We start from the raw sequence: 72,089 nt of genomic DNA, 5'->3' as shown, positions 1-72,089 counted from the left end.
TATATTAGCCTCACACTGGTGTATGGAATAACGATATGAAAACCTTATATGCAAACTAGCATGAATAAACTGGAAAGGCTGCAGCAGAATCATACACCAAGGGTATCCATGGATGTGAAAGTTTAGGTTGTTATGAAATCTTAAAATAAACAAACTTGTACAGCTTCTCATGCAGATATTAAGAGGAGACCTTACTTTGTCATATAAGCATTTGGAGACAACTACCGTTGGAATGCCTGAAGTTATCAACGAGTACAGAAGCAGTGGATACTCTGTGTAGGAGATTGTGTAGGCATGAGAGCTATACTAATTAGTTAGAGAGTAACTAATGGTTGGAATTGACTATCAAATTATATTAAAGTAAGCATTATTTTTGATGTATTTAAGAACTATTTGGACATTTATTATGGGGATGACTGTTTTAGTATATTGACAGGCTAGAAAGGCATTATTGCTCCTGCCTGAAATATTTGAATAGATGTATGTTATGTATGTATTTATGTATGTATTCATTTATTTATGTATGTATGTATTAAGTCTGTACAGTTTGGCAATCAGCAGACATACCACTCTATCTCCCATCAGGGTGTTCACTGTTCTTGGGTGTCACTTTCTTTCCCCTCTAGACTTCTTTGAAATATGAAAAAAATTGGTACCTGATTCTTCCCAAAAATATACTCTCTTTCCTACCCCAGTCCCACTCTTCTTTCTTCTTGCTTTTTTGTATGTTCCTCTACTTGTTCTTCCCCTTTTTGACAGTCCTGAACACCCATTTCTTTCCCATTTATACTACAACAATTTTAGGGCTCTCAGCTATGTTTGTAGTGAGACGTCATTGTACATGTGAACACACATAATCATCTCGAACATGCTACATCCAGGTTACTGGGCTCATTAGGCCATGTGAACTCCATCATGCAGTACCGGTCATTATTTGTTAGGTTTTCACCATCGCATTCTGTAATTAGTCTAACCCTGTCAAATAAAACTGCACCAGCTGAATAGGTGATCAGCTTTGGGCCGTATTACAGTACTTTGTGCTAGTTTGAATTTTACACAGCTGTGTAAGAGACTTTTCTGAATCCAGCTCAATGACACTGCTATGCAGTATTGGTCTTTTATTAATATTTTAATTTCTACAGAAAACATACTAATTGCTAATACAATATGCACTACAGTTATAAGCATGAGTGCTACACATTGCAAATCACCATATTCATCATACAAAGTGAAGCAAAAAGAAAGAATGCATATTTATTTATTTGTATGTTATTTTCGTTGTTTGTTAACAGATAAGCGGGGTGGTTTGAACACTCTTTTAAGTCAAGACCTGACCAACGACACAGGTAAGCAAAGACAAAACAAAGAGTAAATATATTAAAAAGCTACATAAAGTACATCAGTACATACAATACCATTTCAGAAATATCCACATAAATTAAGTACAGTAAACAATAAAAACAAAAAAATGAATAGGGTAGGATGACTTAGTTAAAAACAATTTGAAGGAAAGGAACATGTAAATGCAATGAACAGCTGAAACAAAGAAACCTCCAAGAAAAAAAACGGACTGATGAAGTAAGAGAGCGTATAAAGAATTTATTCAAGTAATTAAATAAAAATTCAGAGAGTTTTCAGGTACAAGTTCTTCAGTGTGATACAAAATACCATTATCATACATTCAATTTAATATTTAAGAAAAAAACACAGCCAACCAGTTGAATACCTTATCTAATTAAACACTTAAAAACACTAAAAACATGTTCAAATATCTACTAAGAAAATAATTACCTACTAATAAAATAATTCTCTAATTAAACAGTAACAATTACACTTTCAAGATCTACATTAAAACGCAGAATCCACCTGAATTGTATAAGATGATAGGGACTATTCGTATGTTCTCACATAGAAAAGGGAAAAACTTGAAATAACAGTTTTATTAAAAATAATTAGATAAAGTTAGGAACCCGGCACAAAGATTCAGAAAGGGAACTTTTCCGTGCTTTAATTGTGTGAATTGTAAATACATACTTAAAGACACAATTTTTATACACCCAGCTACATGAAAAGAATTTAAAATAGGTTGTTTTGAACTTGTACCGCACAGAATGTGGTCTATTTGGCCACTTGTGAGCATGTACATAATTTTATACTGGTAAGTGCAGTATAAAATTGAAAGAGAATTACGGAACACTTATCAGATATCAGATGGAAAGTCTCACCTAATGCACTCTCGAAACATCAGTTGGAGGAAGGCTCACAACACTCTTGTAAGTGTAAGGTTATTCAGGTAGTTTACCCTAATATAAGAGGTGGTGATATCAATAATACACTTGAGATAGCAGAATATAGGTAGCTTCCACGCTTTAATGTGAATGAATTCCCAGGATTAAATACATGAGTCAATATTAAGCCTATTTTACAAAGAAACAGATGAAGCTATAGTTAAATGCATTTTTTTCTGTGCGTACATATTTCTCCTTTGTAGATCTTGAAAGTGTTATTTTTACTGTTTAATTAGAAAATTATTTTCTTAGTAGATAATTATTTTCTTTGCAGATATTTAAACATGTTTTTAGTGTTTTAAGTCTTTAATTAGATTTGATTGGTTGGCTGTGTTTGTTCTTAAGTATTTAATTGAATGTATGGTAATTGTATTTTGTATGACACTGAGGAAGGGTCTTGAAAGCTCAGGATTTTTTTTCTTATTACCTGATTAAATCCTTTATACACTCTCTTATTTTGTCAGTCCGTTTTTTTTTCTTGGAGTTAAAAACAACTTGAGCCAGTTGTACCTGGGTTAACAGGAGTGTTATTCCAGGACTGGAAATCCCAGTAAATCTCTTGAGAAAAGCCCATGATTTAGGAACCTCTAATACACTCTATTATGACACACAGGTTCAATAGCTTCTTTATTCCTTCTATTATAAGAGATCATATTGAAAAAATGTACTGCTCTAAAGAAGGCTATCTCCTAACTAATTTATTTTCTTTATAATACTCATTCAGCAGTAATAAAATGTAAATAACAAATCACACACAGTCTTACATACTTCTACCCCAACATATATGTGACAAATGTATGAACACGAATACACACACACACACACACACACACACACACACACACACACACACACACACACACACACACACACACACACACACACACACACACACACACACACACACACACACACACACACACACACACACACACACACACACACACACACACACATTCAAAATGCCAGGGTCTACTCACTATGCAGTTTTGGTTTACCATGATGAAATGGTCATTACTAAGGAAAATCTGCTTATGTCCCATAATTTTCTGGGTTTTGAGAGTCTTGCAATCATGTATCAACAAATATAATAAAAATAAATGAAATAATCTCTGACAGCTATGCAGCCTTGGAAGAAAAATAAAAAAAAAATAAAATGCACCTACTGCAAATTTACCTACTTACCAGTAGATGTCAGCAACATCTTTAGTACTTTGAATTCTAAACCTCTCTCAGCAACAAGAGACAAAATAAACCAATGCCTGAATGGTTACCTTAACTATATTACCAAAACCCTGTCTTGTGCCAGCAGTTTTTTTAAACAATTCAAGTGCAGGTAACATTTCATATTACTATTTCCAGCCTTTCGAACAAATGTATTTTCTTCGCAAACATAACTATTACCGCCTTCCCAAATTACTACTTGTTAAGGCAGACATTATGTGCTATCAGTCAGCCTTCAGCTTGTCTTTGTAACGTTTGCTTTGCAGGTTGCACTCTCAGACCTCCTCTGATAGCCTGTGCCAGGTGCTTTGGTGAAAAGGTACCATTCCTCTTCATTTTCATGTCTCTCTTTCTTATGCTGCTTTACTCTTTCCCACTGTACACAAGCCAGCATATGTTTCAATCGCCTTCTTTTTCATCAGTTCATTTTATTTTGTATTCATGTTTAAACTTTCTTTCTTTCTATTATCAAGTTGATGCACTGCACTCTTTGTTTTTTTTTTCTTTTCCCAGTGGTCTGGGATACAAATAACAGCCATGGGTGATTTATTTTTAAATATAATGTTCATTAGAATTTGTAACACACACACACACACACACACACACACACACACACACACACACACACACACACACACACACACACACACACAAACACACACACAGAGTCATAGAATACACAGAGATGTGTGTCTGTGCTCGTATGTATATATACACACACACACACACACACACACACACACACACACACACACACACACACACACACACACACACACCACTCCTGCTGGCATTTTTCATTGCCATCACCACAGTGGTTGCTTGTTGCTTGCACACACTGGTAGACCCAAGGCTTCACTGGTGCAAGGATACAAGGCTGTAGGAAAGGAAGTCTGAGCTCTCTGCTAAAGGAAAGCTAGTAATTAGATGGTCGATTATCACCTAAGTTCCCCCACTGATTTGGCCTTGTGATATCCAGGCTGCTAATTTCATCTGTTTCATTGGCATTCTTTTCAGGACCTGTTTATCTGTGTTACTTTTATTGGCCTTTTTCTGGTACATTTTTTACATTTTTATTCTCCTTGACAAACTATTTAGGAATGGGAAATATCATTTTGCATAGCACAGGATGAAGAGGGTTACCAGGAACTACGTCTGTTGTCAGTGAGCACAAGCTGTGGACAGAGTTTTACTTTCTGGGAAGTGAAGAACCATCAGCAGCTGCAGTTCTTTGTCTACAGCTATATCCCTCCCTTCATTCATTCATTCATTCATTCTGCAGGTATTACTCACTGCAGACCTAGCACATCTAAGTGTGCAGGTTATTTTCCATTTGTTAGAACTGCCATGATGCGTATGGCCGACTACTTACAACCAATGACCTTAACAGATCGTCTCGCACCTCTTACTTGTCTTGGCTTTGTTGAATGTTCCCTTCTAAGACGTAAATGTTACCCTTGTTTACTTCATAGTATTGTTTCAGGGTCCTTATATCTATCATAAAGTTACTAACCTTATATCTATAATAAAGTTACTAAGTGTTTCCAAAAGCTTGTTGGTACTGTTTTCTGTATCTACTCTTCCACTGTTTATATCACTATCAAACCTGGCACATTGGCTCCTCATATTTTGAAATACAAATGCTACTCTTTATGGTCTGTGCTCTCTGCTATTTGATTGATCCTCTCTGTTGTTCCACATCCTACATCCTATCCCTTATTCTCTTTCTTGACCAAATATGACTTATTTTTTTCTTTCTGTGTGCTTCGGTACCTTGTGACTAACATTCCTTAAGAACTGCTCTCTTGGCAAGATGGCTAATACTGCAGTATTTCTGAAGTTCACAAATTCATATTTTTCTGCTTTGGGCATTGTATATACTGACTATTTTTATAACTTTTTCGTTAGTCATGACAGTATGTGTTGAAATTATTACTGGTTCTCAATAAACCTTCTGTATATATGTTGGTGCATTCTTGTTACCATACAGAAATTATAGAGAATGTGAAAAAATAATGCTAACATCACTTTAGTTAAACTAATGCTGGGTTAGTATTGAAGGGGTGAAAATAATGGTCACCACAGAGTGCGCACGCGGTGTGTGTGTGTGTGTGTGTGTGTGTGTGTGTGTCTGTGTTTGTGTATGTCTCTGTGCATCTGTGATAGAACATGTTCTCATATAAACACACACACACACACACACACACACACACACACACACACACACACACTGATGATTATAACGTGTGGATAAGTTCAGTATTATACTGCATATCATTTCATTCAGCCACTATAAGAAATGCAAAAATGCATTTTTGTTCCTGTTAAAATAGTAATATTTCAGGCACTATTTTGCTCTTTATTATTTTTGTGTTATGTACTACCTAAAATATTTGCATCATGTGGATTGCTGCCTTTGGTATCCTTAATGTAATGTAATGGTTTTGACACATATTATAAGTACATACTGACTTCTATTGTCTATTTTGAATGGTCTTGCTACAAAAAGAAATTAGGCAGTGTCCTTTATAAGTCAACAAAGAAATGTTTTGGATTCAATACTGTTTTTACATTGATGTCTGTAATACAAAGTAGTAAAATTATGAACATGTACTGTTCATATATTCATCAGAAGTGCATATGATAAGCTGATACATGTATGTAATGACTGTGAATGTATCAGTGAATGCACAGCAAATAAAAGGACACAGCATCCCTATCACTGGTTGACATATTTGTGCACCTTGTTACAAAAATATGTCTCTCACAGAGTCCCGAACCTCACTCTATGAAGAACATTCAGCAAAGTATATTATATTTTCCATAAATATATCATTTTAATGGCAGGATAATATTGTGTCCTATGTAAATACTGACTACTGAATGACGAATGAGTTCACTAGATTCTATTATAATTCTGCTCTGCAGTCAGATCTATGCCTGTCATGTCCAGTGCAGCTTTAACTTCAATATAGCTTGAGTGCAGAGACATATTTTAATGAGTAAACGTTTTTGACAATTATCTTAAGACTCCACTCTTTACTGTAATTAATCTCACCCCAGACTTATTTCTCCTCCCTAAAACAGCACCTAGATATAATTTGTTGCCTGGAAACCCTTTGGTGCCTTTTCATTTCTTCTTTTCCTTTTTTTCCCTGCAACATATCATGAAAGTCTTACTACTATTTTTCTTTTAGTTGCCTGTTCAAAACTCACATTGTTTTATTAAATAATCTATCCCAGCCTGTGGCTATATGTACTATTCTCTGTAGTTCTTAGTGTTAGCTACCCCTCAGAGGTATGCATCTTGGGATTATGTGTAGCTAAGGTCAGTGAAGTGGATACATTAACAGCCAAAGTGAGACTGTTTTCCAAAGACTTACGCTTTGGATAAATCTTTAGTTGAGGAGCAGGGATGAATGTTTTATACTGCAGTACTATATCAACAGACTGGTAAATATTGTCATTCTGAACAGTCAGATGTTGCTTTCATAGATAATTTAAGGACAATCTGAAAATAAATTATAATAAACTGGATACGGCAAACTATACCACATCTTTGAACAAACATCTTTCTACCAAAAAGGGATGGATCCACTGAACTGACAAGTCTACCATCTTAGCAAGAATACATGGGAAGATCTAGATTCTTGCAATTTGTCACAGGTCTGCTGGATTTAGTATTTTACAAAACCCTGCTATTTATCCAGCTTGTTTTGAAGATGCTTAAAATATATAAAGCAGCCTTCAGTTAGCAAAAATCAGGATCCTTCACTGAAATTAAAAAAAAAATGACTGTTTCTGTGGCTATGAAGATACTGACTCACAGCACTGCCACTGTTTTGAAATTGAGAAAATACTTTGTTCTAAGATGAGTCATATAATGGGGACAGAAACCATCAGAAAGCAAATCTAAGAGAAACAAAAATATACCAATATGGCAGAGCCCATAATGGCCATTTTGGAGTAATCAAATTAAAATATAATATAAAATGCAGTGCTTCAAAAGCATTAGTTTAGTCCAGAATATGAGGATATAATACAAAAAAAATATTTTTGCAGTTTCAGGGTGGCTGTGAAAATCTGTATGTCTACTGTGAATCTGTTGATAGGTGTCTTTAATTTTAATGATGTCTATTTATTTATTTATGCATTTTACACGTGATGTGGTACAACATTGTTACTTGTGCCCAAATGCATATGTTTTTAATTAGGCTATGTCAGGAAAATTGTGCCTGAGCTTTACCTATATCTGTATTTGTGCTGAGGTTCCTTCCATATGTTAAGTTGTGATATAATACAGAATAATACAAATCACTATCTTGGTCAAGCAGTATGGGCGGAATTTAAGAAAGAAAAAACATGAAAAAGTTTCTAATTAAGGAGATGACATCTAAGAGTTTTTAAAAGTTAAATTTTTTGTCAGATAAAAAGAAAATCCCTGCATGTCCCATTTATCTGTGCTTACACTTATCCATAGAGTTCAGCAGTGGTTAGGATATATATGTTTATACTTATCCATACAGTTCAGCAGTGGTTAGGATATCTATGTTTACACTTATCCATAGAGTTCAAAATTGGTTAGGATATCTGTGTGTACACTTATCCACACAGTTCAGCAGTGGTTAGGATATCTATGTGTACACTTATCCATACAGTTCAGCAGTGGTTAGGATATCTATGTGTACACTTATCCATACAGTTCAGCAGTAGTTATGATATCTATGTGTGCACTTATCCATACAGTTCAGAAGTAGTTAGGATATCTATGTTTACACTTATCCATACAGTTCAGCAGTGGTTAGGATATCTATGTTTAAACTTATCCATACAGTTCAGCAGTGGTTAGGATATCTATGTTTACACTTATCCATACAGTCATTGGTTAGCATATCTATGTTTACACTTATCCATACAGTTCAGCAGTGGTTAGGATATCTATGTTTACACTTATCCATACAGTCATTGGTTAGCATATCTATGTTTACACTTATCCATACAGTCATTGGTTAGCATATCTATGTTTACACTTATCCATACAGTTCAGCAGTGGTTAGGATATCTATGTTTACACTTATCCATACAGTTATTGGTTAGCATATCTATGTTTACACTTATCCATACAGTTCAGCAGTGGTTAGGATATCTATGTTTACACTAATCCATACAGTCATTGGTTAGCATATCTATGTTTACACTTATCCATACAGTCATTGGTTAGCATATCTATGTTTACACTTATCCATACAGTTCAGCAGTGGTTAGGATATCTATGTTTACACTTTTCCACACAGTTCAGCAGTGGTTAGGACAGGTTATAGTTTGGATGGCGAGAAGCAGTGAAGACAAGGGGAACAACCATTGTATGTGAACCTCAGACCAACAGATTGTTTCTGAGTAAGTGCTTTTGGCACAGTAAGTGCTTGAGGCTGTAGTTAACATTCAATAATCTGGGAAAAAAATAATAAAACAAGCAAAACATTTATATAATCTGGCTGTGTTCTATTGTCCAGTCTCAGTAATTCTAATATGTATGGCATGTGATGTTTACCCAAACACATCCAAGACCAGTGCTCTTGAATATCCTGATTTGGCCTGGGCATCCCAATTTAAATGACAAATCATCATGCTGTCCCAGTATTCAGATTCAAATGCAGACAGTCCTGACTCTGTACCCACCTAGCATGCCTACAAACCGACTGCTGAAAGACTGATCATAGAGGCTGCTGCATACCAGCCAAGTTTTGTTTTTTATTAGGAACAATTTTTTTACCTCCAGCTCATCCACTTCATCATACTGCAGACCTGTAATATGCTCTATTAGCAGTGAATCACTTTCTTTTAGTGTAGGTATTATTGCATTTGTGCATTCAAGTTAGAAATTATATATTCATTTCTGAAACCAGTGGTAGTTTTGCAGTTTTAGGTCGGCAAGATGGGTGATGAACATGGTATAATTTGGGATGATGAGGATAGACTTGGTAAGGCTGTGCTTCATGCAGACATTGTTGACATTCATCTTTGTTCTTGCAGAAGACAAAGGAGCCCTGTATAATATGCATGTCATTTTAGCTGCAGGCAACAGTGAGACAGAAGTTTTAGGGTGTAGAGAGGCACAGCTTGGTAAATGTATTGAGCATGGATAATTATGCTTGAGCATATTATTGTGATATTGGGTTTAAAGGGAAAAATATATGTTAGGTAATCTGATTGTCTTATTCTTAGAGATGGCAACCTTATAGTTCTCCAGTGTTTAGAGAGGCTTAACTCTGAAAGAATGTGGAGTATCACATCTATAATCCATGATGAAACTCACATTTCACGTGACATTTTGTGTGCCTATCAGGTAGAGTTTGTATAGCCATTATATTATAAACTCAAGTCACTTCTGTCTGATGTAGCATTGACTGATGATGATTTTGAGTAGGATGGATTTTTATGTTTACCTACTAAGCATATGAGACTCTCTGTAGTAAAGAACATGGATTTGCACCATGGAGATGACTATCATTAACCTTTTAATTTTGTATAGGTAGATATCAGGGCTAGCAGATAAGATCTGCCCATGGCTTTTTTTCGGCAACACTTTTGTTCACTGTCCCACCAAACTGTAGTTGTAATATGACTCTGTTCAGACTTAGTCATGTGGTAGAAGGTGCAAGGCAAAATACAAAAAGTGTGGGATACTCTGTGATGGAATTTGTTCTCTGTGTTATTTGTGTACATTGTAATTCAGAACATGAACGTACAGTATTATGGAGTTTGATACAGAAGTATTCCTGGAGATGATGGGTACTTTAGTAATGCATGCTAGGATGTCATTTGCTGGATTCCATTCCATGTGCTATTTACTGAATGATACTGTAATTCATAAGGCAAAGTCTACCATATTATGTTATTCATGTATGCTTTGCTTCTGCTGCTGATAAGTACTGTACTGTTAGGTGCTAATGAATGCTAATAACTTTAATTGATATAAACTTGGTTTGTTATGTGCCCAGCTACCGCATTTCTTCATAAATAAGACCTAACTAGAGAATAAGGCCTAGCATGGTTTTCCAGGGTGGTCATGATATAAGCCCTACCCCAAAAATAAGCCCCAGTTAAAATTTTCAGCAACACACAATGGACATGTTGAATTATAAAATAATATTATTGACACCCGTTGACTGAGGTTATTGTACTCTGCTCACCATTTTCGACCATTTGGACACCCAACTTCTTCTCTTTGCAGAAAGTCATAAGATTCTTTCCCTGGGAGTCCTCCACGATTCTTACTGTAACCCTAATCATCACTCACACTTGACGGTTGAAGGTCTTGGCCCATAAACACTGGCAGGTGTACTTTGATTGGTCAAAGTACAGACAATGTGGGTAAACTGCTCGCACTTGATAACGAACGGCTGCGGTTGCGTCTTCTTAACCGTTGCCATTTTGTGTTGCCACTCCGGTCTTGTAAGTCTTCAATTAACCCCCCCCCGACAAGTTGAGTGCAAAACGAAAGAGCTATTCCATCGAGTACAAGAAAGGAATCATGTAGGACTCCCAGAGAAAGAATCTGGCGGCTTTCTGCAAAGAGAAAAAGTTAGATCTCCAAATGGTCCGAAAATGGTGTGCAGCGTACGATAGCTTCAGACAACAGGCCAACGAGGGAAATGTTAAGAAGTGCAAGTGTGGATCAGGTCGGCAACCATTATTTCCTGAGTTGGAAAACATCATCTGTCAATGGATTGCTAACAGAAGAGCAAAAGCTTTGGTTGTGTGCAGGGCTGATAATGGCACCACAGTTAGAAATATCCCCAGAAGAATTCAAAGCATCACAACACTGGCTGGATGGCTTCCTTCAGCGATATGAACTGTCTCTAAGAAGATCAACAACACTGTTCAAGCTGGAAGATACTGAAGTTATTAAATGTGCACTTGCATTCAAGTCCTTTGTTGATGGCATTGACTTTTCTAAATACCAGCTCTCCAACATGATTGCTATGGATGAAACTGCAGTGTTTATGGGCCAAGGATCTCAAACAACAATTGATCAGAGGGGTGCCTTGTCAATCTACATTCCCTCCACTGGTTACAAAAGTGCACATGTTACCTGTATTTTGGCAATTCATCTAGATGGAAAGAAAATCCCACCTCTAATCATTAGTAAGGGCAAGAAAGATAAGATTGAATGTGTTTCAGAAATTTACATTCTTGAAACCGAAAAAGCCTGGTGCACACAAGCAGTTATAAGGAAGTGGGTCAATGTAATGCTGCCACTTGTTTTGCAAAGTGGTGAAAGAGGTCTGCTAGTCTGGGATTCAGCCAGCACTCACCATGCTAAAGACATGAAGAAATTCCTTGCATGGAGAAGAATAGATCAAATAATGATTCCTGCAGGAATGACTGCCTATCTCCAGACTCTTGCAATATTATAGATCAAATAATGATTCCTGCAGGAATGACTGCCTATCTCCAGACTCTTGATATTGCAATAAACAAGCCATTCAAGGACCATTTACACATGGAATTCAATGACTACATTGAAAATAGAATGGAGAGAAGTCAGCATGGAAACTTTGTGAAATCTAGCCTGCAAGAGGTCATGACTTGGGTGAAAAATTCATGGGATAAAATCACTGACAGCTGTGTTGCCAATGCACTATGAAAAGGCTACATAGACAAGCAGTGCTCATTTAAGGAGACCTCTATTGCTAGGCATGACAGATTGGGGCCAATGGTGCTACAGGAAATGGAGTCACAAGAAATTCAGGCTGGAATTCAAGGGGTTGGAGACATACAGAAGATGACATGACTTTATTTGAATAACTTTTCTGTTATCGTGGCAACAGAATGAATTGCTTCTGCTTTCAGTTTTATTCCCCTCCTCCAATACACATGCACTGAGATTTTTCTGCACTTCCTGTTAAGCATGAAATATTGCACTGTGAAAGCCAAGGTGTAGATATTCTGAAGTTGAAATGTTTGTTGCACTGTTTATGTAGATTTCTCACACAACTGTTAACGCATTACTTAGAACTGTTGCCCAATAACAGAAAAGTACCAAATAAATGTCAATTTGTGTACATGAATTATGTTGATTTTTGCACATGAATAAATGTCGATTTGTATACATGAATAAATGTCGATTTTTGTACATGACTAAATGAATAAATGTAGATTGTTGTACAGGGGGGTAAATAAGGCATCCCCTGATAATAAGCCCTAATGCATGCATATTTTGGCAGGGGAAAGAGTATAAGACCTGGTCTTATTTTTGGGGAAATACGGTATATCTAAAAAGAATCCATTTGAGATGAGCCTTATTAGGGGGTATGAAATATGACTAATAAAGAAAGGAGGCATGAAGCACAGGATTTCTATCTTCTCTATCATAATATTCTGATATTCTGCAAATGTACATGACGAATGAAGACATCAGTATGGATCCATTGAATATCTAATGATTCAGCTACACCTGCATCTGTGGGCAAAGTGTGGTGACACAACGTCTTCTTTTTTTATACAAATTTTATTACAAACAATTTTGCCAACAGTTTATTTAAAAATGAATAATACAACATAAGTTAATGTGAGTATCCCCTTTACAATGTAAACAATTTTTTCTATATCATTTTAACATATTTTATTCTTGTTTAGTAAAAGGATAACAGTTGTACATCTTTTGCAGTAGCTTATATCTACATATATCCATTGCCCTTTGTTCCTTTAAAACTAAGTTAGCCTTCATACTCCCTAAGAACTCCATGAGGCTTGATTATCAATTAGTCCCAAAAAGCACCTTTTTTGTCCAATTAGTCTAACTCAGCTGTGCCCTTCTTTCTACAAGTAACATCCTCTGCAGCCACTTGTTGATATATTTCTACCTTTTTCCCCTTGTGCACTCTTTTGCCTTGCTTGGGCTGCTGCTCAGTCAGTCTGATAAATATCTATAAGCTGGAGCTCTTTAGTGGTTTCCAGTTCCAGGTAACCATATTATTACCAACAATTAGTATAAACCCCAGTTAGGCTAACTCATGCTGCAACCAGTCCTCTAACTTTCTATAGAACAGTAAAAATATGTCCTCCATCAGTGTCATTTCTTTTCCTAAAATTCTTCTCTGTATATTCTGCATGGGTGTACTTTTGAAGAACAGAAGTTCACTACGTCAAACTTCAAAAGTACACCCACACTAACGCGAAAGTGCACTTTCACGAAAGTGCACTTTCGTGAACCTGTTAGACCAAATGGGCTAGCAGTCACGGACCTTAGGACTAGGCACGGGTTTGGGTAAGGGGATAGTTAGTAGGGCTATCCCCTTACCTTGAAAACTGCCCTAACCCTAAGGTCTGCGACTATCACACAACAGTAGAAGACATTCCAAATCGGGCTATGTCCTCCACTGTGGTGCGATAGTCACAGACCTTAGGGTTAGGGCACGGGTTAGGGTAAGGGGATAGTTAGTAGGGCTATCCCCTTACCTTGACCCGTGCCCTAATGTCCGTGACTATCGCACCACAGTGGAGGACATAGCCCATTTTTCAATCTCCTCCATTGTGGTGTAGTAGGTTCAGTCTAGTGAGCTTAAGCGAAAGTGCACTTTTGCTTAAGTGGGGATGTACTTTCCCATTTCAAAATTTTCATTGTAGGAAAGTATACCCATTCTGCATATCTTGTTTGTATTTATTATTGCCACTACATATCAAAGTTAGATGCATCTAAGAGCCTGGTTCCCTCTGTCCACATCTCTAACAAGTATTTTCGGTCTCAGGAAGCACATGACTTCTAAGTATAAAAATACTTATGCAAACATTATTATTTATTTTATTTATTTATTGACATTTGTTTACCGGGAAAGTCCACTGGGGCAGAGCGAGCCCATTTTCAGTGGAGACCCAGGAAGAAAAGCTCTAAGACAAATAATTTCAATACAATATTACAATGTAACACGATATAAAAAGCAAAACTCCAGAATATCAATAGGAACAACTTATAGTGAGCAAGTTATACCATAATCATGTAGTCAGGCACTACAGATTCTATGTCACAAGGAATTCATTTGAAAATAAGATAAAAATGAGTTCAGTAGAATTACAAAGTTTCAACGGAAGCTCAGATATGAAGTAGTTACAAAAGGAATAATAGATAGTAGCAGGAGGAGCAGTTTAAACATTCTCAGTCAATAAGAGTGCAGAAAAATTTAATTTAGGCTATCTCTAGTGAAGATATAGAGTGAGAAAAAGAATGGTTAGAGAGGTTAGAAAGCATAGGAGCAATGCAAGGTAGTTAGAGAGGCAAGAATTGCATAGGAGCAAAGCTGAGACTGAAAGGGAGAAAAGGTCAAGTGATGGCTTTGTGGGTTGTAGGAGGTGCATTTTTGCAGTCACATATCCAATTAGAGAGGAGATGATTGTGTAAGGCAGTTTTGAAGTTAGAGGGATGTTGTCCACACCTTCAGGCTAGTTGTGCAGCATAATGCATCCGTGGTTATCCAAGTGCAACTAACTCTGGGCAAAACTGCAATCCAAATTGTAGCTTGCTACAGATCCCTCACCATGCCTCAGGATTCCCTCTCCTCTTTTCTTGATATACTGGAAAATATTAGGGTTCAACCAAACACCCTAATAATGGATGATTTCAACTATCCCACCATTAACTGGGAAAATTACTCATGTACCAACTCCTTCGCTCAGTGCTTTTGGGAATTCATAACTTCCAATGCCCTGGATCAACTTATCCACACCCCCACCGGGGGCAACAATATCCTAGACCTAGTCATTACCAACATGAGTGACTGGTGTTCCACACCTGTAGTCAACTCCTTGTTGCTCAGATCCGACCATAAGTTAATCACCCTAGATATCCGCATCCCGCCCCCACCCACCATTAAGGAAACTATGGTAAAAGATTTCTCCAAAGATAACTTCATGCTTCTTAAGACAGAAGTGGCGAACTTCATGACACCTATGCAGATGGACAATACAGTTACGACTGCTGAATACTACACAAATGCACTCTATAAGCACTTACACGAGTGCATGGATCATGCTATCCCAAACAGAACCAAGACGCTATCCTCCAAAAAAAGGAAGCCAATTTGGTGGTCCCCTACCATAAACAAACTCTACAACAGAAGGAAGAAACTGTTGCAAAAGAGAGTAAAATCCCATGAGTGGAGGAGCTCCTTGGTCAGCCTCAGTAAGAAGCTGAGATCTCTTATAAGATCCTCCAAAGCAAGCTACGAAATCAAAATCACCACTGATTCTAAGGGCAACCACAAAGCATTCTATAGCTATATCAGGAATCTCAATGGTAACACCCAGATCTGCTCTGAGTTACAGCACAACGGCATGAAAATTACGGAACCAACTGATATTGCCAACATCCTGGAAGATAGGTTCAGTGCTAACTTTACCCCCCTCTCACCCCCTAAAGGGCCCATATCTACACAGGAAGAATGCAGAGTCCCTGTAATTACATCTATGCAGGTAAAAGCTGCACTCTCTAAAACCAAAAACACAGCATCTATGGGACCGGACAACATCCCAGGCTACGTTTTACATGAACTCCAGAATTAACTGGCTCCCCACCTATGCACCATGTTCAATCACAGTCTCACGTCAGGCTTTGTGCCCACTACATGGCGCACAGCAATAGTTATCCCATTCCACAAAGGGGGAGCCATCACTGATCCTGGGAACTATCACCCTATTAGCCTGACGAGCCTGTCCTGCAAGGCCATGGGACGTAATCATCATGGAACTCATAAACAAAGACATTGGTAACCTCCAAACTCTGGACCCCACCCAGTTCGGGTTTGTGAAAGGCAGATCATGCCTTCTGAACCTGATTGACTTTTTTGAGGCAGTCACCAAAGCCATAGACGAGGGTAAGGTGGTTCAAACAGCCTGTCTTGACCTCACCATCCCCCATTCTGGAATTATAGCTAAACTCGCTAAACTAGGTATAAATCCCTACGTCACAAGATGGGGTTGCCAACTGGCTCACTGACAGAACCCACACTGTAAAAGTTGCAGACTCCAAATCTGACTTCAAACCAGTGACAAGTGGAGTACCACAGGGTTCAGTCCTGGGACCTCTCCTGTTTGGTATCTACTTCTCTGAAGTACAGGCTAACACAGAAGGCCTCTGGCTAACGAAGTTCGCAGATGACTGTAAACTAGGAGCCATAGTAAAGTCACCAAATGATGTGGACATCCTACAGAAGGGCCTCACTGAGACAGATGCCTGGTGTCAGAGGCATGGCCTCAAGCTCAATGCCAAAAAGTGCATTGTCATCCCCTTTAGTAAAAACTCTGTACCCATGAACTACCACATAAATGGCAGTCTACTTAACACCAGATGTGTGATAAGAGACCTTGGGACCCAGGTGGACAGTAGTCTCTCCTTTGATGATCACATCACCACAGTAGTCATGAAATCCTTCTATGTGGCACACCTCATCACAAAAGGGTTCTCATCCAGGAAAAAAGAGGTCATTGTTCCCCTCTACTCGGCACTCATTAGACCCATTATAGAGTACAACGCCCCTTTTGGAAGGTACCTCACAAGACATCTGCAGCACCTGGAAAGGCCACAGAAGTACCTCACAAAGAGGATTACTGGCCTCAAACAGATTCCCTACACTGACCGTCTTAAAAAACACCAGCTTTACTCTGTAGCATATCGCCTACTCCGAGGAGATCTCTGCCTGACATATAAATCTATGTTAAACCCAGAGCTGTTGGACATGCTACACCTAAAGAAATCCCAGTCACTCTGAGCTACATGCTGTAGGGTCCTAAACCTTGTCACCACAATAAACAGGACATGCTGGAGGGATAGATTCCTGTCCCAGTGACTTCCTATACTCTGGAACAAGCTACCCATCTATGTCAAGCAAAGTTCCTCATTAGCACTCTTCAAGAAAAATCTTGATGAGTGGTTGGGAAATAGAAAATATACCCTGGGGATCACTTCTGTGGCTCTGCTTGGCAGGGGCACAGGAAATTAACTTTCTTGGGTGGCATAAGCCAGGAAACCTTGTCAGCTATGCTTACTTAGGTCCTTGGGCTGATAGCCTAGTACCTACCTATGAACCTAAGGGCAGGGCATTCTTGTGGCTTATAGATAAGTTTATGCGAGGTGGTTAGTTGTATGAGTAATAGGTAATGGGGGAATTCTAGCCATTGTAGTTTTTTTAAGGCAATGAAGTGATGGGAAGAGTGGTGGCCATCTGTGGCAAATATGGCAATCTTGTTGTAGCAGCATTCTAGTTTGAGTTTCAGGGAAGACTGCAGATTAATTAACAAGGGTGCACTATAGGTTAACGATGGTAGAAGATAGGAGAGGGCTAAAGCTTGTTTAGTTGGTAAGGAGAGAAACCTGTTACGCCTATATAAAACCCTATTTTTTATGGGTTTTATTAATATTGGATTGGATGTGCAGGTCAAACTTTAGGTTTCCATCTTTTATAGTTTGGTACTGGCTACTAATTTGATTTTAATAGAGTTTGGTGAGAGTATGTTGAAATCTTCTATGTTGAGTGCTTTATTTCTTTTGGGGTAAAAAGTGAAAGTTTAGTTTTTTTTGTGTTTAGAGAAAGTTCTTTTTTGTGGAGCCAGGATTCTATTATAGAGAATGCTGTTTGAGTCATTTGTTGCAGAGTGACTGGGTTGGGTTCATAGCAAATTATGGTCGAATCATCTGCATACTGTACTAGGGAGGCATTCAAAATATTTTGGTGAAGATTATTTATGAACGTATTAAATAGAAGCGGTCCTAAAATTGAGCATTGTGGAATGCCTGTAGAGTTGTGAAGGTAGGGAGAAATAGAGTTTTGCAATTTGACAGCATGTTGCCTGTCTGTGAGATAGCTTTTAAACCAGTTAAGAGACTGAGCGGATAATCCTATAGATGAGAGTTGAGACAGGAGAATGGCATGGTATATAGTATTAAATGCTTTTGCTAGATCCAGAAAGACAGCTGATACTGTATGGCCTAAGTCATGGGCTTTGTTAATAATATCCAAGAAGAAGATCAGGGCAGTAAATGTACTGTGCCCTGGATGGAATCCGTGTTGGGTTGGGGAAAGGATGTTATTATTTAGAAGGTGATGGATGAGTTATTTTTGGACACATTTTCCAGTATTTTGGAGATAGGGGATGGAATAGCAATGGGTCTAACGTTTGAGATACCAGAGGAAGGACCACCTTTATGAAGAGGGAGGATAATAGCTTTTTTGCAAAGACAGGGAATGTGGGATTCCTGGATGGATCTGTTGATAAGGATACTAATTGGATAGGCTGTTGCATCAGCATGAATCCTGAGGTTTTTGGCAGGAATATTGTTGACAGAATTAGAACAGTGCTTTAGATTCTGAAGGAGTTTTTTTATAAAGGTTGTGGAGATAGGGGAGAGATTGAATTCTAGTTGGGGGGTCCTTAATGCAGTTTTGAGTAGGGATATTTGGGCTCAAGAGATTTTGTGATGGTGGGGTGAGGAGGTAGGTATAGGGATATGGTTGGTTAGTAGGGCTGAGGAGAAGAAGGTAGTAAGACTGGCTATAGTATCAATAAAATAGGAGTTGAATTTAGAGGTGATAAGGTCAGGTGGCATGCTAGGATATGAACAAAGATTAGATTTTGTACTGGGGTGTAAGAGATTATTAATAGAAAACCAAAAACACTTGGGATTATTTTTCCTATTTGTTTGTAAGTTCCAGAAGTATTGTTGCTTGTCTTTGCAGATAAGTTTTTTGGCTTGGTTTCAAATCTGTTTATAATGGATAAGGTTGGAAGTAGTTTTTGAACTGAGCCAGCATTTCCAGGCTTTATCCCTATTTTTCATAATTTCTTTTGTAGATTTAGAAAGCCAGGGGGCATGATTGGATTTAATTCTTCTGGATCTGGTAGGTGCTAAGCTGTGCAGGATATTTAGAAAGGAGTTATTGAAGTAAAGGAGGGCATCATCTAGAGGAAAGGTTTTAAGACAGTGCCAACTGTAATTACTTAGTATAGTATTGAAGAAATGAGGACAGACTTTGGATAGGTCTTGTATTACCTTGTATTTGTGGGCTTTTGAGAGGGATGAGCAGTTTTGTATAGCGAAGCCTGGGAGGTGGTCACTGAAGGAGTTTACCATGGTGCCGCAGACAGGGTAGTTGGATGGTTCTGAGACCAAAATCCAGTCTAGTATTGAGCCTTTATCTGATTTATAGCTAAATATAGTGATTGTATTGATTAGTTGTGTAAAATGAAATACATTTATGCTAGAGGGAGATTGATTGGAGGAAGTAGAAACCCAGTCGATATTCATGTCACCTAAAATAATAGTTTCATTTTTTTATAGTAGAGGAAACCCAGGATAGTATATCTTCTAAAACTAGGATGTTGTTTCCTAGGGGAATGTAAATGACTATTATGCAGAGCTTTTTGGAGTTACTGATGTCTGGAAATGAGATTAAGATCTCGACATTTTGAAAATGTGGAATAGGATCAGTATACGGAGCTATATTGAGAGTATTAGGGTAGATTAGTGCAACATCACCTCCTTTTTATGATGTCTGTCTGCTCTAATTACATTGAAATTGGGAGGGAGAAATTACGAGTCTTGAATGGAGTGCTTTATCAAGTTTCAGTGGCAGCTAGGATGGGGGTTCTCTTTTGGGTAAGCCAGGCATGGAGCTCGGAGGTTTTGTTACAAATGCTTTGGAAGTTTATAGTAGTTAAATGGAGACCTTTAGTTAGTTTAGGAGAGTTACAATGTTGAGATAAAAGGGAAATTTGGTGCCCTGGGTTGGGTTGAATGTCACCAGAATATATAATGGAAGAAAAGATGGAATACAGCCTGCAGCTAGAGTCTAAAAGCTTAAAGAGAAGGAAGAGATGAAGGTATTCTAGCAAATATAATTTATAGTGTAGGGAACAGTTAGATGGGAGAATGAAGGGTTTTGAACAGAGAAGAGGAGTTGAGAAGTAAAGGCTGGAGCTGATGTTAGAGTAAGAGACAGAACTGGAGACAGTATGTGGGGTTGTAAAATTAAGACTGGTAGTTAGTGAGTAAGGACTTAATGCTGTGAGGTTTGAGAAAAGTAGAAGAGATATAGTTAGTGGGAAGAGGAGTATAAACTGTAAGAAGAAAGAGGACATGGCAGGGGACTGCAGTTAGGTGAGCGTGTGGAACCTAGATAATTAAGAAGAGGTAAGAGGGTAAGTAAGTGGTTAATGAGAGAATGGACATGAATGGGTGTAAGAAGGTGTGGCTATGAAAGTTTAAATGTAATGGAAGAGGGGGTGGATGGGAATGGGGGTAGGGTAGGGGAGCAAAGTGATCCCGGAGTGAAGCGGAGGGTGAACTGAGCTGGGCTACACCTTGTTCAAAGTGTAAGCCCACAAACAACAATGTGGAAAGAGCTCCAGTAAGTGCAGAGCCTCTTGTATTGTGGTAGTTAGTAAGGTTGGAACCAAACCTAGCTGGCAGGAGACAAAAACTAATGATTTTATGGGAAAATACAGTTGTTAAGAAAAATACAGCATAGGGTATGGAGAAATAGTTGGAAGGGGAGAGACTAGTCAGCCCCAGTGATGCACAGCTCTATAATAGAGGGGACCGGATGCTAACAGGTTAAAATAACACTGTAAATGATAATAGCTTTCTAGAACATACATGAGTTTAATTAAATAATAGCCAGTTCTGCTTTCTGTAGTAGCACTGAGGTATTGGAAGGCTGAAATCAGGATTATTAAAACTGACCACGTTGACTTTGATGTTGGTAGCCCAGAGGGGATGGATAAGGTTTACCATCTATGGAAGAAAGGAAGAGCAAGGAAGGTCAAAATACAAGCCAAAGGAACAACTATTTATCTTAGAGTTACAGGAAGAGAGAGATTAACATGCAGAGAAGTGTATATGTAGAAAGTCAGAAGCGGGTTAATGGTCGAGAGTGACAGGATAAGCAGGAAAGGACAAACAATGCAGTAATGTAGTGAATTATGCTAGGGAATGGAGAGTATACAGAAATAGAGTTGATAGAAGGAGTCCCTAAGAAAGTAAGCAGAAAGGGAGAGGAGAAGGTATTAACGAGCTGAGCAAGTCAAGGAGAGGAGGGTAAAATTGTTGGTAAATAAAAATACCAAAATGAGGGATAGAGAAAATTGCAGAAGTATATTACAGGAAAACCTGCGTAAAGTATGCGGACTATATAAGAACAGAGATACAATACAGATAAATAACAGATATGCTTGCATTACATGCACTATATTAGAGGTGAATATCTTTCATTGGTTTTAGAAAAAAACATTCAGAGAAAAAACACTCTAATCTAATACAGTTAACGCTACACAATAAGGTCTGTGAGGAGCTACTTATCATGGGTGCCACACTCTACAGCAATGCTAGATAATTAAATGCAAAGCAGGGAACATTGGTTCAGGAAAACATTCAGAAAAGAGACTTTGAGTAGCTAATAGTTAAAGCTAAACAACAGGACCTGTGAGGAGCAACTTATCATGAGTGCTACACTCTAAAGCAATGTTAGACAGTTAAATGCAATCAGGGAACAACTGGTGATACATTTGCAGATTGCACAACACCAATATAAGTGCAATGTAATGGTGTACTCACTAGTTCTACCACTTCTATGCTTTACTTACAAGTAGGTGTACAACTTCTATGATTTACTTACAACTGGACATACACTGCCGCTAGTCAGCTATGTTCAGCATACAGAACATAAAATCACAGGGTTTGTAACACATTGAAATTGCATATGCAGCAAATCCAATATAGAGTTGAACCTAATATAGGTTCTTACATTGCACAGTCCTAGAAAAAGAAACTAAAGTATTGGCTTACACAACAGGAAAATACACAAAATACTTTATAATAGCAAGTGGCTGAAAAAAAGTCCAGTCAGCCCCAAAATCAGGGAACGCACATCACCAGTGACTAGTAGCTCAAACGGGAGGTATGCAGGAAAAGAAAATTGCGTGGAATACCAGGGGTAGTGTTTTAAAACCTGCAAAGGATGATGAGAGGAGGTCGTACAAGTATGTGAGCAGGTATTGCTGGGCAAACCCACGAGAACACAAGGTAGTTGCACTAGAGCAGAGAGAAATAAGCTACACCTTGTTCAAAGTGCAGTTGGAAGGGGAGAGGCTAGTCAGCCCTGGTGATGCACAGCCCTGTAATTGAGGGGAGCTGACAGGTTAAAGTAATACTGTAAATGACAATAGCTTTCTACTAAACGATAACCACATACATGAGTTTTATTAAATAATAGTTGGTTCTGCTTTCTGTAGTAGTGCTGTATATTGGAAGGCAGGAGTCAGGACTACTGAAACTGACCGCATTGACTTTGATGTTGGTACTCCAGAGGGGATGGATGGGGTTTACCATATGAGTTTAATTAAATAATAGCTGGTTCTGCTTTCTGTGGTAGCACTGAAGTATTGGAAGGCGGGAGTCAGGATTATTAAAACTGACCTCAATGACTTTGATGTTGGTAGTCCAGAGGGAATGGATGAGGTTTACCACATGACTTTAATTAAATAATAGCCAGTTCTGCTTCCTGTAGTAGCGCTGAAGTATTGGAAGGCATTCTCAAGCAAAAATTTTAAATCTTCATGGTTTTGTGGCATATTTTGAACTCGAACAGATCTAAATCTATTCCTTCCATTCTGTTCTGACACCTAATTGTCATTTTCAATTTTGTTTAATCTTGTCTGGAAGGCCTGTATTTGAAATTTGTAAAGCTTTAAAAAATATATGCATTAACGTCATAGAAGATGGTGCCACCCCTCTAGCTTTTGATATGAGTCTAATGAATCTGGCACCTGTGTCTCTACCCCCACAAACCATTTCAACCTCTTAAACCTAGACCTCAGCCTACTACACCTAAATATAGTGCTCTCATATTGTCTGTATTTTTCCAGCACTTTATCACATACTAGAATGCGTCCAGACATGCCTCAAGCTTCCCACATGCATGCCACATTAGTTACTTGCCTGTCTTCCACAGCATGTGTTATCAGAAACAATCTCATTTTCCATTTACTGATTTCTCTATTGTTACTTTGTTGTAGCATTTCTAAGTAGCTCGGGACATGATAAGAGGTCATGGGGCGAATGTGTGTAAGGTACAGCTGGCTAACCTGCAGATTTATTCAGGGCTTAAATAAGAACAAATGAAAAAAAATGTTCAGGTTCATCAAAGAAATACAGTGATTTAACATTTTAGGAAATACAGCATGTTTTCCTCCGTCAGAGCCAGCACTGCAGTTGGACCCTTTCACTCCCCATTATAAGATGATGGCCCCATCGTGGCATGACTAACATCCAGGTAGGCAATGTTTTTTTTGCTTGAAACCCTTCCATTCCTTCTTGTACATTTTTTCAGTTGTATTTAAGAATTGAACATACAATGGGCAGTGTGAGAACTGTTACTTGTTTCTGTGGGTGTCTCCAACAGGGAATGTGATTTAATGTGCCACTTCAAGACATTTCTCCTCAACCTTCCCGCAGGTGGAAGCAGTCAGGCAAAGCTTTGTCATTGTTCTACCTTCCATATAGCTCCTTCAACACCAGGGCTGCTAATCAACATAGATAATATAGATCAAAGTTAGGGCTCCACCCATCTCTGTTTTAAAGGCAGCTTGAAATACATGGAATATGATATTTTCTCTGAGATTAGAATACGCCTAATGGGAGTAACCTACTAAGAAATAATAGATAAATGTATAAATGCATATTATGCTTAAACATAAATTTCATGTTATTTAGTCTTCAGTTTTTATTTTAAGAATGTTTAAACTGTGGTTTTACTGAGGTATTAAAATTAATAAAGCTGGTATCCACTGTTATGACAGCGGTCAAGATAATGAGATTACACTGAGCTTGCTGTACCCGCGGAGGGGGGAGCTGCGGTACCATTGTTGCCTCACAGTAAGACGCTGTCCAGTTCGATTCTCAGCTAGAGCGTCTTCTGTGTGGAGACATGCATGAATGGGCGTACCTTCGTTGAAGGTTGTGCATCAGGGCTGGTAACTCGGCACGTAAAAATCAACTACCAATCATTAGCGGACCGGAGTTCCACTGTGGCGACCCCTAACCGGGAAAAGCCGAAAGACACAACAACAACTGAGCTTGTTGTAAAGAAGCTGATGAATCTTCTTCTTCAGAATGTGGTGCTAATCATGCTCTTATCTAGGTTTTCTGCAAGCAGCTTTCTAAACTGGTTGTCCTACTGGTGTGAGGATGACATCTTTCTGCATTAAATAGGCTCTAGGTTTGGCTAGTGGTCGGAGTGTTAGAGAGGAAACTGGAAAGGAAGGGATTAAGTAACCAAGGGATAGCTTTTATCTATATGGTATTGCTTGCAATATGGTGAAAGAATTCAGCCATAGTAACATCAGTACTGGCTTGTGTATATCTAGTTACTGCGCTAAAAAACACAAAACAACAACACTCTGAAGATACATCTAGTTTTTCCAAATCTCACCATATGGTGGTGACCCAGACCTGATAGTTGTAAAAGTTTTCTCCCTTGATTGGGAGGATACCTGCCCAGGGAAGGGATATCATGAGAGATTAAATAAATGACTGCAAAAACAGGAAAACAGTTTATTAAGACATAGTAAAAAAAACTTTCATGACTGAACAGAGCCTTTCAGGGAGAATAAAATACAATGTTTAACAAACAAATTGAATACAAATTAAAAGTAGTTAAAGCCATAAAAAATAATTAATTAAGGAAGCAGTTCCAATTCACCCATATGTTAAGTACCGTATTTAAGTATCACAACACTTTCTGTGTATAATAATACATTCTGAATATCAGAAGCTATATGGCCTCATATATGTTCCAATAATCAAGCCTTTAAACAGGAAGGGTCACTTTCATGTCTGTGTATAAAATATTCAGCTTCTGGATTTAAACATCTTTTATTTTCTTTATTTTGCTAACATGGTCCTGTGGTCTATCTTAAACCCTCTGGTTGTTTCACTTATACAAAATGTATTGTAGGAGCATGTAAGGGCATATAAAGTGACCTTTTGTAGTAAACCTTAAACCACTAATTATTATCATGTTTCAGTACTACACAGGTACACAGTAAACAGTTTCCAATGACAGTTCATAATAAAGAATTATTGTTTAACATATTTAAATTATCAGTAAACACAATGAAACTTCATTAGTCAAGGAAAATCTCCACTATTTTGATGAGGAGCAAAGCCTATACACCTGGCAGGCAGTCCATGTGCTCCAACAGTCTTATACAAGGGTCTACATTAGATCACCAAACGCTTAAAAAAGCGAATGGTGATGGATCGAACTTATGTAAGCGAAAGTTTAAAATATTGAAGCAACAGAAACCCAAATTTTTTCCTAGGGAAAGAATTTGGTTGTCCGTTTCTCTTGCTTCGGTATTTTCAGTGCTGTGGTGGAAAGTTACGGGTCAGGTTCAGTTAAGTGTGCGATTGTGTGGATGTGAGTGTTAGGGTGGGTTAGGTGAGTTAGGGTTAGGGCGTGGGTTAGGTATGTGTGCGATTGTGTGGACGTGGGGGTTAGGGCGGGTTAGGTGAGTTAGGTTTAGGGAGCAGGTGAGGTGAGTGTGTGATAGTGATGGACCTTAGGGTTAGGGTATGGGTTAAGTTAAGTGGATAGTTAGTGGTGTGTGTATAGTTTAGTGTAGGGTTAGGTGTCAGATTTTAGGTGTATGTGTGTGGATTGCTGTTTGTTTGGTGTGCTTGTGTTGTGTGTATGTGTTTTGGATCAGCGATTTTTTTCCCTAGGAAAAAAATCGCTGTTCTGACAGTTCGAGATTGTAAGCTTTCTCTTACATAAGTTAGATCAATCACCGTTCGCTTTTTTAAGCGTTCGGTGATCTAATATAGACCCTTATACAACATCAATCCCTTTATGGCATGCACCACCAAAAACAGGAGGACCAAACTTTCTGCCATTTCAGAGAAGAGACACAGAAGGTCAGGTTTCTCAGAAAAAAACTTTTCATTCTCACAACATCAACCTATGGAACTGGTGTCCTGTGATATTCTTCTGGGCATCAAGAAAAAAGACAAATATGTGAGGTAATATATTTACATTCAAGAGAAGCAGGAACCTAAATGCATGGAATTGTAATAATTTTTGGTTGGACTTTAACTCTTTTTACTGTGGACTGCAATGTCTTGGCCTCTGCTGAGTAATACCAGAGCCATAAGTGGTCTGAAATTTGCTGTGCCTTCCTCCTCATACTCACTGCAAACTCCCTGTACCATTCCAGCACTGAGTCTGTACAAAACTAGTCAGTGCAGACACACTGAGTAATAGTTTTTTAATCCTCAGACCACCTTAGAAATCCCTTAAATGTGCATTCCAGTTAAAATGCAAACTGGGGTGGGGATCTCTGTTATGTACTTCCTGAAATTCCTTAACTTGTTTGCCAACCACTCCAGAAAACACTTCAATTTCTAAGAAAAAAAAGGCTAGCTGGAAGATGCCAGAGCACATAGGACCACTGATAAATTCATTGGGAGACAAGGTATTTACAATCTGACTTCCCAGCCATACCATCTCAGGACAGGAACAAATGTTATCTATCTCAGAAATGGATTTGTAATGGCATAAGCAGTGTGTATAGGTCACCCTTTCAGCAACCAGGGGATCCCACACCCAAGAATTATTTACCTCCTAGTAGTAGTTAACGTCTAGTCCAACTGGCTGATCTTTATATATGTGATCCTGTTTCCACACTGTTATGTTTCTCCAACCATTTTTCAGTAAGATGACTTCACAGCAAGACTCCGGTTCATGCAAGTACTGTGATTACCTTTGCTGGGTGTTTCTCTTTTCCCTGCAATCATGTCTCCATGGAGTCAGTATATTTAAATAAGGTGGTGTGGGTGGCAAAGTATTTGATGTGACTATTTTATGTGACTTGATGATTCAAGGAGGGTTTTTAGTCATTTTGGATTGATGCGTTTACTTTCAGCTGGTTTTGTGCTGGTATCAAAGCAATTTCATTGATGGTACCCTTCCTACTTTGACTACTACTGTGTACAAAAAGGAGAGGGTAACGTTTAAAATCTCCCACTACTTGTCACTTTCCATTGCATAAAATCAATGTTGCTAAATACTGTATAAGCATCAGAGACAAGGAATCTGAGGTGGAGGAATATAGAAAAAAAAGTTATGCCAAGTGATAAGCTCAGTCAAAGTATGCAGTTATAACTAGTGAACTTTGTATATGCATGTTATATACTGGATGACCTGTCCAGGTAATTGAGGGCATTCCTCATTGCCAGATACTTTGACCATTTGATTAAAATACTAGAAAGGCAGAAATAGACCATGCAGACAGATACCTATACCACCCATCAATAGTTCCAGACAGACAAAGTAAAAGTTCACAAGATAGTCACTACAGACATATGCTACCAGCAAGAGTGTCTGAAGGCTAGGGTCTTGAACTCTTATTTTTCACACAATTTATTCATTTCATGATTCTAACACAAAGCAATTATCTTATATTGAGATCACCTGGATTTCTTTACAAGTAGTCTCTCACTCTCCAGCACATATTTTCATGCAGAAGATATGTAATAATATGTAAGTTATTTGGCTACCTGTTTAACAACATGCTGAATTTCTACTGGCCTCTCAACTATTTAAATTTACCATGATTGACACCTTCCCTCTGCTTAGCCTTTAGACTGTTCAGAAATGCACCTACATACACCCTTAGAAACCTTAACCACTAAAGTTCTGTCCTCCAAACCCCCAAATCAGGCTACACTGCACAGACCATGCTTTCTCACTTCTTGGTCCTAAACTGTGGAAATATTTCCCTTTTTTCTTAAAGATAATTCCTTTTACCCCATTTTCCAATTAGAAATAAAAGCACATTTCAAGACTGTAGGAAAATGTAATTGCTATCTCTCTGGTCATATAACTTAAGCTCTTCATTCCCTTTTTCCGTCTAAATACCTTGATCTTACTCTATTTTTGACTGTGTTTCTTTCAGCATGTCAACACTGATTTTCACTCTGTATACAATGCATGTATATATCCGCAGTGGTGGTGCTGCGGTAGCGTTGTCGCCTCACAGAAAGACGCTGACCGTTTCGACTCACAGCTAGAGCATCTTCTGCATGGAGACATGCATGAATGGGCGTACCTTCATTGAAGGTTGTGCATTAGGGCTGGCAACTCAGCACGTAAAAATCAACTGCCAGTCATTAGTGGACCGGAGTTCTGCTGTGGCGACCCCTAACCGGGAAAAGCCGAAAGACACAACAACAACATATAATGCATGTATATATTGTGTTTTTTAGTCACTCTGTATATAATGTAATTTATCTATTGGGTTTATACTTTCAATCCAGCTATAATATTCACTTTGTATATATATATATATATATATATATATATATATATATATATATATATATATATATTGCATTGCATTTTGTCATTACCTCTTTATATAATGCCATATATATATATATATATATATATATATATATATATATATATATATATATATATATATATTGTTTTTTCCCCAGGCTGAGACTAAAATATGTCCAGTGGGATCAGTGATCTACTCTGGTTAACAAATTCAAAATAAAATTAAGTAAGACTTGCACATTTATCTCTCCTAATCTTCTACCAGCTACTCTAGCAAAATGCACTAGGAAGCTTAGGGATGTAAAAATAGAGGTGTCCAGGGTGGCATAACATTAAGAGGAGATATAAATGTGACTGTCAGTCCAGGCCACGTCACATGAAAACTGCACCCAAAATTCAGAGCTGCAAATGCAATTAGAGACTGAGTTAAGGGGGTGCAGAATTCCCATTTGACATATGCATAACCTGCATAGATGTATAAGGGCATTTGCATCACCATCAGGATAAACATAAACATAAACATTTCATTCTTGATCAGGCTCTGCCTTGATCAAGATTTGTTTTATTTTCTTAATTACTGATAGTTCTTAACATTGCAGGTAGATCATTCCAAATAAATTATCTTTTAAACCATGACTTGGGGCACAAAGGAAGTGGAGATACAGACATCCAGTTAATACAGTCAATATAATGTACACATAATACAGCATTATACAAAGTAGAACTAATATACAGAGCACACAATGAACATAGCAGAGTATAGATTAGCTGATGTTTTTTTTCATTGCACAGTAGTTCAAAGAGAGCACTGTTAAATGCCAAATTTCAAAAGGCTGAATGCTAAACAACCAAAGTCGTGAGGACAGACATTGAAAACCTGGCAGCATATATGGCTGAAGCATAAAATATTGAATATTTTAGTGTGTAAAACATACTGAAACGCTAAATGTGAACATCAGTTTGTCACATTGCAAAACTATAAAACATGCATTCTCTATAATCCTGATGTCTCATTGAGAAGAAAATGAAAAATATCTGCAGTAATGTATTTCCACTTGCTGCTACAGGTTACCCCCTCCACATGATGATTGCCATAAAATAAAAAATAAATAAATAAATAAACAAATAAACACTAGTGTAATGTGGTGTGGGCAGTATGTATTGTTACTACTGGCCGAAGATCCTTCTGGTTTTCTGCCAGAAAAAAGTGAAAAAACATCCAATCGCAGCAATGAACTTCAACTTGGAACTTTTGAATATTATGTTCTGACCCCACCTTCCACCAAGCCACACTAATGATCACTTTAATGTGATTGGCCTCAGCCTGTCATTTAGTTTCTTCCACCAAATACCTTCCATAACCCTCAACCTTCCATCTCCAAAATGTGGAACTCTAGCTTTCCTGGTGTGGAACAAATTAACAAAATGTGTTACACATAAACACTTGCTAACAATCTGAGTTAGGAAGCTCACAACATGGCTAACAGAGCCAAAGCTAGGGTGGGGCAAAGGGGGCAGCTGCCCTGGTTGCAGGCTGTTACAGTACATGACAGGCAGGTGCCAATGGGACAGAATTGCACTAGCAGAATTCATTTATGAAACCACAGTGATATTTAGATTTCATAAATAAATGCCAATACAAGGTATGTACTAGTGGCAAAGTTCAGTGTCTATTAGTATGCATCTTGCTACAGTTACTAAAGTACAAAATGCGTCTTTTTGGTCCTCAGTTTTGGGTTGAAGGACCACCAGTCCAGGGAACTGCACAGGGTGATTAATGAGATAGATGCATTACTCATGAGTTATATCATAACATTTTTTTTTCATACTTATTGAAAGTTCTTTTGATGTACAGCCCAACCGCTTTGGGCATCAACTGTAGTGTACAGTATTCTCAGGACAGGAGAACATGGATCACAGGCTGCATGCCGTATCAGGGCTAGCCACTCAAAAGTGTAAAAACATTTGACTCTAGGCAATTAGGTCACGTTGGCTAATGTCGACAAATGGGCACTGGTATTTGCTGGTGATAAGTGGATTGAGGACCTGGTGTACTCTGAACTATACCAGGGTCCCATGTTGGGGGGAGGGGCAGGGTGGTTCTATATTATTTACCATGGTTATTTGTTAAAAAAATTCATAACAATGAAAGTGTGGCAGATCATGTCAAGATGGAACAGTGTGGAATATGGGATTTTAAGTACTGAAAATGAGGAACATTCCTTGCAATAAGGTGCAGATGAGTGCTATGCTTCCTATCATTCCCAAACAGGCAACCACTTCTGGTGATCAGCTGGGACTATTAGAACTAATAAAAAATAGCCATAGAATTGTATCCTGCTGCAGATAGTTGAACATGCTACTATAGTGAACCACACTTCTCAAATGACCTTAATTTTGCAGAACATCTGTGATTTTGTCTTGGATTTTTGTCCGGTCTCTCATAAAATTTGAAATGTGAAATTAAAACTATTCATGCATAGCCACTGGGTCCTTGTAAATAGCCTACACTGATTCTACATATGTTTCTGCAACTTCTAACCATTGCAGAACTGCCAAAATCAGCTTTCTTGGTACCCTGTTACATAATTTTTCCAAGTTTAGGAATTCCCATTTGGACTCTTTCCTCATCTGTAGCTACTTCTCAGCTATCTGTCTTACTGCAAACATTGGGTTGGTTGTGCTGCATCCTGATCTGAATCCAAACTGCTCAGCTCCCATCTTACTTTCTACTACTTTGTGTATTCACCTTCAGAACCTCAATGGGGTTTTATAGTAGTTTGACAGAGTTGTGAATATCCCCTTTGTTCTTGAACAATGGCACTAGTATGCTTATTCTCCAGTCATATGGGATACAGCTTTCTCTCCATACTGCCATGAATACCCTCAGGATCCATTTTCCCCGCAATACCCAACACCTTGATTGTATCTGCTGTGACCTCATCTGAGCCTGCTGCTTTTCCTGGCTTCATTTTCCTTAGTGCTCTTCTTACTCCTTCTAGGGCGGGCTCCATTTCTCTTTTCATTAAAGGCTGTGTCTGGGACAGTACAGCTTCTGTGGGGTTTCCTTCATTCAGAAGCTGCTGGAAATACTCCTTCCATCTGCCCTTGATGTCCTGCGGACTGGTGAGCAGGTTGTTGCTGGCATCCCTTAAGAAGGGTGTCTGACTATCTTCTTTATCTTCTGCCTTTGCATTGCAGCCTGATAGAGCCTCTTTGTGCCACCTACTGAGTCACTTTCCAGAAGCTGGTAGATGCCTCCGATGGCTTGTCCTTTGCTATTGTAACTCCTCTCTTAGACTCTTTGTTAGCCACACACTATTCATTCTTAACCTGCTCCATGTTTTCTATCTCCCACTTTTTCCTGCACTCCTTTCTTTTTTTGATGACTGCCTGGACTTCTGCATTCCACTACCAGCTTTCCATATGTACTTTATTTCCATACCTGGTTCGGCCACACGTCTTTTATGCAGTCCTCACACATGCTGTTTTTTGAGGGGCTTCCATTCTTTTTCAACTCCAGCTATTTCCTCTTCTTCCAGAGGTCCTAGAGCCATGAATAATTCCTTGAACACCTGTGCTTTTTATTTAGTCAACTTCCGGGTCTTCAGCCTGTTATCTGTTGGCCTTAGAGCCTTATCTGACCACTGCTTTTGGATGATTACAGCAACCAGTGGTTTACACTGTAGGCTGACTGTTTCGTGAGGATGACTTTGCAATCTCTGATTCTACCTAAGTACCATTTCCATGCTAGGAGGAAGTCTACTTCAGCTGCATGTTGGCTACTCTTGTATGTGATCTTGTGACTGTTTCTCTTTCTGAACCATGTGTTGACAACCATCAAGTCATTTGCCAGACAAAAGCCTAGAATAGCCTCTCCTTCTTTTTCCCTATTGCCTCACTCATGTGGACCCAGGCAGTCCTCATACTGTTTTCTGTCCATCCCAATATGTGCATTCATGTCATCCATTGTCAACACCAGTTCATGTTGTCCTCCTTTATCTAGTATAGCCTACAGCTGCTGTGAGAATGCACTCCTATCCTCACTGTCATAACCCTGCTATGAGGCTTACACTGAGATTATGAATAGTGCCCTATCCTTACACTGTAGTCTGCTTGCCATAAGTCTATCACTAAGTCTGATGACATCCTTCACTGTCTACTGAAGCCACTCCCTCACCACAATTCTCACTCCATTTCTAGTTTGTCCTCCTCCTGTGTAGTAGACTCTGGACACCAAAGCAAGTGGCTTTGATGCAGTGCCTTTCCATTTTGTGTCCTGGATATATAGGATGTCCAGCCTTCTCCTTATTATAATGTCATCTACTTCCAATCTGCATTCAGTCAGTGAACCTACATTGAGTGTAGCAATTCTTAGCTCATGTTTGGCAGGTTGATTGGTTTTATGCCCAGCTTTCACTCAACAGAGCTATCCCAGGTAAACCAAACTGGACAACTGTACCAAAGCTGGCCTGAGGCTTATTGATCCAGGGCTGCTGGGCTTTATGGTGGGCACATACACCCCTGCTCCCAACATTGGTCCCTGGCATAGTTTGGAGTAGGCCAGGTCCTCAACCCAGTTATCACCAGCAAATACCATTGCCCATTTGTTGATATTAGTCAACATGACTAAATCACCTAAAGTCAACTTTTTTACACCGAGTGGCTAGTCCTGATACAGTGCTGATACAATGCACAGCCTGTGATTCATATTCTCCTATCTTGAGGACACTGCACAACACAGTTGATGCCCACACTGGTTGGTCTATACAACTCTTCCCCCTATAGGGCACCACATAGAGTCTGTGATGCTGCCCACAACTCCATTCTTGGGTAAATTTCGGTGGAACAGCATGTTTATGGGAGGTGGGTGAAACCCCACAGAGGCCAGGTGAGAACATGCAAATGCTATACAGGCATTGGCAAAAGTCAGGATTGAACATGGGAGGCAAAGACTTTAACCATTATGCCAACTAGAACCCTGAAAAAAGTATTTTAATGTTGTAACTGGAGAACTCACCGGGACTCACTATGTCACAGCTCAGGCATGTGTACCAGCATACCCCAGTGTGGCACCATCTATACTGAAAAGCTCTTGCAACGTCATCTGTCAAATCCTGTGTAAATATTTGCATTCTAATTAAGTTTTTGCTTATGAAACTCTCATTTAATACAGACTACCAAATTTGTGTGGGCTTCTCTTGGAAAACACATAGAAGTAGATAAGACTGTCTTCTGATTGGATGTGCAGGAGAAGCAAGTGGCACAGGTGGCTATTATGCAGACTTGACTGTTGCATCAACCATCTGCTACTGTGGGAGTCTTTTCTTCATAGGTTCATAGGTAGGTACTAGGCTATTGGCCCTAGGGCCTATATAAACATAGCCAAAAGGTACCCTGGCTTTCGCCACCCAAGAAAATTATTTTCCTGTGGCCCTGTTGAGCAGAGCCACAGAAGTGATCCTTGGGGTGAATTTCCTATCTCCCATCCAATCAAGATTTTTCTTGAAGAGTGCTAATGAGGAGCTTTTTTTGATATAGATAGGTAGTTTGTTCCAGAGTATGGGAAGTCTCTGGGACAGGAATCTATCCCTCCAGCATGTCCTGTTTATTGTGGTGACAAGGTTTAGGTCCCTAGAGCATGTAGCTTGGAGGGATTGGGATTTCTTTAAGTGGAGCATGTTCAACAGCTCTGGGTTTGACAGAGCTTTGTATGTTAGGCAGAGATCGCCTCTGAGTAGGCGATATGCAACAGAGTAAAGCTGGTGTTTTTTTGAGACGGTCTGCATAGGGCATCTGTTTGAGGCTGGTAATCCTCTTTGTGAGGTATTTCTGCAGCCATTCCAGTTGTTGTAGATGTCTTCTGAGGTACATTCCAAAAGGGGCATTGTACTCTGTAATGGGTCTAATGAGTGATGAGTAGAGAGGAACAATGACTTATTTTTCCTGGATGAGAAACCTTTTGTGATGAGGTGTGCCACGCAGAAGGATTTCCTGACTACTGTGGCGATGTGATTATCAAAAGGGAGACTGCTGTCCTTCTGTGTCCCAAGGTCTCTTACCACACTTTTAGTGTTAAGTAGACTACCACCTATGTGGTAGTTCATGGGTACAGAGTTTTTACCAAAAGGGATGAAAATGCATTATTTGCATTGAGCTTGAGGCCATGGCTTTGACACCAGGCATCTGTCTCAGTGAGCCCCTTTTGTAGGATGTCCACATTGGTAGGAGTTTTGATTATGGCTCCTAGTTTGCAGTCATCTGTGAACTTCATTAGCCAAAGACCTTCTATGTTACCCTGTACTTCAGAGATGTAGATACCAAACAGGAGAGGACCCAGGACTGAACCCTGTGGTACTCCACTTGTCACTGGTCTGAAGTTGGATTTGCAGTCTGCTACTTTCACAGCGTGGGTTCTGTTAGTGAGCCATTTGGCAACCCATCTTGTGACATAGGACTTTATACCTAGTTTAGTAAGTTTATCTATAATTACACAGTGGGGGATGGTGTTGAAAGCCTTGGCAAGATCTAGATAGGCTGTGTAAACCACCTTACCCTCATCTATTGCTTTGGTGACTGCTTCAAATAAGTCTATCAGGTTTAGGTGACATGATCTGCCTTTTACAAACCCAAACTGGGTGAGGTCCAGAGTTTGGAGATTACCAACGTTATTGTTTATAAGTTCCATGGTGATACGTTCCATAGCCTTGCAGACCAGGCTCGTCAGGCTAATGGGGCAGTAGTTCCCGGGGTCCGTGGTGGCTTCCCTTTGTGGAGTGGGATAACCATCACTGTGCACCATTCAGTGGGCACAAAGCCTGAGTTGAGGCTATGATTGAACATGGTACTTAGGTGGGGTGCCAGTTCATTCTGTAGTTTGTGTAGAATGCCACCTGGGATGTTGTCAGGTCCCAAGGATGCTGTGTTCTTGGCTTTGGAGAGTGTGTTTTTTACCTGTGCAGCCGTGATTACAGGAACATTGCAGTCTTCCGGTATAGATGGGCCTTTAGGGGATGAGAGGGGGGTAAAGTTAGCACTGAACCTATCTGCTAGGATGTTGGCAATATCAGTTGGTTCTGTGTATTTAGTGCCATTGTGCTGTAACTCAGAGCAGATCTGAGTGTTGCCATTGAGATTCTTGATATAGCTATAGAATGCTTTGTGGGTGTCTTTAGAATCAGTGTTTGTTTTCATAACTATCTTTGGAGGATTTTACGAGGGATCTCATCTTCTTACTGAGGCTGACCATGGAGTTCCTCCAATCATGGGATTTTACTCTTTTTTTGCAACAGTTTCTTTCTTCTGTTGTAGAATTTGTTTATGGCAGGGGACCACCAGACTGGCTTCCTTATTTTGGAGGATAGCATCTTGGTTCTGTTAGGGATTGCACGATCCATGCACTCATGTAAGTGCTTATAAAGTGCATTTGTGTAGGATTCAGCAGTCGTAGCTCTATTGTCCATCAGCATGGGTGTCATGAAGTTTGCCACGTCTGTCTTAAGAAGTGTGAAGTTGGCTTTGGAGAAATTTTGTATGGTGGTTTCTCTAATGGGGGTGGGGTGGGGGCCGGATGTGGATATCTAGGGTGATTAGCTTGTTGTCAGATCTGACCAATGAGGAATTGACATCTGGTGTGGAACACTGGTTGCCCATGTTGGTAATGACCAGGTCTAGGATATTGCTGCCCCTGGTGGGGGTGTGGATAAGTTGATCCAAGGTGTTGGAATTTATGAATTCCAGAAAACATTGAGCACAAGAGTTGGTACATGAGTAGTTTTTCCAGTTAATGGTGGGATAGTTGAAATCGTCCATTATTAGGGTGTTAGATTTACCATAATATTTTCCAGTGTATCAAGAAATGAGGAGTGGGAATCCTGGGGCATGATGGGGGATCTGTAGCAAGCTACAATTTGGATTGTGGTCTTGCCCAGAGTTAGTTGCACTTGGATAATCTTGGATGCATTATGCTGAGCAACTAGCCTGGAGGTGTGGATATCCTTAATGAATATGGACACGCCTCCTCCTTTAGTGTTTCGGTCCAGGTTAGGTGGCTGAAAGGTGTGGTATGAATTATAGCCTGGTAATGCAGGGGTGCTCTCTTGAGCCTTGAACCAGGTCAGTGAGTGCATTTTGAGGTTTAGCATTACCCTCAGATTTTGCTTGCTTGTACCTGTTACGGTGGTGAATTTGTCATTTAAACCTTGCCTAAAAAAGGCACTATAGGGGTGGCAAGAGCCTTAGCCAGTATCCAGAATCCCAAGGGCAACAGGTGCAAGCCATCTCTGGCAAAACATCGTGGTTTGTCGATCATGTCATCCCAGGCAGACAGATACTGGATCCCCTTAGAATGACACCAGAAGCTTAGCCAATTGTTGAAGTCAATCATTTTGTCTTTGTACTGTGGTATCATTCTGGGTGATGGCAGGATGCTACTCAGGGCTAGGGTCATACCTGCCTGGGCTATAAGATCAGACAGCTCCTCCATGCCTCTTTCCATGTAGTCCAGGGAGGTACGTCTCAGGTCATTCACACCAACATGGACAATGGCAGAGTCATATTTGTACTTGTTGTGGAGTGACCTGAGTGAGTACATTATGTGGCGGATCCTGGCACCCGACAAGCAGCTGACAGTAACTTTCTCCTTGTTTAGCCTGGTGAGTGGAGTCTTCCCAAGAAAATTCATAGAAAACAACACTGCTATAAGGAATTTAATAGTGAGAGGATCCTTAAGAATAATGGGGTGTCTGTCATTTGATTAACAGCACTATTATTCAGTGGTGAACAATCAAAGAAAAATGAATTAAGCATCTTTAGGTGACAGTGAAATTTTATTTTTTCTCCACTGTTAATTTACATTGGAGTACGTATATTTATGTTTAGGAAGGGGTGGGGTAGGGTGTTGAAGAGTCTCCATGCAAAAAAAACTTACCTCTGGGGTTTGGCAAACATTGTTTTGCTCTTTATTTTTTGATTGTTCAGCACTTGATAATATTTTTGTTATTCTATCTACAAGTATCCTAAAAATGATACTAAGGAGCAGCACTTGATAATAGTATTGTTACTCTATCTACACATATCCTAAAATGATACTAAGGAGCAGCACTTGATAATAGTATTGTTACTCTATCTACACATATCCTAAAAATTATACTAAGGAGCAGCACTTGATAATAGTATTGTTATTCTATCTATACATATCCTAAAAATGATACTTAGGAGCAGCACTTGATAATAGTATTGTTACTCTATCTACACATATCCTAAAAATGATACTAAGGAGTTAATGCCACTCCCAATGTATTGTTTTCCAAAGATACTATAAATGGTAGGCAGGTTTTCCAACCTCATTGCTCAACATCCATTTTACCTGCCAGCATCTGTCTGACCCCTTTGAAGGGGGTATCAAAAACTTCTAGTATGTATTCCTGGAACTTGCACCATGGTGTAGGTATGCTGGATATAGAGGCCACTTTCACTAAAATGACCAACTCTGACATCTGCACAGAAGCAATCACTCCAACTGGTAAAAAGAGGCTGTTTCTTCTGTCTTCTTCAAAGTTCCCAAAGGCAGGAATCCCTCCAGATACAATCAGTAGGCTTCTAAAAAGGTAATCACGCTGCATGTAAGTAGTTCAGCTTCTAAATGAAAATAGTATGACACCTTCTGTGAGAGAAGTCTTCTAACACAGGTATCCCAGTGGAAGAGAAAAAATTACAACTGTGGAAGAGTAGAAATAAAAAGTAGTGATGCGCATACATGGGAACAGAAAAGCTTGTGGAAGTGGGGGAGGGGTTAATTAAAAATAATTAGCAAAGCACACATGCTTGTTATAGGTCTAGCAAAGGCAGTTTTGTATTTTGTTTTAACCATTACACTTTTTTTCTTTGGAGGATGGGAGACATCCATTCTCAGTCTGTGGTCATTAGCCAAGACAGGAAACTCCATTTCAGAGCAATAATAAAAAAAACCTGCCTACTTTGAGCTGTTACTGCATTTTCAGGGCTATGTTAAACTACAGATTTATTTCAATTTCTGTGGTCAGCATTGTTCCAAAGCTTAAACAGATGAACTGCTTTTAATTTTATGATGAAGAGGAAAGCAGCTGAGTTGGCCTTTGATATATTATTGCAGTTTTAGGGCTTTATTAAACTGCAGGCTTTTTGAATGTCATTGTTCAGCAGTGTTCCCAAGCTTAAACAGGTGAGCTGTCTTTTATGGTGAGGAAAAAAGCATCTGAGCTGAACTTAAGGATGATACGGCAGTTTCAGGGCTTTATTAAACCACATGCTTGTTTTGTATAACTACGTTAAGTGGTGTTCTCAGGCTTAAAAAGATAAGTTGTTTTTAATTTTTATGGCGAAGGGAAACGCATCTGAACTGAACCTTGGGAAGCAAACGAATAGTAGTTTTGCTGAATGTTCAGCCTCAGGTACTGGCACTGAGAGTGGTACCTAAAGAATGACATCAGTTTTATGTTTTAATGTTTTAATAAATATTGTTCTATTTCCTTGCTGAAAGTATCACATAAACTATCAGCTGCATTGTTCACTTCTTGAGCTACAATATGTGTATGTGAAGAAAAATGAGGGATTACATTCATACCATTTTACCGAATGTAAAGACTTACATAACTACTACATTTTCAAGGTGGTGTTACCTGCTACAGGTTGTTTTTAATTTTTGTGTTCAGCATAGTTCTCATGCTTAAACAGATGAACTGACTTTTAACTTTATAGTGAAACGGGATGCAGCTAAATTGGCCTTATTGTTATTAGACCATCAGGCCACTATCCATCAAGGTGTTTTATACCTAACCAGTAGACACAAGCATGAGTCTCATAAAGAACTTCATAAATCAGCCATGCTTCGAACGTGTAAATTATAGTAATATTGTTCATGTATGAAAATCAGGTCAGTGTCTTTAATTTTATGTTATAACCCTGTTATCCATCTATCCATGCTTGTGAGTCACATCCACAGCCTATACTGACCCTGTGAACAGCTGTTGCCCTCCATGATGTTTACTAAACAAGTAAGGAACATACACTGAATGCCAAGACTTTCTTTCATATCACACATTCTCAGCACATGCACACCTAGGGCCAATTTAGATTTGTTAGTCTGGTTACCACAGGTTTTTGAAGCTGGGTGAAACCTGAGTACCTGAAAAGAAAACATGCAAACACAAAGAGAACATGGGGACAATGCACAAAAGGCACCTTTTTGAGTACTGAAATGGAGACCCTTTTCCTGTGAGGGAGCAGTGTTACTCACTCTGCCAAACTGCCACCCAGTTCTCTTATATTCCAAATCAAAATAAGGGATGTGCCCAGTTTTGACACATAATGACATAACAAGGCTTTCATTTGATAAAGTACAATTACTACAATCAACTTTTAAATTATTATATATTTTTGGCATTTTCTTTGCCTCCTGCTCACCAAAAGCTTTAATCTGTGAGTCATCCAGTTGGCCCATTTGTTCCTCTTTGACCATTAGGGATGAGGGTTGAATTGATAAGGCAGAGAGTATTACACTCTGGGCATGTGATATTTTATGCCATATGCCCTGGTGAGGGTTGGATTGATAAGGCAGACAGTGTTACATTCTGGGCACGTGGTATTTTATGCCATATGCCCTAGTGAGGGTTGGATTGATAAGGCAGACAGTGTTAGACTCTGAGCACGTGGTATTTTATGCCATATGCCCTGGTGAGGGTTGGATTGATAAGGCGAAAGTGTTACACTCTGGGCACATGGTATTTTATGCCATATGCCCTGGTGAGGGTTGGATTGATAAGGCAGACAGTGTTACACTCTGGGCATGTGGTATTTTATGCCATATGCCCTAGTGAGGGTTGGATTGATAAGGCAGACAGTGTTACACTCTGGGCACGTGGTATTTTATGTCATATGCCCTGGTGAGGGTTGGATTGATAAGGCAGACAGTGTTACACTCTGGGCACGTGGTATTTTATGCCATATGCCCTGGTGAGGGTTGGATTGATAAGGCAGACAGTGTTACACTCTGGGCATGTGGTATTTTATGCCATATGCCCTGGTGAGGGTTGGATTGATAAGGCAGACAGTGTTACATTCTGGGCACGTGGTATTTTATGCCATATGCCCTGGTGAGGGTTGGATTGATAAGGCAGACAATGTTACACTCTGGGCACGTGGTATTTTATGCCATATGCCCTGGTGAGGGTTGGATTGATAAGGCAGACAGCGTTACACTCTGGGCATGTGGTATTTTATGCCATATGCCCTGGTGTTGGTTCTAGGCTCATACTCAGGCTCTTGCCTGTAAGATGAAGTTTCCACTCCTGTGATGACATACCTATTTGGGGACCAACCCTCAAGGAGCATGCAGTGTGGCATTACAAGGCTATACTCCACCTCCATGGACATGGACCACCTCCCCTATTACTCTGCCTCAGCAGGCCTTGCACAGACTCTGCTGTGCTCTCCTGAACTCCAGAAAAACAGCAGCTACACTCCTTCCTGGGAAAAATACCCATTCTGCCCACCCAAAGGAGAGGCTAAGGAACACAACCCCTTCCTTCCTCTCCCTCAAGTCATTGTCTCCTTCAGCACTGGGCTTGTTAATCACTTCCCAGTTGCCTGGGTCATAGGCAGGACTCCTTTCCTCTACATCACAGAATTGGCGGTAAATTTTAAATTGTTTTAATAAATAATGTGAATGTGCCTCTTTGCAGTCCACCAAGAAATCATCCAGTAGATGACATTCTTCCTACTGAGCACTAAAACATTATTTTGTTAATTTATAAATCTGCATCCATTTCAGATTTTCCAAATATTTAAATATATCTCTAATTTTGCCTGTAAAATCTGAAAGCTGTTTAAAGTATCTCTTTATCACAATAAAGGTCTCACCTCTTTGAGAGCTAGTTCAAAAATGGGTAGCCTTAAAGCTTGACTGTCAGTTTGTTTATCACATAAATATTTCTTTTGCTTCAGCCAACATCTGTCCTAATGGCTCAACTATTAAAATGTTTGTTTATTTATTTATTTAGTGGTAAATAAACTGAATCACTAATGCCTTTTTCTCCCTTATGGCCATTTATAAAAGCGAGGAAAATTGGGCAATATACAAATTATTAAACTAAATGAGCACTGGGTGCAAAACATGAAGAGCAACATATGTGATAGTTCAGAATAATGTAGCCGTAATCGGAGTAATCTGCAGAATTATAAAATAAATTACAGTCCATGCATTCAAACCCATCAATGCAATTAGCAGTAATGCAAGCTACAGTACCATGTGAATTATTAGATTAGGTAATCATGCCTAGATATTTTCAAACAGCTTCATCTCCGAGTTGCACTTTTGGTGCCTTTTTTGAAGATAACAAGCAAAAGAAATGTTTTTATGCTGAGAAATAGTACATTCCACCCTTGTGGCCTGATATAGAAAAGACTGCTAAGGTGCTCTGTAATACATATGCTTGTATGATAAAATCCTCTCTCTCTCTGAGTTGAATCTCAGTTCCTTGCAATGTATTTTGACATTGTCTACTTTATCTCAGCATTAACCTGTAATAATTCATGTCATTTGCTTTTTATAATAAAATGCAAATAAGAACTGTAACTCTGGTGTAGACAGGTAAAAAAACTGGCATTGGTTAGTGTTTTACGGTGGTTTTCTTCATGAGGGACAACTGTCATGAAGCAATATATTTAGTTTTGAGTTGTTTGAAGTTTACTCAGTAACTTCTAAGCTGTCCCTGAAAAAATCTTGTAATTCATTATCAAGTGTGTATGGAAACAGTCCTGGGGCTAGTGATTCCCTGGCTACTCTAAGGTTGGTTAAACAGCTGCAGGATGTCAAGATAGTCAGCCATGGAAATATTTTGACTAATATTTAGGCAATAAGTAAGGGGAAGTGTCTAGCCATATACTTCAATATTTGAAAGTTTCATGAGCTTCTGTTTATCCTTTTGTGAGAAGCAATAGCTACCTTTTCAGTGACTTGATTTAAACTTTTGCAGGAGTCATGTTTATAGTTTCATTTTAGTAAAATGTGCCTTAAATCAAATATTATCCACTGTTATAAATCTAGTTATGATAATGGTGGACAAAGTTTCAGTTTTGCTACTGTTCTTATGGGATGAACAAAAGATCATATACTTGTTTTACAGTCCTTCACAAATGACTGCCCCATGTATATGCATATCTATGTCTTTCTTTTCATCTCTCCTCTCTCTCTCTCTCTCTCTCTCTGTGTGTGTGTGTATATATATATATATATATATATATATATATATATATATATATATATATATATATATATGGATTCCCTTCACAAGCTCGAAGTTTCAAAATTTCGAACTGCAAATGGTCGAGACCTTAAGATTAAAGTTTTGAAGCTTCAAACTTTTTGAATGGAAATCTCCGTGCAGTGCAGAACAGGAAATTTGCAGTTTTCCTCACTGTATCGCAAGCTCTGAGTTGGTATATTTATGCATCAGGGGGTGTGGGGGTGCAGGGGGCTTGTACCCCTGCAAAAACATAAAAACAAATTTTTTTTTTTTTAATTACAATTTTGAAGTTTCGAAACTTCAATCTTATGGTCTTGACCATTTGTAGTGCAAAGTTTTGAAACTTTGAGCTTTTGAACTAGATCCCTACATAGATGTGTGTGTGTGTGTGTGTGTGTGTGTGTGTGTGTGTGTGTGTGTGTGTGTGTGTGTGTGTGTATATATTTATATATATATATATATATATATATATATATATATATATATATATATATATGGATCTATCTTACACAACAAAATCACCGACACCACATAACCGACATCACATACACAACTACCTAACAACCTTAACCCCAAACCTAACCTAAGGTCCGCTATTACTACTACACTAACCACCCTAACTACCTAAACTAGCCTTACCACCCTATACAAACCACAAACTATCACCACTTACGCTGTAACCTTAACTAACTAACTCACTTAACCCAACCTAACCTACTACACAGCTATAACCCAGCCCACTTCTAAGCCCCAACCCCTAAACCCTAACTATACTAACCCACAAAACTATCACGGTCCTAACCCCTAACCCTAACTCCCTTGCAGCCCTAACTTAACTCAGTATCACGCGCCCACCTTGCTTTACTTAATAGCACCCTGCGTCACTTTTCGCATATGCAGCTTCCCGCCCGTCAACATACATACTCAGCGTCGGGGTTGATTCCCGGTCTTCTCGTTTTTTCGATCTTCTGGCGGGTCTTCTGTGCTTTCTGCTCTCTGTGCCGGTGTTCGATATATATATATATATATATATATATATAAGGTGCTTGTTTTACAGCCATCACAAATGACTACCTCATGTATATATACATATTTACTAATGGGCAGGTTGCTTGTTTTATTGGCCATAAGAAATGATGACTACTTCATGTATGTAAACCTATTAACTAATGGGTAAGGTGCTTGTTTTGCTGTCCGTCACAAATGACTACCTCATGTATCTCCACCTATTTATTAATGTGTAAGGTGCTTGTATTACAGTCAGCAGAAATTACTACCCAATGTATACATATATGCATTGCATTTCCTACAAGATGTACCGAAAGATGTTTGTTTACATACAATGACAAATGGCTATCTAATGTAAATGTTATTCATGAGATGTGTGCAAAAGTGTCTATCTACAGTATATTCCAAATAACTACCTAATGTAAATGTTTTTAATGTTTACTACTACTATACCTTGTTCCTGTTATAGCAGTGTTATTAAAATTATGTGAAGCATTTCTTCCCTGGCCTCCACTGAAAAGGGTCTCTCATGCCTACTCGGACTGCCCTAGTTAACAAATGCAAAATAAAATAAACTCCAATGCACTTTCTGTTTTCAACCGCTATTAACACTGAGACAAGGAGACAAGGACAGAACAAGTTTTGTGGTCCTTTCAAAAGTCATGAATAAGTAAACAAACAGAGGAATGTAGCTGCTCTTTAAACTGAAAGGCAAGTACCTTTTTGAAAAAAGAAAATTGGTGACAACAAAGAAATTGTCCTTATTCTGTTTAGGTTATTCAAAAATATTGTTTATACAGTATTTTTCTTTCTAATTAAAGTGATTTTTTAAACTGTTACCAAATCATTAATCTAAGCTAACACATGAGTGCAGACTAAAACAGATTTCAACTCAGCAAGGCCCTTTCTGGTATCTTTAGCATGCAGGTTCTGAACCAACAAACTTTTCAGTATCATCTGATTTCTCAACATCTGTTGAATGATATCTGTTGCATATCTCACAGTCTTCAGAAACCTTCTTGTCAGTTGCTATATCAACATCAACACTCTTGACAATTGTTTACAAAAATGTAGGGAAATAACTGCTCTTTTTAAGGAGAAAATTTCCTTTTTTCCTTACACTAATCTCTCAGTCCAGTTTATTAGATAGCTTCTTGCATTTTATACAGTAACTCCATATTCAAAAGTGTCTGTGTTAGAATATGGAAGACTGTTATTAGCCCTCTTGTCTTGACTATCAAATAATGGACTGAACTCATATATGCCTTTAAGCTAATGATATTTTATGATGGGTAAGCTGCTACTTAAGACAAAAAAAGAAAGAAAGAAAGTCTGCTGGAAAACAATGCATGTTGCAACTTTCTTCCCTGATTGTACTAAATTATTAATTTGTCTTAAAATGTTATTCTTTATATAAATAAATAAATAAATATATACTGTATATATATATATATATATATATATATATATATATATATATATATATATATACTTGTGGATAGCTTGGATTCCAAGCTAAAAATCAATAATTTAATGTGATCTGACGCCATCCAGTTAAAAGGCATTTACTGTATTAAGTACTGATTAGAGTAATGTTGCTCTTTTAATAATCTCTTTAGATTTTCTATCCAAGGACCAGTCAATATAACCCCCTAATGAGGGTCTCTAGTAAATGAGATTTGTAAATTACTTGGCTTGAATATCTTACAGAATGAGAGAACAGGTTGGAAAGCTGTGTTTGCACAAAGTTATACCACAAGTTAAATAACTATTTATAATAACTATTTATTTAAAGAAATAATTAATTGTAACAGTCTGTTCTTTTGAAGTCTAGTATATGGCAATCTGAAATTGTGTCACCAATAACATAATCAAAGAGTCGTAATGGACTAAATTAAAATAGTTCTATTTTACTTTTTATTTTGTTAGGAAACATTAAGAGCTCTGAAATTTTATAGACTTGGCATAAAAATAAAGTGGGGAAGAAGCTAGGGAAGGATAAAATGTTAGGAGTCCTCTACAGATTCAGATGCCTGTCTATTACTACTTTCTTATTAATATTTTAATTGCACCTACTAAAGCACTCTTAATGTGTACATATATTATATTATAACAGACTCACAATTCTAATAGAAAAGTAGAAAGAAAGTTTATTTTTCCAGGAAGACTTTTTTCATTTGTCCTTTTGTTATCCATGTAAGCTAGTAATTTTAAAGTTGTTTCTGTCATAACATAGACTACAGTAGCAAGAGAAACTGCAATATATAGGGACATTTTAGGGTATCCAATCAACATGTCTATTTGGGAAGTGGGAGCCCTGGAGAAAACCCATGCAAACACAAGGACATTGTGCAAACTCCAGAGACAGTATGAGAAGAAAATAGGATCAAACCTCCGACCCTGGAGTTGTGAGGCAGAGATCTTAACTTCTGAGCCACTATATTGCTCCACTCACAATCCCACACATCATACCCAACCCTTCAAGAGAAGCTAACTTTTTGAATCTAGATTTTTGTTGTTGTTAATAGTTTCTTTGCTTATGGTATAAATAACCTCACTGTCACTCCATACTATAAACACTTCTGCAATGTCTAGTGTCAACATAGTCTTCCATGTAAATTCTTACTATGACTTTTAACACTCCCTATGTTCTAATCCAACACTTTCATATAATGTAAAACATAATGTGTTTAAGTAAAATATTACATTTAATTGGCTTAGATCAGTGTTACTTGACAATATGAAATCTTTCTGTAACAAATACCTTGTCACAATCGTGAAAAAAATCAAAATAATAGCAACATCTACATGTTCTGATTTTACATTTTATAATACAGATTACTAAACTTCAACACTATTTTAAGATAAAAAACAAGCCAAAGTATGGCCCAGAAAGTCTCTCATTATCAAAACCAACATCAGAAAGGCATCTGTCCTTAGCAGCAGTTGCTCATTTAGTTGGAAGAAACTATCATAAACTTCTTAATAAAGCCATACAAATACAACAGTAGTAAGGTCAGTAGTAGCATAAAAAAATATTAAAATGTATGTAGCGCTCCCGCAGGTGTAGCTGAAGAGATATGGGTTTCTTCCTACCTGACTCTGGTGACACCCCTATTAGGCCCAACACACCAAGGTGGCAAGAGGGACAGATTTTATTCTAGGTGACACATCTAGTTTAAAGAGGCAATAGCACAACCATAAACAAATTATTTCAACAGTGCACCAGTCAGCAATAAGGCAAGGTGAGAATATGCATGCAATGAAAACATGCATTCACACTCTTCCCCAGAACTCAACAGAAGAAGGTCTTGACATTCAAACATGCACAAAGAAGGCAATATCAATCAGTAGTAAAGCTTTATAATGCAGCAATACAAACACTGGAAAAAATGCAATGTCATTAAGCAATAAAAGAGTCATAATACAACAATATAGATATGAGAAAATGCAATGTCATTGAGCAGTAAAGATTCTTTAAGGCAGCAGTACTAACATGGCAAAAATGCATTATCATTGAACAATAAAGATTTATAGTGCCACAATACAAATATGAGAGAATGCAATGTCATTCAGCAGTACTATCACCCTCTACCCCCTTGATCAATTCTAAACAGACCAACTATGAAACACTCTATTATACGTTGTTCACTGGCCAGTGACTACTTACAGTCTTGCTGCCTGCGTGATGGGGCTCAAGTTGGAGCTCATATGGATTCCAGTTATTTTTAATCCACAAAGCATTAAAGGGGGGACCACAATCTTATAAAAATATAAAATGACGGCCAGAGCCTCTCACCACTCAGTCGAGAATATCCTAGTGACCAGGCGCTGTGGTTCCTCTGATGAGAAAAGTAGAAAATCACCTACCCGAACTCTGGTAATCATCTATGGCCTTTCGGTACTAGGTCCAAGGGAACTCCTTTTCTTGCTGAATCATAGCAGGCATGGAACTACTGGTTTCAGACTTCTCTCCTGATTCCACAAAATACAATATCCAGGATTTCAGCAAGAGACAGACACAATCTGCTACTTCACTTCCCTGTCCAAAAACACTAGAAAAGAAGATCCACGCATGCTGCAAGGCCCTTTTTCCCTTCAGCTACATGTTTCAGTCTTCCCTCCTTCAGCTTGTCTTCCAGAATCCTCTTTCACTTTCGAAATTGTCTTTTATATTCCTGAAAAGGAACCCCACCTTGTAGTGTAATGGAAAACTACAGTCTATTAGTTTTACATGATATACAGCGGGAGCTACACTCTCCCCCCACTTGAAAATCTTGGGTCCCCCCAAGTCAAAGGTAGATCAGCAGAAAATATTTACAAACACTAATGCACCATCAACTGAACAATATTTTTGCATTTAAAAGGTACCTTCCACCAAGGGTAATCAGCCTTATGCTTAACTTGGGATGGGGTGTCACCATTGGAGTAGGAGGCATAGGGATTATGAGTGCAGACCCTCTGATGAGCTGTGGTCACAGGTTCCTGTGTACTATGTCCCAAACTGTTATAGGTAAGTCTCTGTGGGGGCCGAATCAGTCTCTGCAGATTTGGTTCGTAAGAGACAGCTAAGGAATTTTGCTCGGAAGGTTTGTTACTCACATCACATTCAGTGTCTAGTTCTTCAGTAGCCATATTGTCTACTTCTAAGATCTCCTCTTGTATAACTTAACTTTCGTTTTCCATAACGGTATGACTATCCTCAGCACTATTTTCTGAAGTTTGCATAGCAGGGCCACCATCAGTATCAGGTTCTGCAAGAGGCACAGAAACATTACTTAGTCTATTGTTAGGCCTGGGATGCTCAAAATGACAAGGAATGAATTCCAGTGCATTTACATTGAGATTACAGCCCACGAGATCTTGAACATCCTCATAAAAAAGCCCACTGAAACCCCAGTCATCATCACTGTCCTCCTCTCCTTCAGCAGGAGGAAGCATAGGCTCTTGAATACTGGAGAGGATAGTTCCTATCCACCTTAGCCTTCTGGATCGCCATGAGTTAGGCTTCCACTGAGCCATTCTGGGTTCTGGATTCATGAGTCTCACTGATTTTGCCAAAGGCATTAAGGAACAGTATGCTAAGAGTGTTTTGGAGGTGAAATGAGTGTCAGATAGAGTGATGTTTATGAAGCTGGAAATTGATGGTGTAATGATGAATGTTGTTAGTGCATATGCTCCACAAGTTGGGTGTGCGATGGATGAGAAAGAAAAATTTTGGAGAGAGTTGGATGAAGTGGTGATGACTGTACCCAAGGGTGAGAGACTGGTGATTGGAGCAGATTTCAATGGGCATGTTGGTGAAGGGAACAGAGGGGATGAGGAAGTGATGGGTAGGTATGGTGTTAAGCAAAGGAATGCAAAAGGTCAGATGGTAGTGGATTTTGTGAAAAGGATGGACATGGCTGTGCTGAATACGTATTTTAACAAGAGGGAGGAGCACAGGGTGACATACAAGAGTGGGGAAGATGCACACAGGTGGATTATATCTTGTGTAGAAGGGCCAGTCTGAAGGAGATTGGAGACGGTAAAGTGGTGGCAGGGGAAAGTGTAGTTAGGCAGCATAGGATGGTGGTTTGTAAGATGACATTGGTGATCAAGAAGAGGAGGATGAGTGTGAGGGCAGCACCAAGGATCAAATGGTGGAAATTGAAAAATGGAAATTGTGAGGTGATGTTCAGGGAAGAGTTAAGACAGGCACTGGGTGGCAGTGAAGAGTTACCGAATAGCTGGGTAACTACAGCAGAGCTAGTAAGAGAGATGGCTAGAAAGGTGCTTGGTGTGACATCTGGAAAGAGGAAGGAGGACAAGGAGACCTGGTGGTGGAATGAAGAAGTACAGGAGAGTATACAGAGAAAGAGGTTGGCAAAGAAGAAGTGGGATTGTCAGAGAGATGAAGAAAGTAGACGAGTATAAGGAGATGAGGTGCATGGCAAAGAGAGAGGTGGCGAAGGCTAAGGATAAGGGGTATGACGAGTTGTATAAAAGGTTGGACACTAAGGAGGGAGAAAAGGACCTGTACCAATTGGCTAGACAGAGGGACCGAGCTAGTAAAGATGTGCAGCAGGTAAGGGTGATAAAGGATAATGAGGGAAATTTACTCACAAGCAAGGAGAGTGTGTTGAGCAGATGGAAAGAGTACTTTGAGGGGCTGATGAATGAAGAGAATGAGAGGGAGGGAAGGTTGGATGATGTGCGGATAGTGAATCATGAAGTCTCATGGATTAGTAAGGAGGAAGTAAGGATAGCTATGAAGAGGATGAGGAACGGAAAGGCTGTTGATCCAGATGACATACCTGTGGAAGCAGGGAGGTGTTTAGGTGAAATGGCAGTGGAGTTTTTAACTAGACTGTTTAATGAAATCTTGGAAAGTGAGAGGATGCCTGAGGAATGGAGAAAAAGTGTTTTGGTACCGATCTTTAAGAATAAGGGTGATGTGCAGAGCTGTAGTAACTACAGAGGGGTTAAATTGATCACTCACAGCATGAAGTTATGGGAAAGAGTAGTGGAAGCTAGGTTAAGAAGGGAGGTGATGATTAGTGATCAGCAGTATGGTTTCATGCCAGGAAAGAGCACTACAGATGCAATGTTCGCTTTGAGAATGTTGATGGAGAAGTACAGAGAAGGTCAGAAGGAGTTGCATTGTGTCTTTGTGGATTTAGAGAAAGTATATGACAGGGTGCCTAGAGAGGAGTTGTGGTATTGTATGAGAAAGTCGGGAGTGTCAGAGAAGTATGTAAGAGTGGTACATGATATGTACGAGGATAGTGTGACAGCGGTGAGGTCTGCGGTGGGAGTGATGGATGCGTTTAAGGTGGAGGTGGGATTACATCAAGGATCAGCTCTGAGCCCTTTCTTATTTGTAATGGTGAAGGACAGGTTGACAGACGAGATCAGACAGGAGTCCCCGTGGACTATGATGTTTGCAGATGACATTGTGATCTGTGGTGAGAGTAGGGAACAGGTGGAGGAGACCCTAGAGAGGTGGAGACATGCTCTAGAGAGAAGAGGAATGAAGGTCAGCAGGATTAAGACAGAATATATGTGTGTGAATGAGAGGGAGGATAGAGGAATGATGAGGATGCAGGGAGTAGAGGTGGTGAAGGTGGATGAGTTTAAATACTTGGGATCAACAGTTCAGAGTAATGGTGAGTGTGGAAGAGAGGTGAAGAAGAGAGTACAGGCAGGATGGAGTGGGTGGAGAAGAGTGTCAGGAGTGATTTGTGACAGACGAGTACCAGTAAGAGTGAAAGGGAAGGTCTACAAGAGGGTAGTGAGACCAGCTATGTTATATGGGTTGGAGACAGGGCCATTGACAAAAAGGCAGGAGTCAGAGCTTGATGTGGCAGAGTTGAAGATGTTAAGATTTGCACTGGGTGTGACGAGGATGGAAAGGATTAGGAATAAGTATATTAGAGGGTCAGCCCAGGTTGGAAGGTTTGGAGACAAAGCCAGAGAGGCAAGATTACGTTGGTTTGGACATGTGCTGAGGAGGGATGCAGAGTATATTGGGAAAAAGATGCTAAGGATGAAGCTGCCAGGTAACAGGAAAAGAGGAAGGCCTATGATAAGATTTATGGATGTGGTGAGAGAGGACATGCAGGTGGTTGGTGTGACAGAGCAAGATGCAGAGGACAGGAAGAAATGGAAACAGTTGATCTGCTGTGGTGACCCCTGATGGGAGCAGCCAAAAGAAGAAGAAGATTAAGTTGTTTCGTTGCCAGGTTTTTATGGGTCCTTCTTTCCTGTCAGGGCAAACTTGACAGACAGGGATATAAGGTAGCTGAGAACAAATTATGTAAATCTCAGATCCCCAGTGGTCAGCTAGTTTATGCTTTCCTTGTAGTCCCAAATTTCTCAAAAGAGAACTCTGTCCCCTGGCTGCAAGTCATGCATCTTTACTTTTGTGTCATAGTGAGCCTTGTTTCGCTGATGTCTTTGTCCTGCTGATTTTTCAGCAAGCTCATAAACCTGTCTGAGGTTCTTCTTGAATCTCTCCACATAATTGCCATGAGATCGTACTCGTGTATCATCAGCTGTGACTCCAAAGGTGGTGTCAACAGGAAGACGAGCTTCTCTTCCAAACATTAGGAAGTAAGGCGAGAATTCTGTAGCATCATTTTTAGTACTGTTGTAAGCATGCACCACTGTGGCTACATGTCTACTCCACTGACTCTTCTCAGCAGATAGTGTCCCCGACATGTCTAGTAAAGTTCTGTTGAAACACTCAGGCTGAGGATCCCCTTGAGGATGATAAGCTTTTTTGGACTCCCAACAGAGTGAGTAGTTCATGGACAAGCTTGCTCTCAAAATCATGTCCTTGATCAGAGTGCATCCTTTCTGACAGGCCATAGTGTACAAAGAACTTCTCAACTAGAAGTTTCACCACTGTAATAACTTTCTGATCGCGAGTGGGAAATGCTTGAGCGTACCTGGTATAGTGGTCTGTCACCACCAGCACATCACTGATCCCGCCTTCATCCGGTTCAATGCACAGAAAATCTATACAGACCAGTTCCATGGGTCCACTACTTTCCATTTGACCCAATGAGGCAGCTCTGGTCGGCAGAGTCTTTCTCTGAATGCACCGAAGACATGTATGACAATAATCCTCAACATCTTGCTTCATGCATGGCCAGTAGAACCTATCTTGTACCAGACCCATAGTTCTGTCATAACCAAGATGACCATGTTCATCATGCAATGACCAGAGTACTACTTCTCTATACTTCTGAGGAAGCAACAATTGCCATTTTTCACTGCCGAGTGCACTTGGAGATCTCCTATACACTAGTCCATTCTGTATCTGGAGTCTGTCCCATTGTTTGGCCAAAAGTCTTGCCAGAGGATGAATATCCATGTGAAGCATATTAACTTGTTTCTTCTCTGAAGCAGCTACCACCAGCTGAACTAAGGGGTCTTCTCTTTGATCTCTTCTGAGGTCACTGTTACTCAAAGCTGGTAGCGATGAAGCCTGCAAAGTGAGCAGATTACAGTAAGCTTGGGGTATGCTTGCTGCATACAGACCCAACTTCTGGGCCCAACATTCAGTGTGTTGATAGCAGGTTGTAATCTGACACATAGCTCTCACCCCTGGCACTGGAATTTCCACCCACTCATTGTTGGGGTGTAAATCTCCCTGAGGTCTTCTGGACAGACCATCAGCATCTCCATTTTCGTGTCATGGGCGGTATTTCAAACTGAAATTATAGTTGCATAACTGCCATTCATCTGTGGCCAGTAACATCTAGCTTTGCAGTGGTCTGGATGTATGTCAGAGGACTGTTGCTAGTCTGCTCTTTAAATTCAGCCCCATAGAGATAGTCATGCAGCTTGTCCACTACTGCCCACTTTAAGGCAAGGAATTCCAACTTGTATGCAGGGTAGTTTCTTTCTGTGGGGGATAAACTCCGACTGATAAAAGCCACAGGTCTCAGCTTCTTGTCATACTCCTGGTAAAGAACTCCTCCTAAGCCATCCCTGCTAGCATCCACATGTAAAGTGTATGGCTTTGTAGAGTCAGCATATGCCAGCACACGGGCATGTGCGAGGCAATACTTAAGCTGTTCAAATGACTCTTCACATTCAGGAGCCCAATGATTCTCAATGAGTTCTTTAGAACCTCTTGGTCCCTTAGGCTTTTTCACAAGGATATCTTCATCTGTTTCATCTGCTTTCTTATCATTTCGGAGCAGATGGTTGCGGGGTCTTGCTATCTTTGAAAATCCTTCCACAAACCTTCTATAGTAACTGCAGAACCCCAGGAAAGATCGCAGCTCTGTGATAGTTTTGGGTCTGGGCCAAGATGTCACCACTTCAACTTTGCTGGGATCTGTGGATATCCCATTTGTAGACAGTACATGTCCCACATAGGTCACTGAAGGTTGGAAGAACTTGCATTTGTCCAATGACAGCTTTAGGCCTTCCTTCTCAATCCTGTCCAGTACCTTCATCGGTCTTTCTTTGTGCTCCTCTAGGGTCCTCCCAAAGACAATGATGTCATCCAGGTTGACTAAGACTTCTAGGAGATGCATGTCTCCAACTGTTCTTTCCATGATTCACTGGAAAGTTGCCGGTACATTTGATAAACCTTGAGGTAAGTGATCAAACTCAAAAAATACCAAAGGAGTGATGAAAGTAGTCTTCTCTTTATCTTCTTGGGTGCATACGAATTTGATAATATCCACTCCTTAAGTCTAGCACACTGAACCACTTACTGCCCACCAGGCAATTTAGAGCATCTTCAGTCCAGGGAGTTGTGTATTGGTATGGAATGGTTTGCTGATTCAGAGTACAATAGTCAACACATATGCAAATTGACCCATTCTTTTTCCTGACAACGACAGTGGGAGAGGCATATGGACTTATTGATTCTCGAATTATCCCTGCGGCTTTTAGTTCTTCCAAATGTTTTCTTAAGTCCTCCAGGTCTCCCGAGGCTACTGTTCTGGAACGTTCCCTGAAGGGCCGGTCCTCTTTTACTCTTATTCGGTGTTCTGCACTTTTTACACAGCCCACATCTAGTTCCCTAGTAGAAAAACAATTTTTCTTTTTCATTAGTAGCTCTTTAACTCTGGTTAGCCACTCAGGTGGCAAGAGACCACCTCCTATCTCAATACCATCCAGCTTCAACTCGTTGGCGCTGCTCTCATTCCTTGTCAACACAGAAGCAGGTAAGGGAGTGGCAGTATAAACATTTCCTAATCGCACTTATGAACACAGGACAATTGGAGTACTTACTTTATTTTTCAACCCCACAGGCAAAGTGTCATAAGGATGCTTTAACTTGTCCACAGGCCAAACTTCTGGGACAAGTTCCAGCCCCGGTGGCAAGTCACTTTCTGGATCTGTTTCCATCATGAGATTAGAGGAAACTGTTTGTCCACACATCTTCACTTTGGCTCTCAAGCAGGTGACCTGACCAGGATGAATTATATGCTCTTTCCCAGACAGGGTCCACACATGACCAATTTCATCTTTCTTACTATCCTTCTCCCTTTGAAGGGCACAGAAAACTGGTCTCAGGAGAGGATGTAGTGTTGGGTGTTCCTGGGTCAACTGAGGCACTAGCATTCTTCTGATGAGGTCAGTATTTGTCCCCACTAAAATAGATGGTGAATCCTTTCCTTTTGGCCTGGGGCACACAACAGCAAGTGTTTCAAAAAGCTTCTGTTGACCCAACAACTAAAGTGGAAAATTCTAACTTGAGTGAGACATAACCATTATAAGGGAACTTCGTGTCACTTAGCCCCCAGACCTCCAAATCTTCTAACTTTTCAAGTGGCAAATGCTTTAAGAATTTTTGGTAGAAGTCTCTGTACAGAATGGTGATTTATGCACCAGTATCCAACAGTGCTTTACTATACACTCCTTCTATGTTTACTGACATGACAGGGGACGGTCCCAGAAGGCCATCGGGTAGTTTCTGTTTCCAGTGTTGTTCAGCTGTATGGCAGTCAGCATGTGGTTAAGGTACTGCCAGTTGGTTTCATCATTTTAATGGATAAGACTCTATCTTAGTAATGCTTGTGGTCTGAGATGCTGAGATTTTGGCTGAGATGGCTTTCCAATTCGGTTGTTCACCTCAGATGAGCTAGAAGTGTGCATAGTAGGTAGTCTCTCTCCCCTGTTGCAAGGGTTAGTGTGGAAAGGAGATCCAGGATGCTGTCCCTTGATGTTAGATTTTATGGAGCTCTTTGTAACTGGGCACTCAGCTGGCTCCTTCACTATGAAGTTTCCCCTGCATTAGGACACTGTTGCTTTATATGTCCTGTATCTCCACAGTGAAAACAAAATCCAGTAGGAACTCTGAGCATTGGCTGATTTGGTTCTTCCCTGAGTCCCTTTGTGGAGGTTCTAGCTGATGTATTCCTCCCTTCAGCTAAAGTTACCATGGCTTTCTGCAATTCTGCAACTGTCTTGGTGACTTGAGCTATGGCGTCGGTCAGGGAAGACACCTGCATCTGCAACTGTGACACCTCTACATTGTTTACACTCTGGGCCACGACTCCTGTTTGAGTAGTGAGCATGGCTATAGGCTCCTGCTGATGTTCGCTCACTGTTTTAGTTGCTGTTGAACACTGAGATTTGGCTTCCAACAGGGCTTACTCTTCCCTCTCCTCTTTAACCAACTGAGAATAAGTTATAGTCTCTTCCTTATTTCTCATCCTCATTTTCCACACAATGGGGTCCATAGCTTGAGCTTCCTGTAAAGTTTGTCTGATCCATACTTGGTCAGCTACTTTCGGATCCACCCCCTTCTTTAGGATGATCTGGTGGAGCATTTTATCTAATTGCTTAATGTAATCAGATAGTTTCTCACCAACTTCTTGGTATGTATGTTCAAACTGATACAGTAGGTCAGCAGCCCTCTTGGTCCTTCCAAACACATCCTGCAGTACTCCTAAATAGTCTTTGGCCATGCAATCTTGCTTACCCATCCTTAGGTTGCGTATGGTATCTGCAGCTAATCCTTTTAGACTTTCAGCTATCCGCTGCTTCTTCTGAGATTCTGGGATATCCCGCTCTTCTAGGGCTTGTGAGGCCTGATCCATCCAGGATTCAAAATCTTCCTCTCCCTGAGGTGTGGGTTGTTTTCCAGAAATGAAACCCAGTTTGTGGTTGCCAAACCCAGTGAATGGCTGTGTAGGCTTTAAGCATTTTTCTACAATACTTCCCAAAGCATTCAAAACTTCAGGTCCTATAGTATTTATGGGCAGTGAAACTGCAGATTTTGGGTTCATGTTTCTGCTGGATTTGCTTTCCACATGTACAGGGGAATAGGGTGGAGTCCAAGGCAGTACAGGCAATCCTGGACGAGCCCCCAAATGTAGTGCACCTGCAGGTGCAGCTGAAGAGATATGAGTACCTTCCTACCTGATTCTGGTAACACCCCTATTAGGCCCAACACACCAAGGTGGGAAGAGGGACAGATTTTATTCTAGGTGACACATCTAGTTTAAAAAGGCAATAGCACAACCATAAACAAATTATTTCAACAGTGCACCAGTCAGAAATAAGGCAAGGTGAGAATATGCATGCAATGAAAACATACATTCACCCTCTTCCCCAGAACTCAACAGAAGAACGTCTTGACATTCAAACATGCACAAAGAAGGCAATATCAATAAGCAGTAAAGCTTTATAATGCAGCAATACAAACACAGGAAAAAAATGCAATATCATTAAGCAATAAAAGAGTCATAATACAACGATATAGATATGAGAAAATGCAATGTCATTGAGCAGTAAAGATTCTTTAAGGCAGCAGTACTAACATGGCAAAATGCATTATCATTGAACAATAAAGACTTATAGTGCCACAATACAAATATGAGAGAATGCAATGTCATTCAGCAGTACTACCACCCTCTACCCCCTTGATCAATTCAAAACAGACCAACTATGAAGCACTATATTATACCTTATTCACTGGCCAGTGACTACTTACAGTCTTGCTGCCTGCATGATAGGGCCCAAGTTGGAGCTCATATGGATCCCAGTTATTTGTAATCCACAAAGCATTAAAGGTGGGGACCACAATCTTATAGAAATATAAAATGACGGCCAGAGTATCTCACCACTCAGTCGAGAATATCCTAGTGACCAGGCGCTGTGGTTCCTCTGATGAGAAAAGTAGAAAAGCACCTACCAGAACTCTGGTAATCATCTATGGCTTCTCGGTACTAGGCCCAAGGGAACTCCTTTTCTTGCTGAATCATAGCAGGCATGGAACTACTGGTTTCAGACTTCTCTCCTGATTCCACAAAATACAATATCCAGGATTTCAGCAAGAGACAGACACAATCTGCTACTTCACTTCCCTGTCCCAAAACACTAGAAAAGAAGATCCACTCATGCTGCCTTTCCCCCTTCAGCTACGTGTTTCAGTCTTCCCTCCTTCAGCTAGTCTTCCAGAATCCTCTTTCACTTTCAAAATTGTCTTTTATATTCCTGAAAAGGAGCTCCACCTTGTGGTGTAATGGAAAACTAAAATCTATTATGTCTACATGAAATACAGTGGGAGCTACATGTAAAATCCAGCACACATTTGGACTTAGCAGAATGGGGGTATAGTCATCTCCTAATAATGGGAAATAAAACACCCTTAAATGTCCTAGAAATCCCTACTCAGAATGGCCCATATGTACATTTCTGGATTTATTGTACAAACCTTCTCAGGTTTGCATCACAATATGACTATTCAACTGAAAATATGAAAACACTGTAACAGAGAGGCAATATAATAGCTTTTACTGGATCAGCATAGACTTTGCAATTACTTGAGCATTTGGACTAACAGGAGTAATTTAGAGTGAGGTATTCTTCCCAAAGAAAATATTTATGAGGGACTCCTGTTACCCCAAAACCTTGAGTAACTGTAAAAACCTATGTTGGCTCAATAAAAGGTATGTCACCTCTGTGTTATAGTGTTTTTGTATTTTCTGTTAGCGGATCTGCATGGCATTTCTTCATTTTGACTAAATCACTATTAGACAAAAGTTCCATCCATAAAGGTCTAGTTGTGGCTGTGAACACTAAGAAGTCATTGTTGACTTCAACTTGAAAAAACATCACTATCACTTGAATAAATAAGTTTTCTAGGTTATCACTGACACATCTAAATATTATAAAAGCAAACCTTAATCACAAATGAATACACAATATTTTCCTAAGGATATAATATCAAAAATATTGGTAGTGCACAAGAAAGCACACAAATCAGTTCTTCTTTCAAGTGACTTTATGATAGTCTCATAATACATGGAAATCAAAAGTGTCTCTAATCCTTTAAGAAAATCTTCACATGCAGCAAAGCTTCCCTCCAATTATTCCCTGTGCTCATTGTGCCTCTGAAGAAAATCTGTAACAGGTCACTTTACAGGATGGCCCTGTACAATGTTCTAATTTAAAACAGTGAGCACAGAGCTAATAATCTCCACATGGATATCCAGAAGAAAAAAATGAACTGGTTATGTGTAACATGCTAAAATGAACCTGTTCTGTTTTAATTTTTTTCATATTGCTGAAACCAGTCATTTTAAACATAATATACAAAGTTATATGAGCATGTCTATTAGTTGACTGTGTAAAAAATAACATAGAAAGTACTTTTTCCTTAAAGTATGGATTATGCTACAAGTCACAAAGGCTTTATTTTAGATATAGCTCCAGGGTTCTAGTTCACTTTGGCAACAGCGTTTTATGGTGCTAATATTTATATCATCACGTTGTAGACATAGCACTGTACAATGTTTAAGAAACCATTGTTCTTTATAATGAAAATAGTGCTTCATATCACAGAAATGCTGTTTCACACACAGACTCATGATTTCTGTATACTCTAAGTATATCTAAATATCTGTATAGATTAAAAAAGTATCTGTCAATTCATAAGCAGTAAATATGGTAGTAGAAAGTGCAAGCATTACAACGAAGAATCAGCAGCTAGAGTTAATGTCCCATTCAAACAACTTTTATGCAGAAGATTATACATAGCCTTTTCTGGACACAAAATGGCACCTCTGTTCACTACCTAGTTCTCCTAAAAGCCAACTCTAACTCAAGAGTCTAGAAACAAGTTAATGCATGCAGATTATAAAACAATTTGTTGATAACTGAATAAAATGGCTTCTACCTTTAATTTGTCATGGTCTGCTATTGCTTCACTCTTTAATTCCTTGGTATCTGAAAAAAGTGCTCATGCACTCAAAAGAATTGCTGCTAAGCACCTGGCTGAAACAGCCATACCATACAGGAAGCTACTACAAAGCACCTGTCAATACCCACCAGCCTAATGTAAAAAAAGAAAAACAAATTAAAATAAATGAACTCTTGTAAAGCTTAGCCTGACTGAAATAAAAAATGTAATCTCAGAAAAAACAGTGGGTGCCCCCCACTCGGAATGTAACTGCTATGACTGCTGTGAGCTGCTAAAGCAACACTGATTCATATTAATATGGATACATAACAATAAAATGAGGAATCTCTGACTTTATTTAAATAAGACCCCTCCAAGCCACAGAAACTAACTGAAGTCTTCATTAGATATTTTGGAGTGGTAGGGAGTAGGTTATGTAGATCAGAGTGTGTGATGTACCTTTAAGAAGCATAACAGTCAGTGAGCACGTGCAAGCAAGAGTGCCATTTTGAGTGAGCAGCCAGAGTGAAAGCATGCATGTGTGTTGCAGTCAGTCAGTCATTTAGTTTAGGTTTAATGTTCCTGCCATCCATCCGATGTGTTTGTGTGTAATAAACTCCTTAAATGAACACCCAGCCTCGTCGTCTTATTCAGATACAGAAGATGACTGACAGGTTATTTGTTTAGTCTTCTGAAGGAGACACCATAATAGATAAAGTTTAAATAACTAAGATTTAGTTCAGAACACTATTCTTTAACCATTTACTTGTACTAAAATACATAGCCTAGTTGGCTGTTATCCATTTACATTTAGTTTGACGTCATTAAAGAAACAGTATCTTAAACTCAAGTTTTTCATGTAGCTAAACTACTTTACTGAAGCATTTTGAATGCATTTTTTACCAGGTGCAGATTATAAAGCAAAGTGCTAGCCTGACAAAGGCACAAAAGAAAACAGTAATTAGCTGTGAAAAGGAAGGAAAAACATGAAAAACAGAATTATGTACAGATTATCATCAGCAGGTTGGCATTGCACAGTAAGCATAGATGTAAATGAACATAAAATAGAACAAAGTACTACTTCAATGAATTAAGACTTAATATCAGACCATCTGGTTAAGATCTTTTTAAGTTATGACCTACCAAATGAAAGAAAAGTGAAAATAAGAATGAAATAAAAGAAACAACCAAGAATAAAAATAACTTTTGAATGGAAAAGATTGCATTTCAGAGGTCTGTACCCTGAACAATCATGTAAAGGGATGCATTGAGGCTGCTGTACATTCCAGAAGTAAGCCGTAATTCAACACCAAAAACAAACTCCACTGGTGGAATTCTTACCTTAATAGGGTATATAACAAAAGAAAAATGCCATGGCCAAAATGAGAAAGAGCAACTCTCATAGAGACAAAGGCTGTCTGATTCAACTAGCAAGAAAGTAAGAGGTCTAATAAAGTTCAACAAGGCCAATTATGACATCAGAGTAGCCTCCCAGGCTACGGACAGTCATGAGGCCTTCTTCAGCTATGCCACAAATGCTAAATGTAAGACTCAGCAGTGTTCAGAACTGGTCAAAAATTGTACAACCTTCACTGATCAGGGTGACATAGAGAATCTATTGGCTGATAAATGTACCTCTCACTTCACTCTCACTGCCCCCTCCAGTATCCCCAACTGCTCCTCTGGGAAATCCCTTCTAGTGTATCACCCCTATCAACAGGGAGCAGGTCATAATGGTGCTTGCTAAGGCCAAAAATAATGTTTCAACGGGCCCTTACAATATAACTACAGCCTCAAAACAGGTTATGTGCCAGATGAATGGAAGGTGCAATGATAATCCTTCTTCATAAGGGTGGACTATCAAATGATCCCGTGAACTACAGAACCATCAGTCTGAAAGTCTGCAAAACCATGGAACAAATTATCATGGAAATGATCAACAAGGACGTTGATAACCTACAGACAATGGACACATCCCATTTTGGCTTTGTGAAGGGAAGGACTTGCCTACTCAACTTGGCAGACTTCTTTGAGAGTGTCACTAAGGTTATGGATGAGGAGAAAACAGTGCATGACATTTACCTTGACCTGGGCAAGAAGTTCAGTATAATACCTCACTCATATTACTGACAAACTCTCAGAACTGGGCATTAACCCCTACATAACTTAATGGATTATTGTCTGGCTCACACATAGGAATCAAGAAGTCAGGATTGGCAAAGCTATATCTCTCCTGAGACTGATCACCAGCGAAGTACCCCAGGACACTATATTGGGCCCGCTCTTGTTTGACTTCTACTTCTTGGAAGTGAAGGCTAATGTCAAAGGCCTCTGGTTCACCAAGTTCACAGGTGGCTGTAAACTGGGAGCTATCATAGATTCCTTTCACAACACTGACATCCTTTCACAACACTGACAGTCTAACATAAACAAATGACTGGTGCCAAAGTCATGGATTAAAAATCAATGTGGAGAAATGCATTATAGTGCCCTTTGGGAAATGGCCTGCCCAAACTGCTTATTAAATTGATAAAACACCCTTAAGCGTTGACCTGATAGTTAAGAATCTGGGAACATATGCAGAGAGTAATCTGGCCTTCTTCAAACACATAGCCAAGATAGTAAGAAAATCATTCTATGTCACCCAACTTATAAGTAAGGGTATGGCATCTAGGTCCAGAGAAGTCAAAGTAGCACTCTACTCAGCCCTTATCAGACTCCTCATTGCGTACAATGCCCCATTTGGGCAAGTACCTAGCAAAGCACTTGTAACAGCTGGAATACCCCCAAAGGTTCCTAACCAGGAGAATCCAGAGTATGAATATCCTGTCCTACACAGATCACCTTAAATACCGATCTCTGTACTCAGTCTCCAACAGGTTACTGAGTGATGATCAATGCCCTGCATATAAGGCATCCTCAGATCCAGCTCTGATGGATCTCTTGCACACACACAAAACAAACAGCACCAGAAGTACTAGGTCCAGGGACCTGAACTTTGCCTGTGATACAAATAGAACATGGTGCAGAGACTGATATGTATCTTAAAGGATCCATGCACTATGGAATAAGATGCCCATCCACATGAAGCAGAGTTCGGCCCTGACCCTATTCAAGCAAAACCTTGATCACTGGATGGGAAATCGCAGAATTACCCCTGGTCTGGCTGCCATTTCTCTGATGTACAGAGGTCAACAGTGAGTAAATTAATCAGCAACTCGCCTACCCCCCCAACATAACCCCTTGCTACTTCCTCACTAACATATTCCACCATATAGGCATCCAAGATACTGGGGGGGGGGGCAAAACTGGGTTGGGTTGCATGACTCGGCTTATAAACACGCTGGTGGTCATTAGCCTAATATAAACCTGTGCACCTTTGATACAGAGTAAACAGGTAGGACTTTGAGGTAATCAGCATAGGGCATTTTGCTTACTGTAAGGAACCTTTGTGGATGTTCCATTTGCTGTATGTGTCTGGTCAGGTACATACTGGAGGGGGCATTATACTCTATGATGGGCCTGATGAGGGCCAAATACAGTGGTATTATGACTTCTCTGCACCTAGATGTCATGTCCTAACTTATCAATTGGTAAACATATTAGGATTTTCTTATTACCCAGATCACATGTTGGTCAAAGGCTAGTTTACTAGCTACATGTGTTCCCAGATCCATGATCAATGATTCAACTGTTAGGGATGTTTTATTGATGAAGTAGTTACCCAGGGTGGTTGACTTCCCAAAAGGTACTTAATGCATTTCTTGGTGCCAAGTATTTGTCTGTGTTAGACCTTTCTGAAGGTTGTTCTCATCTTGGGGGAATTCAGTGACTGCTTCCAGTTTACAATCATCTACAAACTTGGTCAGCTAGCGGTCTTTGACATTGGTTTTGATCTCTGAGAAGTAGATGTCAAAGAGGAGAAGGCTCAGCAGAGAGCACTGAAGGGCTCCACGGTGATTAGCCTGTTTGTAGAAGTGGCTTCACCAATCCTAACCTCTTAGGTCCTATCTGTGAGCCAGTTAGCTATCCAGCATGCATAGTTCCATAAGTTTGATGACAATGCCTGAGTGGAGTATTATATCAAATGCTTTAACCGGTTAATGGTAGGCAAGAATGCATCACTTTCCCCTCATCCATTGCCTCAGAGATATTTTCAAACTTTGCCTGTGATACAAATAGAACATGGTGCAGAGACTGATATGTATCTCAAAGGATCCATGCACTATGGAATAAGATGCCCATCCACACGAAGCAGAGTTCGGCCCTGACCCTATTCAAGCAAAACCTTGATCACTGGATGGGAAATCGCAGAATTACCCCTGGTCTGGCTGCCATGTCTCTGATGTACAGAGATCAACAGTGAGTAAATTAAACGACAACTCGCCTAACCCCACCCCCAACATAACCCCTTGCTACTTCCTCACTAACATATTCCACCATATAGGTGTCCAAGATACTGGGGGGCAAAACTGGGTTGGGTTGCATGACTCGGCTTATAAACACGCTGGTGGTCATTAGCCTAATATAAACCTGTGCACCTTTGATACAGAGTAAACAGGTAGGACTTTGAGGTGATCAGCATAGGGCATTTTGCTTACTCCTTGCATTCTTTTTGTAAGGAACCTTTGTGGATGTTCCATTTGCTGTATGTGTCTGGTCAGGTACATACTGGAGGGGGCATTATACTCTATGATGGGCCTGATGAGGGCCAAATACAGTGGTTTTATGACTTCTCTGGACCTAGATGTCATGTCCTAACTTATCAATCGGTAAACATATTAGGATTTTCTTATTACCCAGATCACATGTTGGTCAAAGGCTAGTTTACTAGCTACATGAGTTCCCAGATCCATGATCAATGATTCAACTGTTAGGGATGTTTTATTGATGAAGTAGTTACCCAGGGTTGTTGACTTCCCAAAAGGTACTTAATGCATTTCTTGATGCCAAGTATTTGTCTGTGTTAGACCTTTCTGAAGGTTGTTCTCATCTTGGGGGAATTCAATGACTGCTTCCAGTTTACAATCATCTACAAACTTGGTCAGCTAGAGATCTTTGACATTGGTTTTGATCTCTAAGAAGTAGATGTCAAAGAGGAGAAGGCTCAGCAGAGAGCACTGAAGGGCTCCACGGTGATTAGCCTGTTTGTAGAAGTGGCTTCACCAATCCTAACCTCTTAGGTCCTATCTGTGAGCCAGTTAGCTATCCAGCATGCATAGTTCCATAAGTTTGATGACAATGCCTGAGTGGAGTATTATATCAAATGCTTTAACCGGTTAATGGTAGGCAAGAATGCATCACTTTCCCCTCATCCATTGCCTCAGAGATATTTTCAAATATTCTCTCCTTTAATACTTTATGTCATATTACTTGTTACATGTCATTTAGTTGACAAAATTCCCCAAAGAAAACCCCTTTCTTTATAAAACATATCAGATCTTTTCTTTCTATATTTTTCACAACAGTCTCTGCCTCTTCCTTTAGTTTTGTTCATGGAAAGTAATATTTTTTCATGGCAATGTGGTACCATTCCTTACTTTTTCCATTAAGTTAATTAAACCTTAATTTCTATTACTTAACTTTGTTTTCATATTCTTTTCCTTCAGTCTTATTTTGCTTTCTGCTTCACCCTTCATTTTTCTATATTTCTTCATATTTCACATATATTTTTTCTAATATTTGTGCTTCTTTCCCCTTCACATTTTATTACACAAAACAGATGATTAAATGCAGAATATACTACACACATAACATTTTCCTACTATTTTTGTTTCTTTCTCCTTCACATTTCTTACAGATATATAGATGCCAAATGTACTACATTTTTTTATACACACCACTCCTTTTTACTGGATTTAATCCTGACCCTCAAATAAAACTGAAAAATGTTCCTAACAGTTCTTTCTCCATCTTAGCTGGTAATATATAAACCCTACAACTATGTAAGTTTCCCACTATATAAGTATTTAACATATGTACCTTTTTCTTAAATAACAATCAAATATTAACTTTATATAAAAATATCAACTTTATAGTTTCTTCTATTATTTTTCTCCATAGTCCTTTTCTGTTATACTTTATTTTCTCCAAATTTCACTCATAGGTTCATAGGTAAGTGCTAGGCTAACTACCCTAGTGGGCCATTTTAAGCCTAGCCAGTTTCCGTTTGGTTCATAGGTAAATGCTAGGCTAACTGCCCTAGTGGGCCATTTTAAGCCTAGCCAGTTTCCCCTTGGTTCATAGGTAAATGCTAGGCTAACTGCCCTAGTGGGCCATTTTAAGCCTAGACAGTTTCCCCATTTTCTGTTCAAAATAACTTATCCCATTTGGTTATAGATTGGCCTTACCCATCCCATGATCAATACTTATATATTACCCCTAAGGAAAATAACTGGAATCATACCATAGATAATCTGATGGGACCCATGCATGGGATAAAGCATTTATGGGCTGCCTCTGTCCATAAATAGTACAGGGGGCAGTCCTGGGATAAATTTTCTGTTTCCCATCCATAGACCTAAGTTGCACTTGAAAATGGACAGGGATGAACTTTGTTTTATATGGATAGGGAATCTGTTCCACAGCACTGGTATCCTCTTCAAGATATACCTGTCCCTCCAAATCATTCTGTTGATGTTTCAAAAGAAGTTTAGATTTCTTGACCAAATATTTCTGATGCCATTTGACTTGCTGATGTGTTGTAAATCCATCAGAAATGGGTCAGAGACGGCCTTGTATGCCAGACACAGTTCAACTCTTAGAAGTCTGTAGGATACAGAGTATAATGACAGGGCTTTGAGTCGGTCCTTGTAGGACATGTTGTGTAGGCCTTGTATACTTTTAGTAAGGTAATCTCTGTGGGCATTCCAGCTGCTGCATGTGAGTGGAGAGCCACATGCCAAAGGGCGCATTATATTTAATGACTAGCCTAATGAGGACTGAGTAAAGGGGGACAATGACATACCTAGATCTAGACACAATCCCTTTGTTTATAAGTTTTGCAAAATAGAAGGACTTTCTTACAAAATTAGAGACATGTTGGTCAAAAGGTAGGTTACTGTCCACATAAGTTCCCAAATCCTGAACAACTGGGTCAACTATTAGGGGCATATTGCCAATGTAGTAGTTTCCTGGGGTAGATGACTTCGCAATAATGCATTTTTTGGCTTTTAGTTTCATCCATGATTTAAGGCACCAATTGTTTATTTGTGACAAACCTTTCTGTAAAATGGCTAAGTCATTTGTGGATTCAATGACTGGTCCTAGCTTGTAGTCATCTCCAAACTTAGTCAGACAGAGCTCTTTGGCACTAGCTTTTACTTCAGAAAAGTAGATGCCAAGCAGGAGAGGTCCCAGCACTGAACACTGGGGGACTTCACTGGTGACTAGTCTCCTTATAGAGGCAACCTCCTCTATTTTGATTTTCTGAACTCTATTTGTGTGCCAGTTGGCAATCCAGTGGGTGACATAGGGAGGTTAATCCCAGTTTATTTTGTTTTGCCTGAGTGGGGAATTGTGTCAGAATCTTTGGCCAAGTTGAGGTATGTGGTGTGTATCATTCTGCCTTTGTCCATTTCTTAGGTGATATTTTTAAAAAAATCCACCAGGGTGAGTAAGCATGACCAAACCTTGATGAATCCAAACTGAGATGGGTCTAGTGTTTGGAGGTTCTCTATGTATGATTGGTTAATTCCATAATAGGTCTTTTCATGGCTTTACATATGAAGTTAGTCAGACTTATAGGTCAGTAATTGCCTGTATCTGTGTAATGTCCTCCCTTTTGTAGGAGAATGACTGTTGCTGTTCTCCATTGGTACAAAGCCTGTATGGAGGCTGAGACTGAACAGTGTTGGTAGGGGTGTGGCTAAATCATGCTTCATGCTATTTAAGATACATCCAGGGATATTGTCAGGACCCATCGATGTGGTATTTTTAGATTTTGATAACACTTTTAGGACTTGGCCTTGTGGAGGGAGGAGATCCAGTTTCAGGTATATCTTGAGTAACAGACAGAGGACAGAGAGAGAGGGGTAAAGTTATATCTAAATTTGTTGGCCAGTAGGTTAGCTATATCTTCAGCCTCAGTGTAGGTAACATTCTTCACAATCATCTCAGCTCTTTGCTGTGCTATACATTTGAGACTATGAACATGGCTTTGGTGGATTTTTATTAAGCTCCTGAGTTGTTTGCTTATTTCAGTGACAAGGGATCTAAAATTCTGGGAATTACTCTTCTTGCTTTTTGTCAAAATTCTTTTCCTTAAAGCGTGTCGATATTATGGTTCCACTATATGGGTTTGTTACTGGGGTTTACCCTGCACTTGTTCCTGCGGGATACAGCTGCATACAGCTGCATCTCTGCAGCTTTTTTCATACTGGCATAATGTGGTGGTGTACATTTCTATGTATTCAGTGATATTAACTGGGACTGATGCGAATTTGAAGCCTGCCATGGTATCACATAGGAGTAGGTAGTTTGTCTTAAAGAAATTTCTAAAGGTACCTTGGGTGGAAGGGATCTCTGGTTTCAGTTTTATTTCAAAGGAGACTGCTTTATGGTCAGACCTAACACTTGATGAAGATACACAAGGGATGGTGCAAGATGCTCCCTTACTAGTAAGGACCAAATCCAAAATGATATTCCAACTAGTAGGTAATCAGACTAATTGTTTCAAAGGCATTTATATTGACAAAGTCCAGGAATCTCTTTCTTGTGCAATACTGGTAGTGTAGGCCTCCCATTCTACAGCTAGATAGTTTAAACTCAATGCCATTTTCATTGGTGATCTAATCTGAATGATTCTAATGCCTGTAGATAGGCAGTGTGGCCTTATTTTGTCATAGAGGGAGCTCTATAGGTTCACAGGTGTTTACTAGGCTAACGATCACACGGGTCTTTTTAAGCCTAGCCATGCATCCCAACTCTCTGACAAGTTCTGGTACCCTTGATAAGTATAAGCAGGGGCTTGGGAGATGAAACATTTGCAAGCTAGGGCCTGAGAGATGAACCATTTACAGGTTGCCTGTGTCTATTAGAGACATAGGTGCCAAACCAGGGATGAATTTCCAGTTCCCCATCCAATTGTCCAGCTTGCAGTTGAATTGGGTTAGGGAGGAACTCTGCTTCACATGAATAGGGAACCTGTTCCAGAGATGGGGTAATCTCTGGGATATATAGCTGCCTCTCCAGCAGGTCCTATTCATATCACAGGCAAGGTTTAAGTCTTTAGAACGGATAATTCTAGTGCTGTTTTTTTTTTTTTTTTTTTTGCAGATATGCAGGAACTTCATCAGAGTGGAGTCTGGCAATGCCCTGTATGTCATGCATAAAACTCCCCTCAAAAGCCTGTAGGAGACAGAATACAGGGATAGAGCCTTGAGGTGGTCTGCATAGGACATTTTACTTATGCCCTGTATTCTTTTAGTGAGGAACCTCTGTGAACGTTCCAGTTGTTGAATATGCCTGGTTAGGTACATACCAAAGGGGGCATTGTACTCACTGATAGGTCTGATGAATGTTGAATACAGTGGAACAATGACTTCCTTGGACTTAGATGCCATACCTTTGTTTATAAATTGTGCAGCATAAAATGATTTCTTCACTACTGTAGACACATGATGGGCAAAGGCTAGAATACTATATGTGTACCTAAGTCCCTGACTACTGGGTCAACTCTAAGGAGTGTGTTGTCAATGTGATAGTTACCAGGTGTGGATGACTTCCTGAAGGATGCTATTATGCATTTCTTGGCATTTAGTTTTAGTCCATAGCTCTGACACCAGTTGTTTGTCTGTGTCAGCCCCTCCTGAAGAACATTTGTGTCAGTGTGGGATTCAATGACAGCTCCTAATTTGCAATCATCTGCAAATTTAGTCAGCCAGAGACCATTGACATTTGGTCTTGACTTCAGAGAAATAAATGCCAAAAAGGAGTGGTCCAAGGACTGATCCATGAGGGACTCCACTTGTGACTAGCCTTTTTGTAGAGGCGGACTCCCCAATTCTAACTTCCTGGGTCCTGTCTGTGAGCCATTTGGCTATCCACTGGGTGACATACAAGTTTGCACCTAACTTCTTGAGTTTTTCAACAATGCCCGAGTGGGGTATTGTGTCACATGCCTTGGCCAGGTCAAGGTAGGCAGCGTGAACCATTTTGCCCTCATCCATTGCTTTCGTGACCTTCTCAAAGAAGTTCACAAGGTTGAGTATGCATGATCTACACTTGATGAAACCAAACTGGGTTGGGTTTAATGTCTGGAAGTTTACTATATCACTATTAATCATTTCCATGATAATTCTTTCCATGGCTTTACATGTAAGACTAGTGAGACTTATGGGTCTGTAATTCCCAGAGTCTGTAGATGGCCCACCTTTGTGCAGCGGGATGACTCTTGCTGTTCTTCATTCATGCGGCATGAAGCTTCTTTGGAGGCTATAGTAAATAGCAATTCCAGAGGTCCTGATAGGTCATGTTTCATGTTATTTAGAAGGCGTCATGGGATATTGTCTGGGTCCATTGATGCAGTGTTCTTGGCCTTAGAGAGAGCATTAAGGACCTGTTCCCTAGTGATAGCAGGGGGAGTTATATTTGATGGTATTTCCTGAGGAAAAGTTGAAGGACAGAGAGGTGTAAAGTTGGAGGTGAATTTATCGGCCAGTAGGTTTACTATATCTTCTGGCTCAGTATAGGTGACTCCATTTACAATGAGCTCTGCACACAATTGTGTATTGCCTTGAGATCATGGACATAGCTAAAGAATGCATTGTGGTTGTCCTGGGAGGGCAAATTCACCTGAAATTTGGCTTTGGTAGATTTTATTTGTCCTCTGAGATTTTTTTTAGTTTAATGAGAGTGCTTTTATCCTGCTGGGTGCTGCACTTCTTAATTTTTGCCACAAATTTCTTCCTCCTGTTATATAGCGTATTGATTTTGTGATTCCACCAGGGTGGCTTGTTTGTTGAGTTAGTTCTGTACTTCTTTCTAGTGGGTACAGCTGCCTCTATGTAGCTATTACCATGCTTGTACAGGGTTTCTGTGAACAGTTCTGCATAGGCAGCAGTGTTCTCAGTGTTTATGGGGGGCTTGAAATGTTGCCAGGTTATCACATAATAGCAGGATGTTAACCTTAGAGTAGTTTTTAAATATTCCAGGTTTAGCTGGGGGTCCAGGTTTTATTTTTACTTCAAAGGAGACCATTTTGTGGTCTGACCTTACCAGGGAAGACATTACAGTAGGAGGTGTGCAGCACTCTCCCATGTTAGCTAGTTAATATATGGTACAGGACCTTTCTGATGGTTATTTGTACAAGAAGAAGCTCTAGTGCATCATGCTGCTTTACCAGTCTTGATGTGAGTCTCTTCTGGATGTAGACTGATACACCTACACCTTTTTTCCCCTCCTGTGCAGTAGCTGGTCTAAATGTGTGGATGGCATTATAACCCTGCACAGCCGAAGTGCTCTCTGCTATTTAAAACCATGTCTTAGTCACTACACAGATGTCAATGTCTTCCAGGGTGAGAAGGGCTTGTAGGGAGTGGAGTTTCTTGTTCAAGCTCCTAGCATTGATCAGTAATACCTTCATGTTTTCTTTTGCTTGTTTTGTTATGTTGGTACGTTTACCAGGATGGCATTGCCTATAAAAGGCACTATGGGGGTGGACAATATCTTTGCCAATAACTGAAATCCTAGAGGGTACAGATGCAGGCCATCCCTGGTGAAGCAGGGAGGTCTATTGATCATATCCTCCAAGGCTGACAATCATCAGACTGCTTTGAATGACACCAAAAACTAAGACAATTATTGAAGTTAATTATTTTTTGCTTATACCATGTCATCATCCATGAAGAAGGTAGAATGCTGCTCAGTGCTAGGCTCATACCTGCCTTGGACATAAAGTCTGAGACAGCCAGCATGTCTCTCTTCATATAATCAAGGGAGGTAAACCTTAAGTCATTGACACCGGCATGAACCATGACAGAGTCCTACTAGTGCTTGTTGCTCAAGAACCTGAGTGCATGCATAATCTGATGGATCCTGGCAACTGACAAGCAACTAACGATCACTTTCTCCTTGCTTAGCCTCGTAAGAGGCACATCTGTATATCTTACAATGGAGTGACCTATAACAAGAATGTTTGGTTAGGTCAATGCCTGCCTTAGGGGTTCAGCATCTGTGACTCTGGGACTTCTTGTGCTATGTGAGAAAATAGGCTAAGTATGCTGAGTGTGTTTTGTGCCTGTGTTGGGCTTTG

This window comes from Protopterus annectens, chromosome 7.part0, assembly GCF_019279795.1.
Source record: "Protopterus annectens isolate FY-2018-M chromosome 7.part0, PAN1.0, whole genome shotgun sequence".
In the NCBI taxonomy this organism is placed as follows: Eukaryota; Metazoa; Chordata; order Ceratodontiformes; family Protopteridae; genus Protopterus; species Protopterus annectens.
The sequence above is the reverse complement of the archived record's forward strand: the minus strand, read 5'-3'. Positions refer to the sequence as shown.